Here is a 72,089-nt window from a genome sequence, read left to right as displayed (position 1 = left end):
GCATTTGAAGATCGGGAATTATGATTGAAGAGTTAGCTTTAAGATCTTTTCAAAGACATAAGGATTATTTTTTAGGATTTTTGAGAACTTAAAAATTATTATTCAAAGTTAGGATTTGTATTGGTGATTTGGATTTTATATAATATAACTAGCACTAGTAATTTTGGCTAGTTCGTGCAATAGGTGTAACATCTATGGTTCAAAATTTGGTACTATTTAGATTATTAGGTATGCTAAGTGTATAAAAAATTTTGTGATAATCTAATGGTGTGGTTTAGAGATATCTATTTTCTAGCTTAAGAGGGTTTTAGAAGTTGGTAGTTTGAGATTGTAGGGTTTCTATGATATTTAGAGATCTACTTGTCAAATCATGGTGAAATTTGGCATGGTGTTGAAGGACTTGAAGATCAAGTTGCACAAAAATTTTGAGTCAAAGTTAATAGTTGGAAAAGGAGATTACACTACTCGGATTTTTACTTCACTTTTCAAGTTGGCAGCTGAGTGACATTAGTGCAATTTTTGGAGGTTTTTTTACAATTTCTAAGTTGGATTAGGCTAAAAATTCTTGAGCATATAGAAGACTTATATTGACAATAGCACGCAAAATTTTACATCAAGTAGAAAGTCAGATTAGAAGTTACAGCTTGTTAAAATTCATTGATTATGATTGGGGCTTATAAGAAAAATTTTAATTGCTTAAATATGAAAATAACAAGGTAATTGAGGCTACTAAAAAAAGTGTTTTTTAGCACTTTTGAATTAGAATTTGGATTATATTCTTTTCATATGGATAAAACCTATTAGGATTTTTTTTGGATGTTTATGAAACTCAATTTCATCTTCTATAGCTAGGTGCCTAATGCATTTCCAAGCAAGACAATACATAATACGACAATGTATCATGCAAAGTTAATATATTTTTGGAGGACTTATAGAATATTTGTACATAGATCCTAAATAGATAGTGTATATAGAAGTAAAAGTGAAGCCTTCTTTACTCTTCTTAACTCCTTTCTTGTTTCTAGTCTACTTTCAAGAATCTTTAATTTCCTTGTCTTTTGATAATAGCCATTCTAGTTTTTTTGTAATATACATACATTTCTATTTCTATTTCTTTAAAAAAGTCTTATTTGTTTATTTGCTTTGATCAAGTTCTTATCCTTGACATTAGTACAAAAATAAATTTCTTTTTTAAAGTATCAAATGATGCTTTGACTTTTTTATTTCACTCAAGTTTATTTTTACAATTCAAATGTGTAAATAGAATTGTAACTTGAGAAAAATTCTTAATAAAGATTCAATAGTAACTAACAAAGTCTAAAAATCATTGTTCATCTCTTATTGTTCTTAAAATCTTCTAATCTATAATAGTTTGGACCTTCTTTAGATCCATCATTAGTCGTTTGTTGAAAATAATGTATCCTAAGAGGTTGACTTGAGGAGTGTGGAATACATATTTTTTTTAATTTGACATATAATCTTACATCTTTAAGTTTTTGTAATAAATAACACACATGAATTTCATGCTCTTCGATATTCTTAGAATAAATTAAGATGTTGTTTAAATAACAAACATCAAAATCATAAAAAAAACTCACAAAAGACATCATTCATTAGATGTTGAAAAGTAATTGGTGCATTTTTGAATCCAAAAGGTATGATATTCTATTCAAAATATCCATACCTAATTCAAAATATAGTTTTTCATTTATCTCTTTCTTTAATGCATATAAAATTATATGCTCTTTATAGATCTATTTTTATGTAGATCTTTGCTTGATTAAATTAATTAAAAAGTCTTAAAATCAAAAATAGAAGATATCTATTTTTGATGGTGATTTTATTGAATCTTTGATAATCCACATACATCTGTAGAGATCCATCTTTTTTCTTCACAAATAAGATAGGAGCCTTGGTTTGAGATTTAGAATGGCATATGAAATTCTTAACCAAGTTATCATCAATGTATTCTTTGAATGCAACCAACTCGTTTTGTAATATGCTATAGATTGGTCCAAATAATAGTTAAGCTCTTTCATAAAGATTAATGGAATAATCATAAAGATGATGCTTTTGAAGAATATATATATTTTTCTTTTCAAAAATAACTTTAAAATCTTGATATTGGCTAGGAATATTACTTGATGTCTTTTCACCATCAAAAATGGATGTGGCATATAAAGCAAAAGATAACCCTTTTTTGCGACATGCATGAAAGTTCTTGTACCTATCAGTAATGGTTTTGATGTATTAGACTTATATATTTTTATTTGACTAATGAGATTTTGGATTAAACTATTAAAAAAAATAAGGTTATAAGAAATCTAATCTATTTAAAGATTATATTTTTTTAATCAATATAATCTTAAAATAATCAATTTGGATAGAGATCTTATTACATTAAATATTATTAGGCTATTATAATCTTTAATTGCTATATCTAAAGAAACAATTTGATGTATAATATTTCTAAAAGATGAAAAATAATCATCTATAACTTTTATATGTATTCATTTAGTTTTCTTGATTAGCAATATCTCTTGTTTTTTGATAAAATCTTTATCTATAAAATAGGTTGAGGCTCTTGAATCTAACAAAGTTAAGACTTTTTGAATTTTGGTCCTAAATAAACTTCTATTGTAAAACAAGGTGAAGATTTTGAAGAGAGAATAAGATCTTTACTAGAAGTTATGTAAGATTTTAGCCGTACAATCTCAATTGTAATTGAAGAAATTTTTTTTTGACACATTGTCTTCTTTAGCAACTATGCTTCTCATTTTGTGATTGCATTGTTTCTTTGAATAATGTTGAGTAGTATATTTAGCTTCTCCACAATATAAGCATAATTCTTCTTGAAGTTATTGAATCTTTTTTTGTTCCATGAAGAATTTAAAACATATCGTATCAATTTACATTAGTTTTGGCTTTGATGAATACGTTTTTGAAAACTTGTTCATTAGCCGATATTATTTGATTTATTCTTCTCTAATTAAGTCTTTGTCTTTGACATCTTTCAAATAATCAATTTTTGTATGTAATGGCTTGAGCAATAAATTGTTCTAAAGATTTTGTCTTGAGTATTATCAATAAAAATCTTTGATATTATCCTTCAACCTATATTAAAATTAATTGATAAGGACTTTGTCATTCTGGTCCATATTGCAAGCAAGGTTTTGGAATTTAACAGCATATATAATAGTTGACTGTGATCCTTGTTGTAAAGATAAGAGCTAGGTCTTTGCTCTTCTTTCTTGATCACTTTTTCCAAATGTGGTAGTAAACACTTCTAAGAATGAATTCAAATCATAAAAGAATCACAAATCTTTTTCTATTAAGTTTGCTTTCTCTTGATTTGTATTTCTTGATAGAAGTGTATCTATGAATCCAACTTGAGTAAATCCATCAAGATATTGAAAAAGATGCAACCTTAGATAGAGCTTGACTTGTTGCAAAAATCATCAAAATTTTGATCTTGTTCCATTAAAATTCTTAGGCATACTAATCTATAATATATATATATATATATATATATATATATATATATATTTCCATGATAATATGTCATTGACATAAATAATTAGTATAATAATTAGTTCTATAATATATATCGTATTAAAATAAAGATCTAATTTTCAGCACTTTCAACTAAGATTCAATAAAGATTTATCCAAACTTTTGTTGCATCCTTGTTTAGATTGCTTCAAATCATATAAAGTCTTTAGCAACTACAACACCTTATCTTTATATTTCAATTAAACTTCCAAACTTTCTAGAATTTTTATATAAATATCTATTTTTTAAAGTTCACCATTTAAATAAGATGAAATAATATGAAGTTACAACATATTCCAATTAAAGGTATTGACCATTGCAACAAATATATAAATTATTATAAGGCAAGTAATTGATACAAAAGTTTTTTGGTAATTAAGTCCTTTTACTTGAATAAAATCTTTTACAACTAATTGTACTTTAAAATATTTAATGGAGCCATTACTAGCAAGATTTTTTAAAAAAAATCCATTTTGAATCCATAGCCTTCCTACCATTGGATAAAAATGAAAATTCCTATATACCATGATCTTTTAAAGAATTGAATTCTTCCTTCATGGCATGACTTCATTCTTTACAAAAAAAAAGAATTTATAGTTCTGCATATTCATTAATATGAATCATATCCATTGTTTCAATTGGCAAGTCATAATTTACTCAAATATTTTTTTTTTCTTTTTTTTAAGATGTACGTTGCATCCTACTACCACTTATAATATTTTTTGGATCAATACCACTTATATAACAATGTCTTAGCAGTAGAGCTTCAGTGGTTCCCTCCACTTCTGATTGATGGAATTCCACTACTTTTATTGGTATAGGATTTGCTTCTCCTTCAACCATTTCTCCATCCAATCCATTATGTCTAAATAATCTTGAGGCTTGAATTTGGAATATTTTTAATTCATTTGGATGTTAAAAATCTAATATATCAAGATTATTTCTATAATCCATATCTTTTCTAATTTTCTCTTAAAGAACTAATAGCTCACCAAATAATTCATTCTTGTTATTAAAAAAAATCACATCTCAACTAAAAATCACCTTCTTCTTTTTAGATAGAAAAATTTTATATTCTTTTGTTACTTTTGAATATCCAACAAAAATATCCTTTTTTTTTTTTGATATGTAATACTAAGCAAGAAAACCAAAGCAATGAATATTTTTAAGTGAAAAATTTTTATTGTAAAAAATCTCATCTAATGTCTTACCATCTAGATTTCTAAGTAGAAGGTGATTACCACTCCAAATTACAAATTTTGCTGCAAATACCTAATATTGACAATCTAACTTAGCATTATTTAGAAGTATTTGTACTCCTTCAAAAATAGTTTATATTATACACTCTACCATATTAAAAATTTCATGTATATATGCAAGAGAGATTATGTGCCAAATGCCTTCTACTTTGAATTGAGAACCAAGCTTATTATTTCAGAATTCATTGCTTTAATCAATGAAAAAAGTTTTTACATTTCTTCCAATTCTTCTTTGTGCCTCTACTTTTCGAGTCTTATAAAAAAATATTTATTTGGTCCTTAATTTAAAGAAATTCAAGGCTACAATAGCTAAAAAATTCATCAATCTACACAGCTAACCATTTGGTACCACCAAAGCTAGTCATATTAGAATAACTAAGGTCAAATACTATTACATCTAAAATATAATTGATATGCTTTTTCTTATGTGAGAATGGTTGTCTATGAGCCTTGCCAATAATACATAACTTATATAAAGTTATTTTATTCTTTTTTTCCTTGATCTTTAATCCTTCAACATAATTCATTTTCTCTGCCTCTCTTATTGTATTCATTGAAGTATGTGCTAATGCTTAATGCCATTCAATAAGTATATGACTTTAAATAGATGAGTTAGAAATTGTGAAAACTTCTTCAATTTTATAAGGCAAAAGATAAGATTTACTTACTCTAGTATTTATCATACCATTGTTCTTTGTTTTAGGACATTTTGCATCACCTTACTAATGTCCCTTCTATCTATAAGCCCTACAAATACTTTTATACTTATCAATCTTAGGCTTTTGTTTTTGTTGTGGATGGTGCTTCTTTAAGACTTACTTTCTTCTTACATGCATTACTAAAGGAAAAAATAGAAAGTTAATCTTTTCCCTCTTTCTCATCTTTTTTTCAAGGAGAATAGATAGCACGTCCTCCATGATTTCTTTTCTTTTCCTCAATACAATTGATTGAATAAGTAGATCCCAAGATTCTAATAATAAAAAATGGTGATTTTGATAATAAAATTTTGGTAATAAGTGGATCCCAAGATTTTGAGATAAATATAAGAAATGCCATACTTTGTTTATCCATTTCACCACCGGCTTCAATATATTGATCCCTAAGATCAAAAATCTCATCAAAAAAGATCTTGATAGATTTTTCATCTACATATTAAAGATTGTATAATTTCTTTATTAAAAATATCTCAATAATAATACTTAAAGGCTTGTGGATTATAGCCAATATGTTCTACATTTCTTTTACAATATTACATTTGCATATATGAGTTAATTCTGAAGGCTTAATATTAAGTGCAATCAATGCTTATGCTTGTGCTTTGCTTGATTCTCATTTTAATTTTTCATTAATATCCATAGGACATTTTAATGTCCCATCTACATGCGTATAGAGCTTACAAATGCATATCAAGTATTTTATAACAAATGCCCATGTATCATAGTTTTTTTCATGTAATTGATTAATGCAATGATTCATTGAAGATGCCATTGCTAAATACAAATAATGCAATAGCAACAAATAACTATAAGGGATCAATTAAAAAATGATCTACAAAATACAATATTTGGAGAGTAGTTGTAGTACCAAGCTATATTGGAGCAAAAAAAAACTTGTTTTCACCACCAGCAATAAATAGAATTTAATTAAATAAAAATCACCATTAATAGAATTAAATTCTAGCTCTAGTAGCTCCAACAGAGCTCCAACAGGGCCTCAACAGCTCCTCAACTTTGGCAATGTTCTAGCAGTAATGGAGCTTTGACAACAAATAGATTATCTAAGTTTTCATCCATAAAATATCTATTTTCATCCAAATCTTATTCAATGATATTCATCCTTGATATTTTTCATCCAAATTTGATACCATATTATGAAAACATGATGAAAACATGAAAGTAGGATGAACTCTTTTGTTGCTATCAAAAAGTGCATGAAACCAAAGAAAGGACACTTTTGATGTTTTAGTTAAATGCTAGATAAGTCATAGCTTTTGATACATATAGTATAGGACATTCAACATGCTTTCATTTTTAAACTTTAGACATTATAGTTCTGTGGTGCTATCAGGTTATTGGATTCACCCACCTCACAGTTCAAGGTCTTCTCCCTGGAGTCGGACATCATGAACTACAAATAAAAGTATGTCTAGACTCTTCCTCGTCCAGTATCCAGTTGTCTCACCTTCAAGGAAGCAGAGCTCACCTTCTCGATGCCTCTACCTACTTAAGAGTAACGCTACTCTCTGATACCATGTTGCATAATCTCGCTTGTTTATTGAAAATGAGATTATACAAGAAATATCTGTTCACACTAGGATTACTTTCTAGCTAGGGTTGACGTGGCAGGTTAACGAAGAGAAGGTGCTGGATTGTTTCACCAACAGGATTTAAGTTTTCAGCTGGTGCAATAACCTGCATAGCAATTTTATCCTTTTTGTCCAGTTGGTCGATGGGTGTATTCTAGCGTGGAAATCAAAACGATTCCTCAAACCACCACTGCCTGTTTTCTAAGACGACTCCAGCAGTGGGAATCCAATTCATTCAGACTTTGATTGCAATCGAATTACAGATGATTCATAGCTCTTGAAGGTGGTTAATGAAATGAAGCTCAATTTGAAAAATCGTCGCTCGTAGTTTGTGTCACTGCATGCCACTGCATCCACTGGCCGAGTTCACGTGAGCAGGTCGAGTGGGATGATGCCAATAGATGTGCAATGAGTGATGCGATGTTGGGTTCTCATGAGGAGCGTAGGGGAACCGTTAGGTTTTTCTGGGGTCCCGAACGAGTGGCGGTTTCTAATTCATTCTGCCTATCTCAATCTCAAACCCCTGCCTGTGCTGGCGATCGGCTGTTCTCAGTGATGGATTAATAACCCATCATCGTATTCCATTGTGCCACTGTTGAGTTGTATCTCGGTTGCAGGAACCAGGTTGGTAGTGCTAGTTCACGTTCTTTGCCATCGGTGGTTCAGGAACTTGAATGAGGGCTGCTGGTGTGTGTCGGCGATCAACTGCTGGTGTAATGCAGCGCCGACAGGCGAAGCGTTGAAGTGTAGAAATTGCATGAAACATACCTGCATTTATCCAAGGTTACGAGCTTCGTACGTGTCTTGCTGATTCGAATTTGCGTTGGGTTCATCTCTAGGTTTGTCAGAATTCGCGATTGACTTGGGACCTTGAATTTTTTTCGCAAATTCCGAAAGTTACTGATCCATGAATTGGAGGAGTTGATTCTTTAAACTCCGACTGAGCGAACGGAGGAAAATTAGCATGTACAATGTCGATCTCAAGGGCTGCGGAATGGGAGTGACACAGGAGGTTGTATTCGTTCAAGGCTTACGCATGCTTGGGTTGCTATCCGCGTCGACGGCTGCGTCAGATTTCGCTGAGGGTTTCAGCGAACACTTCAAAGGTATGCTGCAACTGGTACGCAATACAGAAACACCCCACTACCTTCTCCAGGTCAACATGCCATCCGGTCGTCATTTTCAAATTCCCTTATATGTGGATCGTTATTACCCGTCTCAGATTTCGGTATGAACTAGGGCGAGAAATCTAAACGAACTTGTGCTGTAATTGATGAGTGCCTATCAAGATTGTCGATCATAAGCTACAAACTTTTTAGTAAATCAGAGTAGGCCACCGGAATTCGGAACCCGAGTGCGACATTAAATTAGATGTTAGAAGTAAGTTTTCAATTGTAGCGTCACTATACTGGATCTAATCTTTGGAATACTTTTGACATCAAGAATGCCAGTCTTACTCATGGAATTGAATTACTGCTAGGTCTACAGAAGCAGATCATTCAACAAGAACAGTACTGTTAGAAATGATGTAAAACCTCCGATGCTACACAATTTGAATGACGGATGTCCAGAGCCTTATGACTTTTCTTTTTCTTTCACAACCAAGGGGCTGAATCATATGCTAACGGTGCTGCACAATTGAATTCTATGCTCAATAGGTTCCACATTTCTTTGATCGTGAAGACCAGTTTTCAGGAAGTTGGACTGGTGAAGGAATGGGGAACCCAAGACTCTCACTCAACGCAACGCCTAATTCTATGAATGTTTACATGGACACAGGGAATCCACAACTGAACTGCACCCTCGATAGCGTTCTCAAGATCAGTGGGGTACACACATACATTGATTTCTTCAGTGAACGTATGCTCAAAATGAAGAATAGACCATAGTGGGTACTCTGAAAAATGTCCTTCTCTTACAGTAACTTGAAGATCAAGGGTTGGAAGACTGAAACTAGTAGACATGGGTATCTGCGCATGCAGATTGGAGCTGCTCATGCCGCGACACAAGAAGCCTACAGTTTGTTGAAGAAAGGTACAGAGGCTTAACCTAAAACTGAGGTTTAAAAAGTTCAAAAGGTTATTACCCCAGCCCTTCGACTCATTGTCCTCGGATTAAAGTGCCGTATATATGCCACGGTGGTTTGATCTTCTTGCAGAACTTTGTCCCCACTCTTAAAACAATCACTATTTCTCTGGTTGTCCTTGCCAACTGATTCGAATATGACTCGATCCCCACGCCGACTTCTGAATTCAAAGACCAGGAAAATGGACTCTCACAGTAGCCAGCAAAATTTCCCAAGCCTTCTGATGTAAAATGCATGCTTGAGGTCACTGTATGTATCCACAGAAATGACATGTGGCTTGTTTGGACTTGGGGATGATGCAGAGGTGCCGACGACAAAATGCGACCTTGAAAGAATCGTATGATTATCCCATGCCCACTTTCGTGATGCATCTACAATTTGTGCATTAGTTCTGAGCGCAAAGACTGTAGGACATACTCATTTAAGAATGTTTCAGGGGGAAGCGCTGGTTGGGAATGCAAGGAACTCGAGGATACAAAGGTCATCTGTCTGCTGGAATTAGTGGAGCTTTGCATTCTCGTCTTTAAAGCTCCACGGAAAATGAGGAACTTCAATCTTTAAAATAAATTTAGAATTTGAGCGGCTCGTCAAATCTTCAACACCACAGACATGAGCTTCGACACTTATTATCTCGCCTTCAAGGGAAAAGTAGGCTAAGTTTACTTACATGAGTTCCTGAATTTTGTATCCATTGGCGCAGGTCAAAAAGGCCGGAAGAGAGGGTCTTCAATGGGGTAACACACCTGACCTCATACTGTTGACCAACAAGTAATTAAAAGAAAAAAAAAGAAAACTCCACTATGGCGTCGCTCATCTTAGCGTATAGATAACACAAACATGAAAAAGGTAGAATAGTGTCTTCCAATTTGTGAACCTTTCAAAAAATCTCTAAGTCCCAAGAAATAAAGTAACACCCTTGATGGATTGTGAGAGCTCTCCATCAAATAAGAACACGCACACTCTCCCTCTGTTTCCTATGATTTGCGAGCAGTAATCGGTTGTACAACAACAGATTGAAACCTTAAACTTCGGTTGTTTCTGGAGGAAAGAAGCACAAGACCAAATTTAACTTTCTCTATTCACTCACTAAGCAACCACAACAGCTGATTCCCAACATGTAGGCATGGTAGCAGGGATCTACGCCGGGATTGAGTACGGCATGGAGAGAGCCCGAGGCAAGCAAGATTGGGTAACAATCACTCTCCAAACACAAACAAGTATGTCAGCATCAATTATCGGTAAAGACTTTAATGGACTTTGTTATTGTTTCATGCGGCCACACTGAACTCCTTTGAGCTCCACAAACGTGAGAGTCGATCAAGAGGGCCCCCACATGGAGTGTTGAAGGCACCACATCCTGGGCTCTGATCTTTTTGTCTTTTCTGCTGAATCAACAAACATGGGTCACTATCAAGCTTTTGTATGAAATGGGTGCTGGAAAGGTCTATTCTGGGAGCTTGAAATGAGTGGTTGCATGTTATTTTGTATGGTTTATGCTACAGAAGAATGCAGCGGTTGGAGGTGTCGTGACAGGCGCGATGCTGTCTGTGTCGGATGGGATTATCAACCAAGACAAGATGGTCCGCACCGCCCTCACAGCAGGAGCTTTAGCCACTGCTGCTGATCTGCTCAAGTTCTTTTAATTATGGGTCAAGCTTTGTGTTGGTGCTCTGAAATTTGCTATTCATTGCGTGTATTGTGGTAGAGACATTCATGTGTATGCTGAAGGATTTGGGTGGTTAGATGCGTTCGGAGAATGAATCACAACACGTAGCCTATCCTACTTCAACAATGTATATTCCTCAAAGCACTATGTTAATAACAATTGGACATCAGTATTTTCCACTGTACAGAATAGCTATGTTTGTTTGTGCATTAGTTTAATGCATCCAACACAGAAATAAATGATTAGATAGATGGATGAGTAACCTATTATTTTATTTGAGTTTTGAAATTTTAATTGTTCACATAAATTTATTGTGGTGCAATGTTGTCAAATTTGGATACCTTCTTGCAGTTTTAAATTTAATAATTGTTTAAGGTAAAATTGATTAACACGTAAATGCTTTTGAATGGTTTTAGTACTACATTTTCCTCCTTAGTTGGTATTAATGTTTTTAATCGTGATCAGATTTATATTTAAATAAACTGTAGAATTTTACCTTCTATTAAGAACACAAATTAAAATTCAAAAATGTATGTTTTGTCAACAATTTTATAGCAAAAAAATTATATATTTATTTGAATATGGATTTAGCACTAAAAATAATTTCTATTCAAATATTTTTAAAGGACTAAAATATCAATGGGAACTGCTTATTTATTTTTAATAGAATATATATCAAAACATGTGTTAGATTCATTTAAACAATGCAATGATGAAAAAAGTTTATTTTATTTGATTTTTTGTATTTTTTCACATAATTTATTTTACACTAAATCCTCTTGTTCGATACTAAGTTCTAAATATTACACATGATAGAATAGATTAAATAAATACAATTTCGTAAACTTTGTGCAATAAAAATTACTCATATTTTATTTGTAATGTTGTGTTTTTTAAAAACTATAGGTTATAAAAATATTCATTATATTATATGAAAAAAATCAATTTCAAAATTACTTTGTATTTAATTATAATATGAACTTAAAATATTTGTAAATTTATTAAATGATACTTGTCTATCTACACATTTAAATTATATTATTTAACAAAATAATTTAACAAATCTATAATATTTTATTTTAGAGTAAATATTTATTTTACTATCTAAATCATATATATATATATATATATATATATATATATATATATAACTTACACAAAGCATTTTGTAATAAAATTTATCATAATTATTAATTTATCATATTGAGTATTTAACTAAAATTTTAAATTCATATTCTAAAATTTTAAACTTATATTAAATAAATTATTATTTATTAACCTAGAATAGAAATTATAACTTAAAATCTAAAGTTTTATATATATATATATATATATATATTGATTGCTAAATGATAATTTAAGTTTTATTTTTTATATGTAATATATAAAAACATTCATAATATATATATATATATATATATATATATATACTTACAGATGATAATGTTATTTACTAGAAAAAAAATTATATGATAAAACTACTATGATTAAATAATCATGTATAGATTTCAGATACTTTTTTTATTAATTTAATTATTAAATTTTTATTTTAATATAAAAACTGATTAAAAAATAATATTATTATTTACTACATATGATACTTATATAAATTAACCATGAATATTTACAAAAAATTTATTAAAAAATATTATTAAATATAAAAGATTTAGCAATAAAATAAATATCAATCCTACAATTGTTTTTCTGGCCATTAAAAAAAATTCAAACAAAAAAGCCAATGAAGATGAATTTTCAGCATAGAATTTCTATTAATTCAACACTTTGAATAGACCAAAATATTTTTAATTTTTTACTTTTATAACAAAAGGACATTAAGTTTAGTCCTCGTAAGAATGGAAGAAATAAAGTTAAATTAGATTTTTCGAAAAAAAAAAAAAAAAAAAGTTACAAAATTTACATAAGTGTGGTGTCCAAGTACTATTAAGATTTAAATCTAGGACTATAAAAATTGAAGAGATGGATTTAATTAATTCACTAAGCTTCCAATAAATTTTCCAACTAAAGCCATCACTATTTTATTATTTATGTAAATTTTTGCTGTCCTAAAGTAATAAGTGTGTAGTATGTGAGGGACAATGGATTATATAAATTGAATCAAGTAGATTACAATTCATTAAAATCAACACAACATATTAAAAGTGCTTCAACCTCTAATAAAAATTGTAATCCACTTCTAAAGAATTTAGAATGGTGACTACTAAGTAGTTTGTTTTTTACAAATAAACCTCCTAATTCAACCCATATATGAATACCATCCAATAAAATTTGATTTATTAGTTAAGATTCTAAACCAAACCATTTTTTCTTAAACAAATGGCATCAAACACGAATTCTTTGTAAAGTAGATACATACCCTCTACTACTCCAATGTTACTAGTTTGAAATTGGTGGCAAAAACATAGAAAGAAAGAAAGAAAGAAAGAAAGAAATATCCTTTTCTCAACACTGTTTTTGTACATGTTCCTCCCCCCTTCTTGGACTAAACTTCCATCCTTAGATCCATGGACTACTCTTCAATAACAGACAACTAAACAAATTGAAGTCTTCAATAATGCACAACTAAGCAAGTCTAAAATTTCAAGGCATTGAGTTTGAAAAATCATCTTAGCAATGCCTAGCCTTCTGGTGGTGGGTTCTATGAATGTATCGTGGAGTAGCAAAAACAGACTCTGCTTGCTACGAGTGCATCAAGAAATGCCTTGACTCGAAGTATGCTATCAGATTCACTGGTCATCAGATGCATCCTCAATATGTCTAGAGGCTTTTAGGCCTATTTTTCATTCACATCTTCCGATGGCACTTAGAACCCTTCCAGCCCTCAAATTTGTTTGATCAAGAAAAGACTAGAAAATATCAGAGTGTGCAACCATTGACAGTTATCTGCGGCTTTCAACACTGAGAGCATCCAAAACGTGCTCAAATCCCCTAATGGTTATTAACAGACCTTGCAATTATATATATGGACCGAAATGATTTTTAAAAAATTAAGATGAAAAATAAATAAATAAGAAAAGAGTAAAAGACTTTCAGCATGCACTAGCATAATCCTCAAAAATCAAGGACAGGTCCTGCTGATTCAAGCGTCTTGCCTTTCCTTCTTGCCAAGTCTACTAGATAATCGGTGATCAGCAACTCATATTCTGGCAATTTACCATAGCCTGAAGAAAAGCAAAGTTTGCTAGACATAGATTACAGAAATAAAACAAATAAGATTCAGACACCACAAAAGTCTCAATGAGGAAACTTCAGAACAGGATTTTATCTTTTATCGCATTAGATAAATGTATAGGTGCTCAAGAAAGTAGTGAGGCTGAATACTTTGAAAAGAAATTCAATAATACATGCCGGGAAAGTAATTTATGTCGATAATGTAATAACAATTTCCAGCACCCACTTCTCGGATCATTCCAAAATTGAACAGTGACAAATCCTGTTAAAATTCAAACAAAAAGAACTCAGAATTTGACTCATAAGAACTTTACACCCTCAATAAACATCACCCTAGTTAGAAGAATGAGCGATCATGGATCATTCTAAATATTCATGATTTCACCAAATAACAAAACTCTCTTCACGATTCTACTCCTAACCATATCCCTCAATGAAAAAGTTCTAGCACTGGAATATGACATGAAATTCATGAATGTTAAGGTAATGTGAGGGGTTTTCAGACACGGAAGGTCGTAAAGCAACTGAACCTGAAAGGAATTGTGAAGTCTACTCAAGTAATACAAATTTATAAGAAATGCAATCACTCCTACATGTCAAAACCTAGGCACGGGGTGTATTCTACAAATAAATAAAAATATGGTACCATCAGAATCAGTGAGCTTCAAGTCTGCTACATCTTGCAACATAGAATGTCGATTTCTGAGTTTCTGAATTGCAGCTGGTGGATCTAAACAGTGACATTTGGGAATTTTTGCACATAGTCCTGCAATACCAACAGTCTCACAAACTCGGTCATCCAGAAAGATAGACAATAAACCTCCTGATATTGGAAAAAGAACGAAGGGACTAGGGCTGGTGTTCGGTACAAGAATTATGACATATACTGGGTGAGATAGGCACCCCCACTTAATAAATCATTTCCCTAAGAGACAAGACTTTGAAATGACATAAAATTCTTATAATACAAGGCATGAAACAGAAGGGGCTCATTTTTGCCTATCTGTTCCTACGTTTGCCTCACCTCCAGCTCTTCCCGCCACTCTCTTTCGGCCAACTGTACTCGCACACCAAACCAACGCACAATGAACATTACACTACCAAAGTGATAGACTTGCAACTAAGAAGCAGAGTATAACCAGATGCGGCGATACATGAATCATGCCAAGAACCTTCACCAACATAGGACATTTATATATATGCATATAATTTTTTTTTAAATGATGTCCAAAACAAAGAAACAAAATAGAATAACCGAGCTGGAGTGGTATGCAAGAATGGGATTAGTATACAAGATATACTTTATGGAGAATGACGTCAAAAGGTCCCTGTTCTCTGAGAACTCTGTTACTACCTAGGGCTACATAGATAATTCTCCTTGATTTACACACAAATTAAAAAAAATAGCATTACGGAGCATTCAATGATCATTTCAAAAATTAAGAGTTAACAAAGATTAATGTTTGACATTCCTAAGAAAAATTATGCAAGTGGAAAAGGAATTTGAGATATAATTGATGATCCTCTCAATTGCCACGATTACCTACAAAAACAGAAAGATTCTTGAGAAATTCATTCAAATAAACAAGCTGGCCTTGCACTCTAGGCTTTGAACTTCTATATCAAAACTTTTCAATTCCTATGCCATGCATGCAAGAAAATATAGTTAAGTGGATTATGAGGATAAATTTCACATCCTCAATTCAAATTATAAGATGGCATTAATTCAAAGTTTCTTGTAATTGGTGGTGTGAAGTGAAAGAAGCAAATAGTAAGAACAAAAAAGATCAAATTCTATTTCTTCATAATGGCTCCTAAAGTAGAAAAACCTATTTTTACCAAAGTCTTGAAAATTGCTCTAAAAATTTCTAAAAATCATAAAAAAAAAAATTAAAATTTAAAATATTTTTATAATACTATTATTAATTAAATAATATATTTTTTATCGTTTTGATTTTTTATAATAATAAAATCAATTTAAATCAAATATAAATCTTATTTTTTATATTAATGATTAAAAAGATATGAGGTTCTTTTTCATGCTTCTTCTAACTACTAATTAACATTTATAATTTTTTATAAATAATATATATAGATAGAAAGCCAATATAGATATTAATCTTAATAACTAGCCTTTAATACTCAATAATGAGTAAAAATTTTAAATCAACTCAAATAATTGCCTCCAAGACTTATTAAGATTCCATTTTTATAACAAAAATTCTAATTTTCTATTTATAAGAAATTATTATAGTTTTTTACACTACTCACTATATTTTGTAATTTTAAGCATAATAATTATATTTTTTGTATTAAATATCCAAGTAAGTTATTTTGATGACTCACACATGGTAACCATCTGAGATGACTTCCAAAAAAGAAGAACCTAAAACTGATCTTTCAAAATGCTATGGATAAAATATATATATATATATATATATATATATATATATATTTAATAATTATTTAAATTAAGAAGGAATGAATTTTTACTAATTTGAAAGAATTAAAATACGTTTTATTCTATAGAACTAAACAAAGAAGATAGAATATATATATATATATATATATATATTTAAAACTAAAGTTTTTAGAAAGATAAAGATAAGTCTAAGAATTAAAATTATGATATCCTTAGACTCTTCCTCAGTATGAGAGGATTTTAGTATCAAGCCTTTAAGGCCTACATATCCATTGAGTATATAATATTAGTCTTCCTTGTACCAACACTAGCTCATTGGAATAGCCTATTGTCCTTATCAAATTTAAACTCAGATGGTCCACTTGACAACCTCTTACATGACCAATACTTTTATGCCCTTTGAATATTTACTAAAATAAATATTTATAGATTTTGGTATAATTTTTTTGGATATTCAAAAAATTTAAAAATCTATTTGAAAGATATCTTTCACACCTTTAGAATTCTTTAATTGCCTAATGTGGTCAACAAAAAATACTACTAGGTTCAAAAGGAGGTAGTATTAAACTTCTTAACAAAAAAAACCATGGCAAGTCACTTCTTTTTTGTGGTGATATAATTCTTTTCCATAGAATTTAGTTATCTACTATCAAATATTATAAGATATATATATATATATATATATATATATATATTTTCACTTACTTGATATAATGTGCTTCCAACTACCATGGACAAAGCATCACAAAGTACATAGAAGGACAATGACCAATTAGGTGGTCTTAAGATGGAAATAGAACTAAATTTTGCCTTAAGGATATCAAATGTTTTTTGGCATTTTTTACTCTATTCAAACTTCACCTCTTTTTGTCTAACTGAGATTGAATTTGAAAGTAGTGATATAAAATGTTGAGCTACTTCAAAAGATATTCCTTTAGATCTTTGTAAGATCAAGCAAACACATTCCAATATTCTATTATCAAAGATTTTTACTTCAATAATTCATCTTCCATTAATTAAACTCCTATCTAGATTAGTTTTGATTCTTCATTGTCAAGAGACACATCCATGAACTTATAATCTATATTATGAACATGATATTGTTATGTAGATCCTTTATATCAATCATTTGATATTTGTGGATAATTTACCACCTCACTTTTAATCTTACATCCATTAGAAGTTTGTTTGAAGTGTAAGATTGGATTAAGATTAATCTCATCTATTATATCTTCTATATTGTAAAATTGAATGCCATCAATATTCACCTCATAAATATCTTCATAGTTGATGTTGTCCACCAAAGTTAGTAGATTTACTTCCAATTTATCTTGTTACTAAATAGCAAAATTATCTATAAAATTAATATTCATGATTTTATTTGCATTTGAATTAGGGTGATTTTTTAACCATTTGATGAAATTTCCATCATCTTTTCAATCATATAATCTAAGACGGATACATCCTAATGAAATTTTTTGGATAATTCTTAAGTGAGTTACTATCTTAGTTCTCAAATCTACAAATCTAACTATCTTTTTTAACTCTTTATTAAGTTATGGACTTAGATTCTCATCTTTTGAAAAGTAGGACAAGATTTTATCCAATAATATTCCTTGAAATTAAATAAGTATTTTTATAAGGTTTTTCAATGGACCATAAATAATATGAGGCTTATTACTGCCTCAATTAATTTTTGCATTAGTTGCCCTCAACCAAGATCTATTAAAGAGCAAAGAATAGGAATTTTTTCTTCGATACATGTGAATAACATGGAATATAAGAAAATATTTTTCACCACCCATCATCATTATATAATCACTAATCTATGCCAAAAGAATATCTTATCTATGATTAGTTATGTTAATCACATAGAAAGAAGGTCAAGTGATATTAAGTCTTAGTTTTTTTAAAATTCTCATTAGTATAATATTTAATCCACTACCTCCATTCACAATAGTATAGGATATGATTTTATCTACTATAGATACTTCTAATTCAATTGCCTTCATCTCTTGTATTTCTTGAATAATTCTAACATTGGCTTGAATTTTGCTTTAAACCTTTGGCATCTCTTAATAAAAAATTTCATTTTAAAGCTATGTCTCATTATTAAAAAGAAACTCTAATAATTGAGTTATTATTATATTAGCCTTGATTTTTTTAAATCCTCCTATAAATCATATAGTTCAATTTAGTTTTTACTTTTAAATCATAGTGAATTGTTACATTTAAGGTCAAAAACTCTAGGTTCTTTCTACTCTCTTTTACAAAAAAACTCTCTTATTTGGATACTTTCTCTCAAGTTTTTTAATAGCCTAATTGACTTGGATTCTAAAACATAAAGTATTTCTTTACAAGCCCTATCATTAGCCATTGTATTCTTTTTGGCTTCATTTAAATCCAAAAAGTGGAGAGAGTCTTTCAAACTATTCTTACTATCAATTAAAGTATAAAGGAGAAGACTAGTATATCTAGACCTTATCATAACTACTAAGGCTAGCATATTAGAAAGTTCTTTTTTCTTGTGAGAATTTTTTTATGAGAGATATAATTAATTTAAGAAGGAGGCTGATCTCTCATAAATTGTGGATTTTTTTTCATTTGGTATTTTTAAATACCTCACATCTTATAAACTGTGGCCATTGTTTTGGTAGCCATATTAAATTTGATCCAAATTTAGAGAGATATATTCTCTTTTACTCTTTAAACTCAATGAGAGATGTTGATTTTGATGATTGTTATTATAATCATAGAAAAGGTTGGAAGGTTTTAATATATTGTTTGAAGTAGGTTCCATTGCCTCTTTTAGATTATCTTTGGCTTATTGTTGATAATTTTCTTATATAAAATTCAATGGAACTACCTTATTAAGTTGTCTATATACTTCCATAGAATGGTTACTTCTTTGATTTTCAAAAACAACTCTATTTTCTATCCATCAACTATCAAGTGGATGTTTTTTGCTACAAATGTAATGTACTTCCTACCTTTTTCTTGGTTGGTTTTTAAAACCTTGATTAGGAAATTTATGGCTTTGTGGATGAGAATTAGATCCTATATTGATTTGGCTTCTATAAAGAGTAACATAAGTTTATTGCTATCTGAGATTTTGTAGGTAACATTGTAGAATAGAACAAAATTGACTAATGTGCCTCAATTGGCTACATTGAGTGCACCACAATCTTAAAGTATGCCTACCTGATTCTATGGATGGTAGAACTTTTTTGAAACTTTGACTTTTAATTAATAAAATCATTTATTCTTGCATTGCTTACATATGTTATGCAAGTTCATTTTGAAATCTCCTTTGGCTTTAAAAGACTTTATTTTTGAGTTACTCTTTCCACCTATTTCAATCCTTTGGATATGTAAGTTCTTGAAGGCTAGATGGTGGCTAATCTTTAAAGATGAGGGATAATAATTCATTGATTAAAAATAATTTTTAATCAATCTATGAAGGTTTTTTTGGATGCTTCAAATATTTTAAGCATAGATGGAGATAAAATTAGAAATTTTATGGTTTTCTTTCCTTTACTTATATTTTTGTTGCTTATCAATATCTTCAATAAACTTTATAATTTCTTTATCATTATGTAGATATTTTGGTTGACTTTTTAATATTTTTCTAATTGAGATTTTACTATTAAATCCTTAAATAAAAAAATGAATAAAAGTATCATCTATGAGAAGGATTCCTACAAATCTACTAACTATCAATTGAAAGTGCTTAATATATGCAATGATTTCTTCTCCTTTTTCTTGTTTCAAAGAAGAAAGGATTATAAGGACATTACTTTGATTCACTTCTAGTCTAAATTATTCTAAGAATACTCCCATGAGCATGTTCCAATTTTTGAAGATTTAAAGGAGATGGTTTTTATATCACTCATAGGCTCCATCCTTTAATTTACTCAAAAATCATATTAGATAATATCCTTGGTTAGTAATTAAGTACGTCAAGAGAAGCTCCATGAATCTCTTTATACATGCAAATAGATCATTGTCTCTAGTTCTTTTACAAATTGAAAGATTGTGAGGCATAGCAACTGCTTGCAATGCCTATAGAATTAAAATAGATAAATTTCTTAATTAAACCATGGAATTTATGAGTACATAATTTGGAGAGGCTTTCTTTTCACAATCCATTGAAGAAAAATTAAGTCTTAATTCTTTTTCTTTTTGATTTATTTCTATAAAAGAATTAAAAAGATTTTAAGTATAATACTTCTTCTTCTACCACTTAATTAGGATTTAATTCCAATGGATTGATTACAACTATATCTTATGATATTATAGGTAGGTCTTATTTGTCCAATTGTTGAACCTCAATTCTTCTAAATTTTGGAGTAGATTTTTTAATGGCTTTCTTCAGATTTTCTATAGATGCAGCTAATTTAATTTATCTAGATCTAGTAAAACAATGCATTCAGCATGATTATAGATATAATATTCACTTCGATTCATAATTTTAACATATTATTTTTTAAAAAATCAAATTAAAATACTTTGGCTCCTCAACTTATAATCCATTTAAAATACCTTCTGACAAAGAAAGAAAATAAAATAAAAATAACTAAAAAAAAATATTTACTTGAATATCACTTCAAGCAAGGTTGTTCCTAATTTTAATTGATATACAAAACTACTATTATATAAGAGTGGCTCTAAATAATCTTAGTTGTAAAAAAGAATTTCATATCAAGATAGCAAGGAGTCCAAGCTTTCTTTTCTTGTCGTCTTTTCACAATAGTATTGTTAGGAAATTATCTACTATAATAGTTGACAGTACAATTTTATAATAAAAAATATTTTTTTTTACAAATATTCATGCCACATTAAAGATAAACTCATGTTATTGCATTTCTAATCAATCTCATATTTATTAATAAATTTTCAAAATAAATAACTTCTCTCCAACCAATCCCAAGCTAAACATCCAAGTGAAGTTTTAAAGGTTGAAGATAGAAGATTTTACAAGTTCTATCTATCTACATATATGAACATCTATCAAATAGCTTAAAAGCTTATCTCTTTTGCATCTTCTTCCTGGATTCTACAATCATGGACATATATTTATTGTAATTGTTACTTAGGTGATAAGAATAAATAGAAGTAGGTAAAAGTAGATTAATTTCATAATATCTTCTAGAAAAGCTTCCTAGAAGCTTCATAGACACTGCTTTGATTTTACATGTGTTTATACTTGATTGATAGGTTAGAAACTTAATCAACAAGTTAACCATGTGCCACACATGTTAGTAGCTTGTGGAACAAGCTAATTATGTGGCGCCCACATAGAAAACTTGCCTTACAAGTTAAGATACATATTGTGTAAAGTCAACACATTTTTGGAAGTCCTATAGAATGTTGCCAAATAGCTCTTAGGTAGATAATATATATAGAGGCAAGAGTGAAGCCTTCTCCACTCTTGTCAACTCCTTTCTTACTTCTAGTCTAGTTTCAAGGGTTTCTAGTTTTCTTGTCTTTTGGCAGTTGCCATTCTAGTTTCTTTCTTAATATACATATTAAGTTATTTCTATTTTATCATCTTACTTTGAGAAAAGTCTTATTTATTTATTTATTTTTATCAAGCTCTTATCCTTGACAAATTGACAAGAGTGAACTTACAATATTAGAGATTTGTCTAATCTTGATTAAGAGTCGACTACCCCTTTCTCTTGATAAGACATAAGCATATTAGAAGTTACGGATTACCTTCTTCTAAATTGATATTGTCATTAGTATTTTCTTTATTCTCAAGTCCTCTCTTCTACTTGTTTTGAGCAATATTAGACATTTTTTTTTCTAATTGTTATCATGATAGAACTTGTTGAAATGAAGAATGCAATGGCACAAATGCAAGAGCAATTGAGGGAGTTAATACTTACGATGCATCAACTCAATTTACCACCACAAGGAGCAACAAAATTGGTAAGAAGTGAAGATATAGAAATGATTGGAGCTGCTTCAACATCTGCATCAAATCATGTCCCTTCTCTTATAATGGAACATTGTCGTAATATGTGAAGTCTTGCTTGAGAATGCTCTAGGTACCTAGCTATGGAAGGAAGAATGTAATTTACAATAACAAAATCCTAATTCTAATAGAATACTAACAATGCTCTAATTAGACCATAATAATACTAAGTAAGCTTAATCAAATTCAAAAAAACCTCAAAAAAATTTCAAACAAACAATAAGAATTCTTAATGAAATATTAGAATGATCACAAATATCACTCAAATACATTTCAATTCAATCTTAATTTAATTCTAGTTAAAATCCTATTGAACTTCATTGAAACTTTAGGCCAAACCTAATTAAATCTTAAATCCTAATAAAATCCTAAATCCTAAATCAAATCCTAAACAAACCTTAAACCAAATCCCAACCAAATCCTAAACCAAACCCTAACCAAATCCTAACCAAATTCTAAACCATAAATCAAACCCTAACCAAATCCTAATCCAAACCCTAAATAAAACCCTAACCAAATTCTAATACAAATCCTAAATCCTAAATCAAATCCTAATCAAATCCTAAATCCTAAATTAAATCCTAAAAAAATCTTAAAACAAATCCCAACCAAATCCTAAACCAAATCCTAACCAAACCCTAAACCAAACCCTAATCCAAATCCTAAATAAAATCCTAACCAAATCCTAATACAAACTTTAAACCCTAAACCAAACCCTAATCAAATCTTAAATTCTAAATAAATCCTAAACCCTAAATAAATTCTAAATAAATCCTAAACCCTAAATCAAACCCTAATCCAAATCCTAAATCCTAAACCAAAATCTAACCAAATCCTAAACCAAATCCTAATAATTCCTACAATAGATTTAAACCTCAATAACTAATGAATAAACTGTTGATCTTAACTCAAATTTTGCACACTTCTTAAAAACTAAGTTCAAAACAAGTACAAAAAAATTGAAAAGGATCGGAGTTACCAAATTGACGATAACCTGAAAAATGTGCTCGGGTTTTGGCCGGCCTCCTTCTCGAATCTTGATGCCAACCTTCTAGAGCCAATATCTCTCTTTTGCACCGTTCGATTGATCTCAAAATTCTCATACACATAGAAAATCAAGTCTTGTATCTTTTCACATAAGTTTCACTCCAATCCAACTAATAAATTGCAAGAAATCTTAAAAACCCTCACTAGACCTAAAATTCTACTTTCTGAGACCTTGACCCACTTAAATCCCAATATCCTTCAATTCAATCGTTAGATCGAGCTCAAATTCACAAAAAATATTGAAAAAAACCATAACCATAAAACCACAAAATTTCACTCATAGATCTACCAAAAAACTCTCAAAATCACCCCAAAATATAAACCCTATTTTATTTCATAAAACCCAAGTCATCTGAAACAAACTTTGACTTTGCAAAGCTCTTACAAAGTCATAACAACTCCAAATCACCCAAAATCAACGCCCATAGAAACCCTATCCAATATTCTATCAAACTCCACTCTCCGATTTGCCAAAGAATCCTTGAATTGCCGTCAAAGCATGGTTTTGTGCCTTGGGGTCTGATTTCGCCCTAGGATCATAACTGGTCCTCTTCGGGTATCAACTTTCGTCTTCTTGAAGTAATTTTTACTAATTTGCACTCCTAACTCCTCCCTACATATGCCTATATCCTTTATTTTTCTAATCTCTCTTGTTTTGTCTTATTTATGGCCTTATAAAGTAAATAAAAGCATAATTTGTAAATAGGCAACATTAGCACCTTTAATTTTTCTACCCTTTGACTAATATCTATTTTTCCAAGATAATTTGCTACAATATTTTTGAAGTGAGATCCTCAAAACATGATATTTTCTTCACCCTTTCACTTATTATCTATGTTACATCATGACAACGCCCTTCCAATGTTCGAGAACCTAGAATTGTCCTACCCGAGAAGTTTGATGGCACCAGATCAAAGTTTAGAAGATTTATCAATCAAGTACAACTTGTAATTGAACTTCAATCCCAAAGCTATTCAACTTGAGGATCATAAGTTAGATTCATTGATACGCTTCTTTCAAGTTTAGCATTATCATAGTTTTCATCTTTTCTTGAATGACAAGATCCAATATTAGATAATTTAGAGGCCTTTTTGGCGGAGTTTCGATCCATGTATGGAGAATATGATGCAATTCGTGTTGCAACTAACAAGATCCATGTTTTGCGACAAAGCAATCAATTAGTAATGTTGTACACTTCATAGTTTTGACAACTTGCAACTGATATCAAGTAAAATGATACTGTACTTATTAGCCAAATTCTCTACGGATTACAATATGAGGTAAAAAAAACTTTAATGCTCAACTTATCTGATCCTCAAACATTGAATCAAGCAATTGACTTTGTCGTAAAGTGCGACAATTGTCTTTTTAAATTTTGATCTAAGAACCATACAAGTGGACCTCAACGTTATTATAATTCAATGGCAACACCAACATGTGTTTATCACATACATTTGGAAGTAAAGGATATATAAATTAATGCAGTACGTTTCAAACCTCTTACTAAGCAAGAAAAGACTCGTCATTGTTAGGAAGGATTGTGCTTATATTGTGGAGAACCTAAGTACACTGCTCAATATTACCTCAAGAAGTGATGCAACCATAAAATGAGGAATATGGCGATCAAAGAAGATAGCATGTTGGAAAAAAAAATTGTACAGCTACAATAGGGACCGTGTCACTGAAACCTTATACAGTACCTGATGAAGGTCCTATTCTTTCCTCAGAACCCTCTCCATATTTTACAATAAATTTTATTCTAGGACCTAAACATCACAAAGCCTCTGCCTTGCTAGATTCAGGAGCCTCCGTATGTTTCTCAAATGAAGAATTTGCTAAAAGATATAACATACTTTTAGTGAAGAAAACTAAACTTGTTCATGTCGAAGTCATAGATGGTCGTCTATTGTCTTCAGGAGATGTTACTCATGAAATTCTTCCTATAAAAGTAATAACTAATGGTCATAGTAGCTTTGTAATATTTAATATCATTAGATCTCTCTTTAATCTAATTATTTTAGGTTTATCATGGTTAAGAAAATATAATCTTAAAATATATTGGACTTCTTATAGTCTTAACTTTTTTAAAAGTATAACTAAGAGCGTAGTTAATCAAGTAAAAAGTCATAAATCTAGTAAAATTAAACCTATATTTGTAGGTGCAAGAGCTTTCTTGCATATTCCAAAAGAATGATCACCTTGTGTCATTTATGTCACACCTATTTCTATTGGTGGAAAGTCTTCAAGTAGCATTCCAAGCCAATATCAAGATTTTCAAGATGTATTTGAGAAAAAGAATGCAGATACTCTTTCGGAACATCGTTCCTGAGATTGCTCAATTGACCTTCAAAAAGGAGCACAACTGCCATTTGGACCAATCTACAATTTATCACAAAATGAATTGGCTGAACTCAAGGAGTATATTAAAGAGAATCTGGCCAAGAACTTCATATGCCATTCCAAATCTCCAACAAGAGCTCCAATTTTATTTGTGAAGAAAAAAGATAGATCATTGCAAATATGTGTCGATTATCAAGGATTCAACAAAATCACCATCAAGAACACATACTCACTACCTTTAATATGTCGACTCCTTGATCAATTGAATCAAGTTAAGATCTATACATAAATAGAGCTACGAAGAGCGTACAATCTGGTATGCATCAAAGAAGGAGATGAATGGAAGATTGCGTTTCAAATAAGGTATGGACATTTTGAATACAATGTCATGCCTTTTGGACTTACAAATGCACCAACAACATTCCAACATTTAATGAATAATGTTTTTTGGGAGTTTTTAGATGATTTTGTTATCTATTACTTAGACAACAACTTTATCTATTCTAAGAACACAAAAGAATATGAACTTCATGTTCGTCGTGTGTTACAAAAACTAAGAGATGCGAGATTCTATCCTAACATAGAAAAGTGTATTTTACATTATTCAAGTTGACTTCTTAGGATACATCATTTCAAATGATGGACTTATGATGGATCCTAAAAAAATTTAAGCTATTATAGATTGAAAGATCTCATAAACAGTAAAAGATGTCTAATACTTTTTGAGATTTGCCAACTACAATCGGATCTTCATCAAAGACTTCTCTCAAGTTGTAGCTCCACTTATATATTTGACTTACTAAGACAAATTTCAATGGAATCAAGAAGCAGAAGTAGCATTTGAAGCTTTGAAGACAACCTTTGTTTCTGTACCAATCTTGTATCATGTCGATTTTTCTAAGCCATTTTTTATGAAAACAGACACATCAAACTTTGTTTTGAGTGCCGTATTGTCACAAATGGAAACAGATGATAAACCTCACCTAATAGCTTTTCATTCCAAAAAAATTTTCAGCAACCAAGATCAACTACGAGATCAACAACAAAGAACTTCTTGCAATCATGGATTTATTTCAAGAATAGCGTCATTATCTAAAAGGTGCTCCTAATCCAATCACCGTATATACGGATCATAAGAACCTTGAATATTTTATGTGAGCATGTATTTTGAATCATCGCTAAGCCCGTTAGAATATGTCTTTATAAAGATTCCAATTCAAGATGACTTATCAATCGAGAAAATAATAAGATTTGTCAGATGCACTCTCTAGACAATCTTACCTTGCACCAAAAGAAAGAGATGCTGCTTTTGATCAGCAATGGACAATTCTCTTGAAGCTAAAGTATGTTCATCTTTGAACAATGAAATCAACACTAACTGTTGATTCAACTTTCATTAAACAAGTTTAGTCAAGTATGTCTTTTGATCCTGTAATTCATGATATTAAGAAAAATCCTTCAAAGTCTCATGTTACTTCTAATTTTGAATTCAAGAATAATCTACTATATTTCGAGAGATGCCTATATATTCCAGAAGGTGAAGCTCAATTACGTATTCTTCAAGTTGATCATAACTTTCTAATAATAGGATATTTTGGGTATAATAAAATTATAGAACTAATATCCATGGATTTTTGGTGGTGTCAAATGTGGAAGGCAATCAAAGATTTTGTACAATCTTGTGATGTTTGCTCAAGATCAAAAACTCCTCTTCATTGACCTTATAGACTTCTTCAGCCATTATCCATTCTAAAACAACTATGGTCTTTTATTTCTATGGATTTCATCACGAATCTTCCAATTTCAGGTTCTTATAATTTTATATTCATGATAGTAGATCGTTTTACCAAGATGGTACATTTTGTACCATGTACAAAATATATCAGAGGTGAAGAAACAGCTAAACTTTTTCTTCACAATATCTATTGCTATCATGGATTATCCAAGGTTATTATATCAGATATAGGAACTCAATTTGTATCAAGATTTTGGTAGATTCTTTTCAAGATTCTAAAAGTAAATATAAAACTATCTTCAGCATTCCATCTTCAAATTGATAGACAAATAAAGTGTATTAATCAGGTTTTGGAGCAGTATTTAAAATATACCAACAACTACCAAGAAGATGATTGGACAACTCTTTTGCCATTGGTAGAATTTGCTTATTATAATACGGTACATTCTTCTACAAAACAAACACCTTTCTTTGCCAATTATGGTTATCATCCACGACTTGATACTTTTGACTTTTCAAAAGCTAATAATCCTGTGGCAAAAGATTTAGTAAATTATTTCTCAGAGCTACATGCAATAATGAAGGCGTAGTTAAAAGAAGCTCAAGAACAATGAAAGATCAATGCAGATGTCTATCAAAAGGAACAACCACCATTTCACATGAATGACAAGGTATGGTTACTTTGTCGCAATATCAAGACCACTCGTCCTTGTGACAAGTTGGACTATCAAAGGCTTAGACCATTTTTTATTTCTGTACAAATCAATCTAGTTACATATCATTTACACTTATCGAAGTCAGTAAAAATCTATCTAGTATTCCATGTTTCTTTTCTTGAACCATACAAAATAATAGACATATCAAGAAGAAGACAAGCTCCACCTCCTCCTATAGAAGTGGACAATAATGAAGAGTTTGAAGTGGAAGAAGTCATAGATTCAAGGCGGCACCAAAATAAATTGGAATATCTTGTCCATTGGTATAGATATGATATTAGTGAACACACATGGGAGCTAGTAAAGAATCTTGCAAATGCAGAAAAGACGATGGAGGCTTTTTATCAACAACATTAATTAAAATGAAGATAAAAACCTTTCTTATAAAAGAAATAAGATCTAAGTAAGATAACATTCTACTTTCAATCCTTGTTTGTAGCTTCTTTGTAGTTGTGACGTTGAAGAGATGGAGAACCAACAACCAATGGATTCGACTCTAGAGCCTTTGTTTGTTGACCTGCTAGATGAAACATTACTATTGTCACAACTTTCAAGATGATGTAATCGAGATGAAGATCTTCAAGAACAAAATATTTTTCTTCGAATAGATGGCAAGATACAACGCATTTGGTATCACAGCCTTGGAAGGGACTTTCGATGTTGATTTTACTAGAGGTAAGAACAACTCCTGATGATGTTCCAAATATTTTATTTGAACAAAATTATAAAGGCTTGAACAATGATCAAATAACACGGTGATCTTCCTGCCTTAGTATGGGACACTATCGATGGTTGAAAGGCCCTATCAATCATCTTCAAAGAGAACAAATATCAGAGTATGTGGCAAATATAATTTTTCAAATCTTAGACTTTCTTAATATATGATCACCGCTCCTCATGGAACTCGTTCCTAGAAGAGGGGGTAATGTCAAGGACATATATTTATTGTAATTTTTATCTAGATAATATGAATAGATAGAAGTAGGTAAAAGTAGATTAATTTCATAATATCTTCTAGAATAGCTTCCTAGAAGCTTCATAGACATTGCTTTGACTTTACATAGGTTTATATTTGATTGATAGGTTAGAAACTTGGTCAAAAAATTAACCACATGCCACACATGTTGGTAGCTTGCGGAACAAGCTAATTATGTGGCGTTCACATAGAAAACTTGCCTTGCAAGTTAAGATATGTATTGTGCAAAGTCAACACGTTTTTGGAGGTCCTATAGAATGCCACTACGTAGCTCTTAAGTAGATAGTATATATAGAGGCAAGAATGAAGCCTTCTTCACTTTTGTCAACTCCTTTCTTTCTTTTAGTCTAGTTTCAAGGGTCTCTAGTTTTCTTGTCTTTTGGCAATAGCCATTCTAATTTCTTTCTTAATATATATATTTAGTTATTTCTATTTTTTCATCTTTCTTTGAGAAAGGTCTCAAAGGTTTATTTGTTTTTATCAAGTTCTTGTCTTTAACATCTACTTTTCAATTCCTATCTCCAATTCTTTGCTTTAATTTCATATCGAATAAAATTTAAAGGAATTGAATTGAATTGACAAGAACTAAGGAACTTTCTTGAATCTTAATTTTTTAGTACTACTTCTTTTTTTTGTGCTCATTACTCTTCAACCTATAATTTTTATTAGTTTTACAAAATTAAAACTAAACAAATTACTTAAATGAAGACTTTCCTTGAAAGTATGATATCTTAAATAATTATTTTTTTTCTTTTTCTTCTTTGATTTTTTTGGTACAATGATTTTCTAATCTATTATTAGAAAATCCTTTTTAACTTATATGGCAAGTAGAAAAAGTGATTAAATTTCTTTACTACTAAAAAATAAATGCCTACAAGAAAATTTATAAGAATAAAATAAAAGATTACTTATTTAATTAAACAATTTCTTATCTTATATAAAAAGGTAGAATATAAAAAGTAAAAAGGTGATAAATTTTTTCAACTAATAGAAAAGGCTCTTAATTAAAAAATGACAAAGAGGGAGTGATGAAACCTTTAAAACAATCTCTACTCTTGATAATGAATCCTTAAATACTTCTACACTCCATCTTCAATTCCAAAAATTTCCAAAAATTAAATATTGATGCAATTCTGATGAAAATTTTACCACTCTAAGCTTATTCTTTAGATCCTTCTATTCCAAATTAATTCAATTGAAAACATTCAACAAACACTAAGATATACCTTTTTAAACTTGAAGTATACAAAACTACCTAGATAGTGAATCTTTTTTTAATAAAAATCTCACTAAAAATTTAATTTTAATCCAATTTAATCGTGTGATAGCATTTTAAAAAACTAATACAAAAATACATAACCTCACGAGGTTTCAAAGTAAAATAACAAATATATAAAAATAAATTGAAAAAAATCCAAAAATAAATCACTTTTTATTTAAGTATAGATTTATTTTTTATTTTTTTTAATGAAAAGAATTAGAAGACTTATCAATGATGGATAATAGATTTGAAATGCTCATTCAAAAAGTCCATATGAAAGAACAATCATAATTACCTAATTCCACATTCATATACACACAATTAGAAGCACCATCTCTTAGCAAACATATAAAAATATGAAGGTAAATTTTACTTTTTTAACCCAAATTATAAAATAGCTTCAATTAAAATTTTCTTATAATTGGTGGTGTGAAGTAAAAGAAGCAAGTAGTAAGAACAGAAAAGATCAAACACAAAATAAGTAAAATAAATAAAATCAAGCAATTACACAATCTAATACTTGGTTACAATTTGTTCACTATGTTGTCATGGTGTAATACGACTAATAGGTGAAAGAGTGTGGAAATTATTATAATATAAGAGATCTTAGTTCAAAGTATTAGAGAAAATTATCTTAAAAATATAGTTAATAGTCAAAAGGGTAGTAAAACTAAAAAGTATCAATGCTGCCTTTTCAAAAAGGTGACTTCTACTTACTTTGTAGGACCATAAATAAGGCAAAACAAAGTAGATTGGAAAAATAAATAATATAGACATCTTTAGAAGAAAGTTAAGAATAAATTCTAGCAAAATTTACTTAGAAAAACTAGATATTGATACCTAGAGAAGGCCGGTTATGAACCAGGGTTGAAATCAGACCTTGAGGCAAAAAACTGAGTCTTGACGATGACTCTAAGGTTCTTTTGTAGATCAAAGAGTGATATTTGATAGAAAACTAGATAAGGTTTCTATAAGCATTAGTTTTGGATGATTTGGAGTTGTTATGACTTTGTAAGAGCTTTACAAAATCAAGTTTGTTTTCAGATGATTTGGATTTTGTGAAATAAAATAGGATTAACGTTTCTAGTGATTTCAAGAGTTTTGTAATAGATCTACAAGTGAAATTTTGTGGATTAATGGTCGTAGTTGTGTTTAATATGTATTGTGAATCTTAGCTTGATCTAATGGTTGAATTGAGGATTATTGAGGTTTAAGTACGTCAAGATCTCAGAAAGTAGAATTTTAAGTTCAGTGAAAATTTTTAAGATTTCTTGGAATGTACTAATTGGATTGGAGTGAAATTTATGGGTGAAGATAGTAGACTTATTTTTCTATGTATTTAAAAATTTTGAGATCAATCAAAGAGTAAAAAAGAGAGATATTGGCTCTGGAAGATTGGCATCAAGATTAGAGAAAGAGGCCAGCCAATACTTGAGCACATTTTTGAGGTTATCGTCTGTTTGGTAATTTCGATTCTTTTCAAATTATTTGTGCTTGTTTTTAACTTAATTTTTCAAAAGTATGAAAATTTTGAGTTAAGATCGACAATTCATTCATTAATTATTGAGGTTTAAATCTATTATAGAAATTACTAGGATTTGGTTAAGATTTGGTTAGGATTTGATTTAGAGTTTAGGATTTGGTTAAGATTTGATTTAAGGTTAGGATTTGGTTAGGATTTGGTTAGGATTTGATTTAGGATTAGGATTTGATTTAGGATTTGATTAGGATTTGATTTAGGATTAGGATTTGGTAAAGATTTGGTTTAGGATTTAAGATTGGAGTTTGGTTAGGGTTTGATTTAGAATTAAGGTTTGGTTAGGGTTTGAGTTAGGGTTAGGATTTGGTTAGGATTTGATTTAGGTTTTAGGATTTGGTTAGTGTTTGATTTAGGATTAAGATTTAGTTAAGATTTGATTTAAGGTATAGGATTTGGTTTAGAGTTTAGGATTTGGTTTAGGGTTTAGGATTTGGTTTAGGATTGGTTAGGATTTGATTTAAGGTTTAGAATTTAGTTTAGGGTTTAGGATTTGGTTTAGAGTTTAAGATTTAGTTAGAGTTTGGTCAGGATTTGATTTAGGATTTAAGTATTTTATTTGAGTTTGTTTAGGATTTAAGATTTAGTTAGTTTTTGGCCTAAAGTTGGAATGAAGTCTAATAGGATTTCAACTGGGATTAAATTAAGATTGAATTGAGATGTATTTGACATATGTTTGTAATCATTCTAATATTTCTTTAAGATTTCTTATTATTTCTTTGTAATTCCTTTGAGGTTTCTCTGAATTTGATTAAAGCTTATTTAGCATTGTTAGCGTTCTATTAGAATTAGGATTTTGTTGTAGCAATTTCCATTCTACCTTCTACAACTAGGTGCCCAGAGCATTCTTAAGCAAGACTTCACATATTACGACAATGTTTTCATCTAATAAAAAATAAAAACTAAAAAATTAAAAATATATTTTTAAAAAGATATTTTTTTATTTTTTTAATAATATAAAATATATATAAATCTGAATTATTATAACTTCTAAGGTTAATTAAGTCATGAAGGTTTAAAAATAATAAATAATTAAATAAAAAATTAAATAGAAATATTTTAGATCAAGGGTTTGTACATCACCAAGGCTCACATGTAGTATATATCGGTCTCTTAGAAAGGCTACAAGGCCTTAGTCTTATCTTCCTACCTATATTTAAGGTGCTACAATCTATATGAAATTTGTACACCTCCTTTCTTACAAAGACTATAGTAGCTACCAATCCTCCTATTTTCTATTAGTAGAACCAATATTTTTATATTTTTGACTTCACCATGGTGTCAAAAAAATATTAAATTAACCTAAGAACCTTGTGTTGCTTTTAAATCTAATTCCATTTTTTCATAATGGTCCTAAAATGATTAAACTCAATTTTATCAAAATCTTGAAAATTATTCTAAAAATTCTTTAAAATATTTTTAAAATTTTTTAAAAATTAATAATATTTTTATAATTTTAATATTGATTTAATGCTATATTTTTTTATCTTGGTGATTTTTATAATAATAAAATTAATATAAATCTACTATAAATCTTATTTTTAATATTAATAATTAAAAAGATATAAGGTTCTTTTTTATGCTTCTTTTAATTATTAATTAATATTTATATTTTTTATAAATAATATATATAAATTGAAAGCCAATATAGATATTAATCTTAATAACTAATTCTTAATATTCAATAATGAGTAAAAATATTAAATCAATTTAGATAATTGCTTTCAAGACTTACTAAGATTCCATTTCTACACCAAACATTCTAATTTTCTATTTGTTTAAAGTTTTCTACACTCCTCACCATATATTGTGATTTTAAGCATAATAATTACATGTTTTGTACTAAATATCTCATTTTAAGTCATTTTAATGATTCATATGGATACAAAAATGACTCTAAATTGTGATGCTCTTTATAAGATTATTGACAGACAAATAAGCATGTAAGACAAACCTCAACAATACTAATTCAAAATCCTACAAGAAAATAATAGAAATGTTGGCCATAATAGTTCATATATTTCTCCTCATTGTTGCAAGTTATAAATCTTAAAATCTATTCCAATGCAAATCTAATCAGAACATAGAGGTACTAAAAGGACCTGGCATGGGCCTCCAATTTCGGTTGTATGAAACTTAGGATCTTCTTTGCAGTCAATGCACAAGCTACTGTAAACCGTGGCCTAAGCATCTTCCTGTCTCTTCACACATCACCGCTAGGAACATCCCTTCTATGCGGTTTATATCTGGAACCACCTTTTGTCTTGGCTTTTTCACTCGAACTCCCCTTCGATGCGGTTTATGTTGGGAACCACCCTTTGTCATGGCTTTTTCACTAGTTTGTTTTAGTTCGGACTCCTCTTACCAATAATCCATTAAGCAGACCTGTACGCATGAACTCACAACAGAGGCAGAACGTTGTAAAACCTTTCAAAGAGAAGACGCTAACTTAAAACATACTATCTCCTGCGCGATTCAAACACACAATTCCGATGAATTTTTCACAATGATCCCGACAAGGACCTTTCTATGTGGACTTATTGAGATCGCACAGTGAATTTTCTGCAGAAACTAGTTACCATCCCATTCACAACCAGCCAGTGCATATGATCTCCACTACAAAAACGCTTACGATTCAAAGATTTGAACAGTAGCGCTCACAGTCCTGCTCTCCCCGTTGTCCTCTCCGAAGTATGTGGTAGCTTTGCTAAGTACCCAGAAGCTCCTTCCAAAGTCATACTGTAACTCTACGGAATATTCTGCACGCCAAAGAAAAATGATTTCACCGCATCGGCACCGCATTAAGAATCTAACAATTGTTCGACAGACGACCAAACAGTATGGAGAATTCGAGGCATGGATTTCACTGGATGATACGAGCAACTCCAATGCATGCGCATGACTGTTCCGCTGAAAAGAACTTCCGAATGTAAGGGCATCAACATTTGCGTAACATGTCACTGATAAACCTTGATGGCTTCTACCTCCCAGGTTAAGGTAGTCAATAGGTAGTCTGCAGAATTATTCCAACAGGAGGATCGATTCCACCACGATATAACGCTAACCAAATTCCCACATGCACAAGCAATGTCCCAGAACGCTTCTTCAACTTGCAGCGGCGGATATCCTTTGCCTCTCGAGAATTCCCACCGATCCACACAAGATGACTCCCACGCACTCCAGATGCAAGAAAATGCTCACAACAACCACCTCGCTATCCAGTGTCTACGCAATTGTACACAAACCACGTGAAACTTTCTACAAGTCGATTTGCGGCACGAACCCTTGGGCACACCCTACCATCGCCACAAGAATAGAGTTCATCCCACCTCCAACCCAATATACACAACCCGTCAAGTCCTCAAACTTACCAAAAGCGGACATTCAGCGCATCAATGCGCCTTATACAATCTCGAAATCCCGACTCTGGACCCTCCGGACTTCCAAACTCAGCGATGACGTAGGACTCAGACCCAAAGATTCGCAGGCACGACAGCCCAACAGAGACCCAAATCTCAAGATCCGGCGTTAAAACGCAGCTACCCAGTCTCACGAAGGCAAGGTTGAACCCAAGGAATGCATGGCATTGCGCAATTCCCAATTGGTGTTGAACTCACCTGTCCCTTATCCGCGCCAACGTTGTTCGGTTACCGCTTTCCATCGCGGGCACTCACTCACTCACACAAGTACGCACACACGCACGCACAGACAGGGAGGCAGGCAGGCAAAGTCCAAGGGGTGGGGGTGGGAGTGGGGGGTCCTCCTCCTCGCTCACTCAGGTTGGGTGCATTGTCGGCCACCAAAAGCAGGAACCACCACCACCACCCTGAGCTTAGCTTAGCTTTAGCTGAGCCTCCTCCGATGCCACGTCGCCGCGCGGGGCCAACAGAGTTGTTCTGCTTCTGCTGCTTCTTCGCGGATGGATGCCCCTTCCCTTCCCTTCCCAGTCCCAGCCTGTGCTGCTTGGCTTTTTGGGTTGCGTCGAGTTGCATTGCGTTGTGTTGCGTTGCGTTTCGGTGCAATGGTGCAGCTAGTTAGTAAGTAGCAGTGGGGGTGGTGATGGTGAAACATACATGAGCCCATCCCCCCCTTCCGTCCCCGTCCCCCCTCAGTCTCTCTCTCTATCTCTTAGTGTGTGTGCATGTGTGCGTGTGTGTGTATGGGGTGCGGCGAGGATCCGCCTCGAACTGTGCGGCGTGTGTGTAGGTGGGGTGAGTGTTAGTGTGTATGTGTGAGTGCGTGGATTCCAAGGCCCGCGTTCCAGGAGAAACTCCTCCTCCTCCTCCCTCCACCCCACCCCACCACGACAGGTGCACAACAGCACCTCCTCATTCATTCATCTATCCTCTCTCTTCATCACATCGTTCCTCATTCATTCATCTATCCTCTCTCTTCATCACATCGTTCCTCATTCATCCATCTCTCCCTCCTTCCCTTCCCTTTCCAAAGCTGGGGGGGGGGAGTTTGTGGAGAGGAAGAGAGGTATCGCTACTTTACTTTACTTAATTAATTCATTACTTGGTTGAGGGTCAGTCAGTCAGTCAGTCGGAGAGTCAGTCCCCTTTCCTTTGCCTTTTCCTTGTCCTTCAGTCTCCTTCCTTGCTTGCTTGCTTCCTCCTGGGCTCCCCTGGCTGCTCTTCTTCTTCCCCTTCGTTTGTTGGAGTTGGGTCACACCCTGCCACTGCTGCAGAAGCAGAAGCAGGGTAGCGGTGCTCCTTTCATTCATGGAGCTGGCTGTGTGTGTGTAGGTGGGTGTGTGTTCGTGTTTGTCGCCGTGTCTTTATTTTGCACAACTTGGGATATTATTATACTATTATTGTCTGCCTGTCTGTCTGTCTGTGCTGGATCAGTGCGGTGATGGTGCTGCTGATGATTCATTGATTGATTGATTAGAATTCAATGCATGTATGGAATTCCGAGTTTGGAATATTCAACTTCCTATTATATAATGGTGTTTTGCCATTAATTCATAAGATGATGATAAATATATATATATATATATATATATTTATATATAAAATAGGTTCAGTTTCGCATGTCAAATTCTCATCTCTTTGCAGCCATCCTTGGTGTGTGTCCTCAATAAAAAAAACTTAAATTAAAAGCTGTAAAAATGAACATAATTTGAAAATTAAAATTACTTATTCTTCCATTTTTGTAGTCATTTGCTATAAGAAATGTGTGCATGCATATATATATATATATACAAACGGCTTTAACATGTACCTTTTTATAAACCACTTATATATATATATATATATATATATATAAATATATATGTATATCATGTAAAAATAACTTACAGTTTAAATGCAAGTAATTTTAAACTTTAAAATACTCTTCAGATGCATATGTTTAAAAACATACATTTAAAATTAGTTTAATTTTACTCTACTCTAGTTAGATAAGAAAATACAAATGAAAAGCTTTCAGAAAAACCTAAACTAAAACTTTGCAGAACAGTTGTCAATATTTTAAAAAACCAAAAGACTTGACAACTAATCCATTACAATGTATTTTACAGAAATATAATTAGATTTTAAATTGTAACTTCAATTTACACGTGAAATGTTTGAAATATAAATAATTTGATTCTTAAATTTAAACTTCCTGAAATAGATACACTAGAAATAAAAATTGAAAATTTTAATAATGGTAGAAATATTTATTTCATTCAATTGTAGAAATATCAATATAACATAATAAATATTAAACATGCTATATTTATATAAATTACACATATATTAATTTGACCTTTAATTTGTAAAAACATTATTATCTATTTGACATTTAATTCAATGCCTCGTAAAATTTTAGCTTATCACAATAATTACTATATATTGGGTGTTTCTAATGCAACTATAATTTTTGCTATTGCTACCACAACTTATTCTTATTGCATTTCTAATTATTTTTATTAAATTTAAATCTATTTTATTTATAATCTTTTAAAAAAAATGTTAAAAATATTCACAAAAAAATTATTGGAAATTTAAAAAATATTAAATATTAAAAATATATATTAAAAAGATGACATGTCATAAAGATAATAGTAAAAGTTGTGGTGGAATAGCATTATCCTATAAATAAATTTATATTTAAAAAATAGAAAAAATTATAATATTATAAAATATAACAATCTATTTTTATGTAATTATATAATGTTTTATATATTAACTATGAAGTATGGTCTTTTTACTATTTACCATTTATAATACTTTGTAGATATATATATTTTTAAGATTAATTGAAGTTTAAAAATAAAAAAGTAAAAAAATATATATTTATTATTATTATATCTTAACAAATTGACTATAAAATATTATTATATAACTAGAATCACTCCAACAACTTATAACTTTGGATAAATTAAATAAATTAATATAGTAATAATGATTATATATTATTAATTTTACTACCAATATTTTTAAATTAATATTTTTAAATTAATTAAATATTTTATAATCATTTTTAAACTTTAGAATATATTAAAAGTTCATTAATAGAATTAGTTATTAAAGCCACATCCCAATGTTGTTAAAGCCACATCCATCCTTGCTATCTCATGATTGATTCCATCTCTATTTCTTTTTCTTATTCTTATTCCCATTCTTGTCCGCCATTTTCAATACATCCTTCTTCTCCCCCTCTTCTATTTTTCACTCATTCTCATTTCATGTTCATGACTTTCATTCCCAAACTAAGACAAGTTTTATTGGAGAATGTGAGAGAGAGAAAAAGAAAAAAAAAAGAAAAAAGAAAATATATATCTATATATATATATATATATATATATATATATATATGAGTTTATCATAGCCATTTTTCAACGTTAGTACTTGCATCTATTTGTCACACTTCTCTTAGGATGTAACCAAATCCTCCAATTGATTAGCATCTCTTCTCTTTCTCTTTAAGATTATCCTAGTGGATAATTCAAGATATGTGTTTCTATTGTGTCTTGGAAATATATGTTTTTTTTAAGCTCAATCAGCCATTGAATTTTCTCATGTCTTGTACCAATAATTCTTTTTAACTATTAAACATGTTCCATTTGAAATACTAAGAGAACAAATTTTCATACATGAGGAAAGAGTCTTTTTGTTGGAATCAAATTTATCTCTCTAGTCCCAATAGCCAACCATCTACTAAGAACTGAGATGACATCTAATCTGTACAATTCACTAGTGTACATGATAGGGGTGGTGCTTCTTCCAATATTGTATTTTGCAAATAGAAGAGGAATAAGGAGAGAAGAAGTGTGAGGTAAGGCTTGTCTTAGGCTAAAAACATGAATGAAGGGAGAGGAGGGAGGGAGGCTAGGAATGAAGGTCAAAAACAAGAGATAGAGACAAAATCAATTATAAGATGACAAAGAGGGGTGTAAATTTAACAACTTCCTTAACAAGTTATTTTGCAAATCTTAGAATTAAAAGATAAAAAAATATGTGTATATATATATATATATATATATATATATTTAAAATTTATATTTTATATAAAAATTAAATATCTTTGTATTATTGAGTATTACCAAATTATATAAAAAGTGATTTTTACTTATAATATAGAGTATTTAAGATCACATTATTTTTTTATTTTTTTTAAATATTAATACCTTGATTGGTTCATAAGACTTTATTATTAGATTTTTTATTTTAAAATATATATTTTCTTATTATGGCTTATTAATTTTTAATTTTTTTACTATTTAATCAAATATATAAAAATCATAATATATGTAACATTTATTGATGGTTTTCAGATGCACCAAATACTAATAGAAATAAAATACATACAATTGTAAGTTTTATAATTATATATATATATATATATATATATATGTGTGTGTGTATGTATGTATGTAATTTAATTTCCATACACAAAAAATGATTATGCTTACTGAATTTGCAAAAAAATATGTAACTTTAATTTTATTTTTATTCTTGTATACACATGTGCATGTATATGTTCTTTATGATGAGAGCTTTGAATATACTTTAAAGCATTTATTAATAATTTACCCTCGCTGATTTTTAAACAGATTTGAGTCTTCCTACTCTTAAACTTTGAAAAACAATGACACTTTAAAATAAAATATTTTAGCTTTTTCTTAATCTTTTGTTCTAATTAGAATTATTTATAAATAGTGGCATAAAAATTGTTAAATTCTTTATACTAATTTTAGTAATCCTTACATAAATTATATTTTTGGGCATTTTCAAAATAAAACATTTTAAACTATATGCCACTAAACATTTTAAACTAAAATAAAGTTGGAATTTATAATAAAATACATATACATCATAAAATAGATTACATCATATTATAGATTTTTTATTTCTAATTAAAAACTACATTCATGTAAAGATTTATTTTATGTGTATTAGAGAATAGTTTAATTTTATTTAAATAATAGATGTTAAAAAGTATTGAATAATAATTGGATTTGCATAAAAAGCCCTACTTGTATATATACTATTGTTTAGAAAATAAAAAATATTACCTTATTTTGTATGGAAAATTGTACTTTTATTTAAAGAATCTCTAAATTAATATTAATGAATCTTTAATTTACTTCCACTCTAATTTTACACCTCATTTCCCAAACCTTACCAACATAATTATTTACCATCTTTATCTCAACCTTTGTCTCCAATCCTGAAACATCCCACTTACAAAGTCATTAATAGTACCACTCTACTTGACAATTCCCTCTTAACATCATATTCATAAAATGACATTTTCTATTCTACTCAGGTACTGAACCCATAACTGCGTTCTAGAATCAATATCATATACGTTTTGTTTAGTTTCGTATTGAAAAGATTGAAATGCAAAATAAATAAATAAACAAATAAACACACACGCACACCTATGCACACACATCTTCGGGTGAGAACAAACCTGGGTCAGATCCTTCAATTGAGGAACCAATCCATCCATCAATCTCCCACAATATAATGCATAAATTCATTCCAACATGAGCCGAAGGACGTGTCTATGTCGGTGTCTGTGTCGATGTCGGCAGCGTTTTGCTTCGGAAAGCTGAGCGGTTCACGAGCTGCACATTAACATACACCCACATGAGTCGGTGAATATCAGGTTTCCAGATGGAGTTGTCACATGCTCCGGCATATAGATCCTTACCATTTCAAATGAGTAAGAATGGTGTGATTCGACTAAGAAAGAAGCTTCTCACTCACTGTCTCATCATGTTGTCTTCTTTGAAGCAGTCGATGGTTCAATATCAGCTTCCGCGTTTTCCTGATCGGAGAAGTTGGTACCACTGTGATAATGAGATGTACATTTCCAGGCTGGTAACTGCAGCTTCTTGCATGATGGTGGATTCCTAGGAGACGCCGATCAGTATTCGGATAGGGCTTCAGGGAGCTGCAACTGTGGACTAACATAACAAAACTTGTTATCATATGGTAATACCTCTAGGAGAAGTGCCTTAGCAAGACGTACCCGGTGAATGAGAAGTGCTCGGGAGAAAGAAAACATCCAGTGTACCATTGTTCAGTTAGGTCCGATCATGCTAGATTGTGAAGGCCTGATACATGCTTATTAAGCTCCATTTTGCGAGAGGAACGAACGTCTTGGCAATCCAGAGGGATACAACTGAATCACCTTCACAGAGAGAAGAGTGAAACCCAGATCAGTGTGGTGGCAATGACACCCACAAAATACAATATACAAAGCTTACTGAAAACGTGAAGCACAAATCTGGTCTGTGTGAGATTTTTTAATCTTGTACTGCAGCAACATCTACACCCTAAGTCTCATAGGATTGTCTGACTGTGTCAAAAGTTAGCATTGCAGTTCTCACTGGTCTGCGACAATTGAGATCCTCTGTTGGAGCTCAACATCGAGTTACAGGTTTCAGAACTTGTCTTGCAGTTCAAGTTATCCCTTCATCCTGCAGTGATTAAAGATGATTCATCATGCAGTGATCGAAGTTACAGACCAGCAAGTTGATTGTAATAATATGAATCAATTAATCCCGACACGAGAAGTATAGGGTTTAGAGATCGAAGAAGAGAATCAACCAGTTTGGTACAAGTGACGAAACTTACTCAACACTGATAGACCATTCGTGACTGGAGCCTGCTTCTGCCCTCGGAGGAAGAGAGTTATCCTTCTTGCAGAGTGCAGCCTTGGCTTGATGTTCGTGTCTGAGGCACTGTTAAAATCATCCTGATGCTTCTCACGCGGTTGTTCATTGAATGCGATGCGCTGCACGTACCTTCCAGAGTTGCAACCCTACTCGTGGAGGCGAACCTGAACGCCGAATGACTCGACTGCCAGTTGCAAATGGTCACGCAGTAATGACAATGGCATCCCTGCGAGGTCTGCAAGGTAGCTGGATTGGACGCATGTACAGCTCTTAAATGCCACCCCGAGATAAAGCCCTCCACAATCATGATCGATTGGCATTCCCAACGTGGTTTCAAACCCTACCGTCGTGCGCATGAAACCCCAAGCATTGAATGGGATGAATCGACTGCCACAGAGACGAGCACAATTCTCGGTTGGAGCTCTGGATATTCAAGATCACGTTCATGCAATTACCCACTGCCCAATGCGAGTGCCCACTACCACCAAAGGGAAAAGAACAGCGGTATCCTCCATAGCATTCCTAAGGACCCAATGTCAACGTATGCTACGGAAATGTCAGGTCTCTATGCCAGAAACCTGCACTCCTACGAAAAGAAAAGAAAAGAAAAGTTTTTAATAAAAAAAACGACGGTACTCTTTCAAAATCTTACACACGCAAGCGACGATCTGGCCACCGTACTTTGGGCGGTTATGATGTTGGGTACCTGGACGCTCCGAGAGTGCGCTTCGAGTTGAGAATCCTTTTCGGTGGGAGTGTCAACACCCTCAGAAGAGACAATAAAAATCCATCCCGTGCCTCATGCCGTGATTGTAGATTGCAGATGATTGAATGGCTTTTCAATCAGCGCCTTTACCTTTCGCTGCCGCTGTCATTCCATTTCCTCTCACACAAAAGCATAACTAAACTCTTGATGTTATTTCTATGCTGGCGGCTTGAAATCTAGAAACCAACATGGATCTTATACTGGAGATATGCAAGACAGATTATGCCTGTGAGCTGGACGTATAACGTCGCAAGCTGTCACTTAGTTTCAGCAATATACTGGCCCGGTACTTTTACCAGCGTCAGGTATATGAATTGATGGATTAGGGGGAGTAATGGAGATGGAGATGGAGATCTTCGCAGTCACCGAGGCAATTCTCGTAGCATTACCGACATAACTGCATTGAGAAAGTGCCACTTTCAGTATTGAACGAAATGACAAAGATTAATTATTGTCTGTTAGACAGCACGCATGCTCCGATACCTCAAACCTGAGATGAGAGCTTTCACTAGAATGACCAGCAGTCTCAGTTTTATCATTGGGCTGATTGTTGGTGGTGAATGTAAACGGAAAAAAGGACAGATGAATGGAGAAAATCGTATATGGTTTGTAGGCCTACAAACCATGACTTCGCAATATGAATCATTAGCTCCTGGTCTGCACTGAAAAGATGTTAAAATACAGACTGTTTTGTTGTGGTTTATACACCATTATATTAGTGTCAAAACAAATACACCTCGATAACGATTACCAAGTGATTGAAATCATGGTTTAAAAGAATTAAATATAACTACATTTCTGAGTTACAAGTATATATATGTATATATAATTTCATTCAGACATGTGATGCTGACAATCTTGGAAACATCGAAGAGTTCACGAGCCTACACATAGACTTCACCAACGGAGTGATCTCATCCGATGATGCGGGACAAACAGCACCGATCTTCTGCATCCAGATCCGGAATTGCAAGTAGCTTATATGGAATTTGCGCTTCCCTTTGGAATGTAGATGGTGCTGCCTCGGGTGTGACGAGAACCTTTGCGGTCAGAACTGGACAAAATCCAGGCTCATGTCAGTCGAAGTCTAACACCGCAGAGGCTCTGATCCTATGGCTCCCTCTCCCCACACCTCTCAAGTTCTCAACTACGCTGGTCTATCTGCACGGGTCTCTGACGCTGTCAGTCCACTGCTGCTGGAATACGAAGTAGCTGTAAGCTCACATCCTACGACGATCGTTACCTGCCGCCACCTGCACCAAAAGCTGAGTATGTGTCTGCATGAAATCGACATGATTCACATATCAAAGATGAGATTAGTTGGCTTTTTCAATGCAACTCTCTCCTCAACTCTGGAAATGGTTCCACTAATTGCAGCTCACTTGCCCCGGCGCTTACCAGTACCGCAGACCAGTCACCTACCTAGTATTTGTGTTAAATGCAGCCTGACGTTTCACCCAGGGCCCCTCCCTGACTCACCTCGCCTTAGGCCTGGGATCTCTGTGATTATCAACGCTGCGTGGTGTGCAATCACTGTTTGTTTTCTGTTTTTGTTTGTTTTTTTAAAATAAAATAAAATAAAATAAACAAATAGAGTTTATTTCTCTATTGCAGAAAGGTTAGAGTACAAGGTCCCAACCCTGTCCGGTCAGGGTAGTAAATTACGGCTAGCTATTTACACTAAAGATACTTCTGGGCCAACTGGGTTTCCACATTAGTTTGGACTGTTGCCACGTCCCTTGGACCTGGCTTGTGCACCATTGCTGTCTAAACCTTTGTAAATGCGCTGTCACTTGTAGGGGTCTGTGCTTGATGAGAAGTGTTTTGAGCCACGCATTCCAACCATAGTTGCAGAGTTGCAACCAAAATTTCTAAAACAATTGTTATTCTCTCTAGTAGACATCATTGAACATTGTCATGTGATAAGACAACTATATAATGAAAAATAAAAATATGGATGTTATTATAGAAGAGCCTAGTAAAAAGATGTAGTAGAAAAATAAGGATAAATGATAGAAAGGTAGTAAAAAATTGTCTTAATGTTGCCTTTTATAGAAGGGACTTTTATTTACTTTGTTGAGGCATAAATGAGCCAAATCAAAGTAAATGAGATAAAATATTGATATAGGTATGTTTAGAAGAGAATTAGCAATAGATTAAAGCAAAAATTACCTCAAATTATCAAAACTTTATACTTAAAGAGAACCACTTGTCAACTTGGATTGAAATCAAATCTTGAGGCATAAAACTATATACTTACAATAACTCCATGATTCTTTTGTAAATCAAAGAGTAGAATTTTAGAAAAGACTTAACAAGGTTTCTTTAAGCATTGATTTTGAGTAATTTGAGTTTGTAATGATTTTGTAATGATTTTGTAAGAGCTTTGCAAAGTCATAAGTGTTTTCAGTGAATCTAATTTAATAAAGTAAAAAAATAGTTTACATTTAAGAAAATTTTATGAGATTAATAGTAGATCTATAGGTGATAATTTGTAGATTTGTGTTTATAATTGTTCTTATTATATGCTATAAATTTGAGCATGATCAAATAGTTAGATTGAAAGTTATTGAAGTTTAAGTGGATTGGTATTTCAAAAATAGAATTTTGAAGGTTAACAAGGGTTTCTAAAATCTTTAGCAATCTGCTAATTTGATTGAGGTGAAATGTATGTAGATAATAAACCTCATTTTTAATATTTAGGTAAATTTTGACAGATATTTAATAATGGAATAAAGAGATTTTGGCTTGAGAAGATTGGCATCAAGATTAGCAAAGAAGGCATACCAACATCCAAGCAGGTTTTAGAATTTATCTTCTATTTAGTAAGTTTGATCTCTTTAAAAATATTTGTGATTGTTGCTAGCTTAGTTGTTGAAGCGCGTGCAAAATTCAAGTTGAAATCAATGATTTTATTATTAATTATAGAAGTTTTAATTTGCAACAAAGTTTATTAAAAATTTATTTAAAATTTAGGATATGTTTAGGATTTAGAATTTTATTAGGATTTGCCTAAGATTTTATTAGGATTTGTCTAAAATTGAATAAAATTTGCTTAAGATTTGATTAAAGTTTATCTAGGATTTGATTAGGATTTGATTAGGATTTGTATAGGATTTTTTAAAAATTTGATTAAGATTTTTTTAGGTTTTGACTAAGATTTGTCAATGATTTTTTAAAGATTTTTCTAAGATTTGATGAGATTTTATCTAGAATTGATTAGGATTCAATTAAAATTTATTTAAGTTTTTTATATTTTTTTATAATTTAATTAGAAATTTTAATTAGACTTGATTAATATTTGATTATATTTGTTAAGCTTTAGTTTTAATTTATATATGATTTTATTAGAGCTATTAGGACTTGTAGTTGAAATTTTCTTTTACCTTCTACAACCATATGCACAGCGCATTTTTAAGCAAGACTTCACATAATATGACAACACAGTATTATTTTGCTCTACTTATAAAGCCTACATTTTGATCCTTCAAATCAACAACCAAATGCAACTAATCTTTTTAAATCTCCTAAAAACTATATAGACAATGATACAATATAACCATAATAATAAGAATTAGATGAATTGTTGGTCTCAACCATGATCATTCTTGAGATCAATTGATTGACTAAAGTGCCTATGGCACTAGTTGTTCTCTTATCTTTTGTCATTAATAATCCTTCTTTGTTATTCTTTAGTTACTACAAAGGAGGTGAGTAGTTTGATAATGTGGAACATCCTTTGCAATGCTTTAATTGTAAAATTATACTCCAAAAAATTGTAAAGTATCATCTTTTTAATTTCTAATAAATAAACTAAAAAATATTGATCAATATTATTTTTTGACTTGCCGTTTCATGTATTTACAACTCATATGTAATGCCAAATCAACCACATGAGGTCTGCTTCTTTTTTAGCCTATTCTACATATTAGTCCTTTTCAACTTAAAACAAGATGATAGAAATCCTTCTCACCTATGGATTATTACTTTAAAGATAGTGTATTTTTTTTGGAAGAGAGATTAGTCCATTTTGGCCATATATTATATGAAAAATATTTAATTCAACCAATGAAATAGCTTGAGATCTTACATTAGATGATTAATTCTTTTATAATATAATTATAGTATTTTTTCTATTATTTCTTTGTGACCATAATTATGCACATGTGTTTTGGTAGGCTAGTAACATACATTGTTCTTAGACTTCATTCTTTCGCCATCCTATACTTTGTTTATTGTTGATCTAATATAGTTTCTAAAATATTGTTGTTATTTCTAGGAATCTTATACGTAGAAACTTATAGAGATACCTAGAACTTGCTCTGTCATAAGTCAGCACAAAATTCTACTACAGACTATCACACCACTATGGATGTTACTGAGGCTTCTTTTGTATATGAATTCATCCACTCTCCTACTTAGAATTCATCATTAGGAATATATAGATATTGTTGCCAATGATTTTTAATTGTAGATCTTAAGGCTATTCATGCCCTTTTTTATGATTTAGGAAGGTGTATCTTCTTTTATTCATTATAAATTCTATAAAGTTATTATTATCTATAAGTCTATATATTTCTTTACACCTTTTTGTATAGTTCTACAACTTATGATTTGAAAAAACCTAGACCAAAGTTATTAACATTAGGTTGATATCAAATGCTACAATTTATCTATTCTTTATGGCAAGATAAAAGAAGGTAAGTTACTTCAAGGAGTTCTTTCCATGCTAATCCTATCCTATTCTACACTTTTAAATCTTTCTTATTTTGATGGTTTAAATTGATGAAGAACTCAAGGCTAGGTTGTCATTTACATCTTGTATCCAGTTGAATCTGAATAAGGTGATGTCATAGTAATAAATGTAAGTTGGAATTATAAGATTCCAATACTTTGATTATCCATTTGACAAACAAGACCACAACCACATCTAAATGATTGATGAAGCTAATTCTTCAATTGTTTAATGGTTGATACCATTATAGACATGTCACCTTAGCACATACTCTATACATACATCTTCTTGTTAGGTAGTCATTTAAAGATGCCTTGATGTTTGTAATATCCTATTTTTTTATTTTTTTATAGTGAAATTTTTTAAAAGAATCTATTCACTATTATTTCTTTTTTAGTAGAATTGATCTTTGTTGAATCTTACTTGACAAATGTATATTGGACTATTATTTGCTATCAATGGATTATGAGAAATTGATTCATTTTATTAGTTTCAACTTTTCTTTCATTTTAACTATAAAATTGAGTACTCCTGCTACTATGAGAAATAGATAGGATGCCAACAAACATGCTTATTTTATTCTTCTTTTTATTTTAAATAAATTAGATAGTGATTTATTAATCTTCATATTAGTCTTTTCATCCTTCAATAATAACCCCACCATGTTATTGAATTTCCTAGGTAGATCCATTATTTCTATAGAGAGATATAAGAAGTCTCATTCTAGCTCAATTGTTTAAGAGCTATAAAATCTCTGTAAACAATTGATAATGCTTTTACAGAGATTTTATAGCTCATATTAAGGATGGTGATTAATTTCTAATTTTATAAGTCATATTTCATTCCTCTCTTATGAATCAATGCAATTAAGTCTTATAGGAGATAGCCTTTTACTCTACTTCTTTCCAACATAGTTAAAAATTCTCAACCAATTAAATTTCAAAAATCATCATAAAAATCCAAAATTATTCCATTAAATCCAAAAGATTTTTCATTATTCATTTCTTGTTATATCTTTGATAATTTTAAAAGAATTAAGGATCTCCTAAAAAGCTCAATTTTTCTTCAGGAAATTTTAATTAATATGCTACTATTGCTTAATACTTTAGTGCCTTCATGGTAGGGATATTAATTTAAGCCTTATATAACATACTATAAAATGAATGATAAATATGTGCCATAACTTTTGAAAAAGAATAGGACTAATTTTATTCATCCATGAATTTTTTTAATGTGTATTATAGCCATCTGCTTTTTGTGAGCATAACAAAGATCATAGATATATTGATTCATAGTTATTTGCTACTTCGATTGGGTGCAAATCCATTGGCTTTTCATTTTCTTTGTTTCAATATGTTGCACTCAATCCATATATTCAATAAGCTGGTCCTACCGGAGTTGGTTCCTTAGATCCTTTTAGAGATCCACAACCACCACAATAAGGAAGCAGTTTAGGGAATCCTCCTCTCTGTGTCATTTGACTACTTTCTAAATACAAAATTTTAGTAATATTTTATAAAACACATGAGCTTGTCAAAGAATAATAATAAAGAATGAACCTACCATATTGACTTAAATTGTGATTGTACTTTTGCTTCAAATAAGTACTATGCACTCATAACATAAATTAACTTCTATCGCATCTTAAATAGTAGTTTGACTCAATAAAATATAACAAGATATGTGCAATCTTTCAAAATAATATAATTCATTGATGTAAAGAGAATGCCATAGAATGCAAATGCGTAGGTACCATCAAAATACACCATGGATCACAAATTGTTCCTACATTTGCTATTCGAGTTAAATTGCACTCACTATGACTTTGAATAGTTGTCATCTACTTACAAGGATATCATACATAAGTTAAACATTCTTCTTTCAACTTTAGAGATAATTTTGCCATATACATTGGATTTGTCCCATATTCTTTCTATAAATTCTAATCATTCGATAATATCAATTCACACTCCAAATCAACAGTAGTTGATAATTTGTTCTACAAATAACATTATTCTCACAGTATGTACGAAGCATAGATATTGAGTACACAAATGTAATATGTTGAGATTTTTTGAAGACAAATATACTATGTTGTTGTATAATATAAAGTCTACCTTGAAAATATGTTGGATACTTGGCTCATGAAGATAAAAGAAAATTGCAACAATAAGTTGTAATAATTCTAATAGAATTATATATTAATTACAATTTTAAGCTTAAAAAACATAATCAAATATTGATAAAGTCTAATTAAATTTTTTAATAAATTATAAAAGAAATACAAAAAAACTTAAGTAAATTCTAATTAAATCTTAATCAAATTTTATACAAATCTTAGACAAATCCTAATCAAATCTTAAACAAATCCTAATCAAATCCTAAACAAATTTTAATCAAATCTTAATCAAATTATAGACAAATTCTAGATAAATTCTAAATAAATACTAATCAAATCCTAAACAAATCCTAATCAAAGTCTAGACAAATCTTAATCAATTCCTAAACAAATAATAATAAAAATCTAAATTTTAAATTTTGCACATACTTCAATAAGTAAGCTAACAATAATCACAAATATTTTTAAAAATATCAAACTTACCAAATAGAAGATAAATCCTAAAATCCACTCAGGTATTAGCTAGCCTCTTATTCCAATCTTAATATTGATGTTTTCAACCAAAATCTCTTAATTCTACCATTAAATACCTCTTAAAATTCTCACACATGTTGAAAAATCAAGTCTACTACTTATATACATAAATTTCATCCCAATACAATTAGCAAATTGCTAAAGATTTTAGAGACCCTCATTGATCTTCAAAATTCTATTTTTGAAACTTCAATCTACTTGAACTTCAATAATCTTCAATCTAATCATTTGATCATACTCAAATTTATAACATATAATAAAAAAAACCATAATCATAAATCTAAAAAATTTTATTTTTTGATCTATTACCAAACTCACAAAATTCTTCCAAATATAAATCCTTTATTGATTTTATAAAATCAAATTCATTGAAAACAACCTTGACTTTGAAAAGTTCTTATAAAGTCATTATAAACTGAAATTGTTTAGAATCAATGCTCTTTCCAAGCATAAGTAGCCTATGGATTCTACAAAATGTGTAATACAAAGAAAGTTCTATATTCTAATTCTTCCACTATTTATTCATTCTTTGTCCTTAGAGTGGGTATATGCCACATCCGCTTCTTCGCCAAAGAACAAGGCTCTTAGCCATATTTGATCTTTTATTGTTTCAAACTTAAGTCCCTGAATTTATATTCTTGAATACAAAATATTTCTAATTTTGATATGTAGTGTCAATAGTAATTGCATGCTATAACTATCTTACCAAGGTCATTGAAGCCTTAGATATTATGAGTTAATACCAAAATCTTCATATTTTGAGTTGAAAGATAAGTAAATATTGATCTCAAAGATCACCTATATTCCTTGTCAAAGAGCACTTCGCTACCTTCTTTGATGCATTAGGTAGAGCAAATGGTGATGATGCAATTGATTTAGTTTTTTATTATATTTCTTCATCATTTTGCTAGACAATCAATTTTGAAATGATAGATTCATCGTTTCTATATATAGTCCTTATCTCTATAACCACTTCTTGAAGAAAGAGGTTAAATAAGCAGTGATCTTGTATTTAATTCTTTGTGGGACTCAAGTAGAAATGCCAAAAGATTGGATCATTCCTTCTAATTAAATCTCATTAGTTTCTTAGTAGATCAATTGAAAGTTCTCAAACATCCCCTTGTAAGCTTCTTCAATGGAATCCTTTAGAAACCAAGCACAAGACGAGGCCTTTGTTGAATTCAATCTTGACTCAAATAGCTTTAAATCAAAGGTCAAAGTCAAGGTTTATATTGGCTCTCCTAGTCTTTTATCTCTCTATTGACTTCTTCTTACATCTTCTTATTAGGAAGCATTTGAGTTCCATTCTATTTGAGATGATTCAATATGATTGATTTTTTTTAGTAATTAAGTTATCTTGGAATGAATTAGAATATACTTACTTTATTTATTTGTATATTTTACTATTGCTTAGAGAGTGAAGAGATTGACCTCATGCCTTCTCTTTTTAGATCATATTGCTAATCAATCCAAGACTTCTAATACTTGATTCTCTAAGATTGCATATCTTGTGATGAATGATTGACATTCTTTTTTGGAATTTTGTCAGTATTTTGTCTTCTTTCAACCATTCATTGTGACCTTCATTGAGTTCATTAACATCTAAAAGCTCACTTGTATTAGAAGAAGACTCCCACCCTCAACTCTCTATACTCTATCATGTAGCCCACTTCAAACTTTGTTGATGGGGATTACTCACCCACATTCTATCTCCCCTTTTGTTTTGTTTCCTAATTTATTCTACTCTACCTTCTTTCATTGGGCTTCTTAGGCTAGCCATTGACCTCAAAATGGGGGTTTCAATTGGAGGCGCCTCCACATCTAATAAAAGGGAAGGATGGCAAATGGTCTCTTCATATATTGTTGGATTGTTTTCTTTGGGTTGTGGAGACATTCCTTTTGATTGGATTGGGTGGTTTGTGAATAGATTTCTCTTCTTTTAAGCCACCGATATCTCATGGCATCAAGTGTACTAGCTTGTGTTACATTTATTTACGAAGTGCGAGATGGAAAGACAATGTCTGCACTAAATTGGTAAATTATCTTAATCAACCTGAATGTATGTGGTGCTCTTTGTCATTGGATTGAAAGCACCAATTGACAAAGTGTACAAACTGTCATTCATAAGGGCTATGCAGGATTTTTGATTCTCTCCTTCACAAATACCTTTGTCTCTCTCCAAAACAGTTCCCAGATTATGTGCTAGGTCCCTCACATTGCTAACCAGTTCATCTGGGTCAGCCTTTAGAGTTATCCATGTAGGCATTTTCATGCCTATGGGTCATCTTGGGTTGAACCCTGCCATCCAAGGCTGAAAAATACAAGGTCCTCACTGTGCAATGTGTGGGGTCATCACAAGGACTTTTGCAAGGATATCTTGTCTTTGCTCACCACTTGAAAGAAACCAAACCCTAAATCACGGCCCAGTTTCACTTCTTCTTTGACCTCATTTTGTAGCTGGTTAATCCACGCTTGCATGACCTTAGTGCCCTTTTTTCTTTTTGGACTGTTTTCCAGTCACTGTTTTCTCCACACAGACATTGCCACAATTCAGGTTTTCTTTCGTCCTCGGTTCTGCAATGCTCAACACCGTGCACTGCCGAGATTCATCGATGCACGGATTCTAGTAGAAGAAGTGAAGGCGCTGAGTGGCAGTGAATATGGTGACCACCCGATGAGAGACTGTGAGCGTTGTTGTGTTGAGGAATCATGATGCTGCATCCAGCTGAGCTTAAGCTACTAGTGGGTCGTGTCATGATCCCTCTGGAGATATCCACAACGATCCTGGCAGCGTCAAGTGAGAGGTCCAGGCGACACAGATTCAGGGCTAATGATTACATACGGTCCCTGCACAATACAGCCTGCGACTGCACTGCCCATGTTTATGCTCCTACCTGTCAAGCCCCACTATGATTCTACAGTACCAAACGACGATAGTGGGGTTTATGAATCATACACGCTTCACAATGAAAGCCTTGCAAACCTCGCATACACAGAAATAGAAATAAGTTGAAAAATATTATATATATATATATATATATAGTATTTCTTGTTATTAGTAAAACCTAAACAAACAAATGTTGCATTGCTGACATAGTTCAAACCAATAGCAGCTATCTTCTGGGGTCTAGTTTCAGCTAGCTTTGTCAGGATGAAGAGCTGAGGGGTAGATTCTACGAGAAGTCCAGGGGTTGTCTATCATCCCAGTCCTTCGGCGCTAGAAATTAAATAACGTTTCTAATTGACTTTCAACGTGGTTGTTTCCAACTAGAATTTGGTTGTAAGGGAAAGAAAAAACATTCTCGAAAAACGTCGGCGCGGAATACAGGCTACCATTACGACCAAGCTAGATGCCGCAGAGATCATTCCATGATCTGGCCTAAGATTAGTTATGACCTGAACCACATCTCATTAGGACCACGTTTCGCACTACTTAATGGCCCCCTGAGCGCATTAACTCCCGATGCTTTACGTGTTTTAAGTAACTGATTCAGCCTCCAGGCGCAGTGAGGGTCGTTATTACTGTTGCCATAGGATATACTACTGCAGCGACGGAAGGTTTGAATCAATGCTCAGTGGTTTCCATTGCCATGACTCGCCACTCCCGGAAGCAGCATAACTCCCTCTTCTGTCTTATGGCTTTTATGTGTCACTATTGATTCCGAGGCATCCTGGATCTGATGCTTGACGCTTCACCGTCTACATTCTCAAAGACCAGGGAGAAGAAGTAGAAGAAGAATTCGACGACTACGACGAGTCGCTCGAGTTTCAGCAAAGCCCTAGTTAGGGTTACAGCCACGCCTCATCCAGAAAGGTCTTGGGGGCTCCGTTCACACTACGTCAAACTTGTATAATTTCTTTCGTGATTTGAGTTTCAACTTCCTTGCATTGAAGAAGTGAGCCACTGGTGATATAAAGTCCTTATATTGAGGCCCCAAAGATATCAGTGCGGTTGATAACATTCGTTTGTGGGATTTTATCCCGTTAATCTTATCAGTATTGTTGGAACTTAGTTATATAGTTTTGTTACTAAATTTAGGGAAAAGTTCTAGTTCGCTTTTGTAATTTTTTTTATGAGTATTTTTTTGTTGCAATGAATGGATGTGATTTTTAAAAGACAGTCTTAGTAACTATTTAAAGTAGATCTTGGTTTATTGATTTAAAAGTTCAATACCAGGAATATTAGTTTTGTTCAATAAATCATCCTTATATATATATATATATATATATATAAACTACAGTGAAAGCATGTGGGTTTTTAACATTAGATTTGTCCTTCATTGAGTTTTTGATGAAATATATATATATATATATATATATATATATATTATAATTTATATTCTAATTTATGAAATCCTAAAAAAAGAGTCTCTTTACACATGATTCAATTTTTTAAAAAAAAAAAAACATTTTTTCAATAGAAAGAATGCTGAATCAAATAAAAATTCCGCCCTATAACCTACTCAACAAAACATCATGTGGTGTAAAAAGCTAAGTTAGTACTTTTCAAATAATTCATCACTCTTTTCTTTTTAATGTCCACTTTTATGATTTTCTCTTCACCACTAAAACATCTTTCAATTTTCTTTTTTCCAAAAAATTATATCAATAAATCAAACAATACACATAGGGAAATTTTCATACATTGTAACAGTTCTACCAACTTTTGTACACAAACATGATGTAATTGATCAATACCAAAGTATTAACACAAATCAGAAGACAAAATTATGTATGTACATTCATAAGAATGTATATATATATATATATATATATTTATCTCTGTAATCACCAATGATTCACATTCCATATGAACAGAATCAAAATGGAAATAATTGTACCATCTTTTGTTTTCTTTTAAACAGAGAAAAAGAAGAAAAAAGTATTAAAAGGAAGCTAAAAAACCAATCTCATGTACCAGAGTTTAATGAAGTGGAGAGTAGGTATCAAACTCAAAGCCATTCTTATTCCATTGTTTCCTTTGTTTTTTCTTTGTGCACGTTTCTCATCGTTGTTTTTGTGAGTGGGGGGGGGGGGGGGCATCCATATTCCCAACAAGGTATATGATTCATCTATGGTCAAAGTTCCCAACACATGCTCATGGGATGGGAACAAGGCAAATTGACCCCGACTCCCTCTCCTGTATCTACTACTACATCTAGTAGTGAGGGGGCTCTTTCTTTGTTGTGTTCTGGTGGCTCTCTCTTGTAATGTAGTGGAAGTGTGGTTCTTGCAAGGGGTGGCCCAGTGCATAGCTAACTCCAAGTTAGGGTGCAGGCCATGACATTCCTTGGGTTTAGGGATCTTCCAAAGTCCATCATCCTGAGGGTGGGCTGAGGGCCCCCTCCCACTCCCCCCTAACTCCTTTTTTGCAAGCTTTGTTTTTGTGGGTTTTTTATTTTATTTTTTGTTTGTGAGCTGAGTACTTGTGTGTGCGTGTGTTTCTCAAGCCTTGGCATGAGCCCTTCTTTTTTGGAGGATCCTTCAACTTCTTCCTTTCACCACACCATGTGGCTGCCTCTCTCTTCAAAATCCCTCTCTGCCTGGCTGGACTGCACTGCAGCTGGCCGTGATCAGTACCAAAAGGCCTCCAAAAAGGGAACAGAGAAGCTTTGAGAGGAGTTTAAAAACTAATAAAAGAATCAAAAAATTGCGTGGCCTTTACTCTTGGAAGTGTTAGCAACATCAACCTTTGTTCCATATAGATATATATATATATATATATATATATGTTCAATTTGTGTGTGTGTGTGCTGATGATTTCAACAACAAACTGAGACAAGATGTTCAAAGGCTTACAAGAGTGGGGGCAACAAGGGACCCATCTCTCCACCTCAGCACCAGTGTCTGCATGCCCCCATTTACTCTTCTGCTTCATCTCCTTCTTACAAGTGTCTTCATCATGCCAGATGTACACCCACACTCCTCACATTCTATTAATGATATTAATAATATTATTATTATCTAAAAGAATACGTAATGATGAATATATGAGCACTTCAAACGTCAACTTCGGAGTAGGGCTGTGTCACCGCATAGTGAGTGACAGCAGCAGCAGCTTCCACCTCCTCTTCTCTCTCTCTCTCTCTCTCTCTCACGAAGTAACAAATACTAGCATCCAAAACCCTAAATTCAGAAGATAGGGTTTGGGGTTTTAAGCTAGTCGATGATGGGACAGAGAGAGAGCGAAAGACGGTACTCGAAAGAAGCCACCCCCACCCCACCCCCACCCCGGGTCCCATTGATTGAGGGTGGGGGGGGGGAGTCACCCACGTACAAACAATGACAAACCTAATGATGGGCCCTCTTCAACCCCACTACACACAAAATAACGGGCCCCGCCCTGCCCATTGACCGACCCCCCTGCCCTTCCCCTTTTTCTCCTCCACGCCAGGACAAGGTCAATGCGCGTCCCCGCTGGGGGTCAAACCCAGCCCGAAATTAGTCAAAACTCGGATGAATGGATTAAAGGATGAATAATTGTATTAATGAATGAATGGTATATATATATATATATATATATATACAGATATCTACTACGTTTTTTTCTGTTGTGCCTCTGGTCGTCGCGGTGGGGGGGGGATGAATTGCGTGGACCTTGTGAAGGCAGCTAGGCAGATGCGGATGAATAAGTGGATGGATGTGGGCAGTGTTCGTTCGTTACCCCGACATCCATCCATGCAGAGGTTAGGGGTCAACCCCGAAGGGCGGGAGTCAAAGGGGCGTAGTGGTGGATGGAAACATCATTATCCTTCCTAGAAGTAGACTGGCGGAGTTTCTTACTTTTATTTATAAAGGAAAAGGCAAAAAGGAAAAGGTACCATGGAATAATGTTCGTGTGCTCAAAGTGGGAGCCTACCGGAAGATGCTCCCCCCCCCATCCCAGTTTTAAAGGAAAAAAAGGAAGTTTTGAGGTGTGGGGGAATAAGAAAAAGAAAAAGAGAATATGATCTCCATTTGGGGCTCTATAATCATAACCAACATCAATCACAACCATGGTTAGTTATTTACCCATATGCTTTGATTTTACTATAAGTATTTTCAAAACACACACACATGTCCATTCATTTACGCAAGTATTATTTATTTAGTGATTAAATCATTGGAATGATTATATTTACATAAAATGTAACATAACATCATTACTACAACCAAACCAACTTTTCACTCCAAATTATGTTATTCTACTCTATTTTTGTATTTGTATTGTAATTTTCTTTAAATTATTATTATTTTTTTAATCTAAATTTACATAGAGTTATGAGTGTGTGTATTTCTTATGTAAAACAACTCAAGAGGGATAAACCAAAGGAGATAAAAAAAAATCATCTCTAATTGGTTGTATATTTCATTGTTTTCAACAAAAGTGAAGTAACAACTCAACTTTTGTTCAATTAGAGATCAAAATTTGCATGTGTGTTACAACAAATTGTCAAGAGTAGCACTACAAGATCACTAAGCGTGGAGCTTGAAAGCTCCCAATCATAATTTTTGATAAATATTTTTTGTGGCCAAAGGCAAAAGTTTCCACTAGTCTATAATAAAACTTATTACATGTTTTTGTTTACATCAGATGTTTACAACTTATTGCATTTATAAATATAGAAAATACACAAAATATATCAATTTTATATTTAGAAATCATTCAAAAAATATTTAAAAGTAATCATTTTGAGAGATAGAGTCATATCCATTTAAAATTTACTTGAATTAAATGAAAATAAATTTTATTTTGTTTATAAAAATAAATAAAATAAAATTGAGGCCTTGCTTTTTCAATGAATGTTATAGTGATAAATATCAATTTTTGAAATGTTTGAATACATTTCTCTTGTATATTGTGTCAAAAAAATGTTCAAATAAGGATTATATTTGATTTGGATATAAAATAAAATGCAACATCTGATTGGAATATTTATTTAAAACATTTGTACATTGGTTAAAATTCTTGTAAAAATGAAGGAGATGAACTATGATGTCAATGAAAATAGATTTGGCTGGGTCAAATTCGAACGAAAGATGAGTTTACATAAAAGCTTTTGATTGTGATGAAATCAAGAAACATAGCTAAAAGTTGATAGAAGGAGGAAAAAAATAAAACGAAATAAAATGAAAATAAAAAGAAGAAGAAAAAATGTATCCAAAGTTTTATTTTTTAGGACCACAAAAAATATTTTTATTTGAATTATGTCTTAAAAAATTCCTGAATATAAATACAAGTTGTTTAATTGAAAGTTTGGCCTGATTGCAAAAGTCCTTATCAATTGATACATCTCATTGTAACTATCACATTGTTCTTACAAGGATGACTATGACTACAACAATCATTTTTCACAAACTCAAAGCATTTATTTCCTTACTTTACAATTCTAAAATGCCCAATTATTTTTTCATATTTAGAAAGCAATAAATTAAAAAAAAAATTAAAAAAAAAAAAATCAAGAACTTGAGTCGAAGTCTGCCAAACACCACATCACAATGATACCACAACAACAATAGACTTGATTCTAATAGAGATTAAGCAGGTTGAATGTAAAGGTTGGAAATAGAAATTGGTTTTTTTTTTTTTTTTTTTTTTTTTTTTTCACTTTATTTACTTTTTTCTTTACTGCGTGAATTATAATGAAATTATAAGAACCTTTCTGTACTGCATTGAAGCAGTTGCTGTACAATATTTGAACTATAAGTCTTTTTTTTTTTTTTTTTTTTTTTTTTTTTGTTTCATTTTAAAACGTCATTACTAATAAATTCACATTATAATGGATTTTAAACGATTCTGTAATTTTATATGCCCGTTTCAAACTTGCAGCAAAAAACTTGTTTTTGTATATTTTCAAATAGGAAATAATAATAGTAATAATAACAGTGATAAGAAACTTAATTGTTTGAACTATTTTGTGAATATAAAACCACATTTATAGTTTTGTGTATTGCAACTTTTTCTTGAATAAGGTTTTTTGACACATTAATTAACTAAAAAAGAAAAAAGAAAAAAGAAAGAGGAAACACTCAAAAGAAATCTGCATGCATTCTTCATTTGTATGCTTTTGTAAAAGAACTCATGGGATTTAAAGGCTCAATAATAGAACGTACAATGATGTGAAATATGGCTTCCAAATTTTTTTTACAGAAAGTTGACTTTTCTTTTTATCTCTGTTTCATTCACATAACATTTTTGTTGCCATTTTTCACAGATACACACCATCCATGGACTTTAGCAGAATTGAACATTCCTATTCAAACTCTTCTTTGGATGAATGAAAATTCATTCATTTTCTTCATATAGTTGTTTAGTTGTTTATTTTATATGGTTATTGATGCCATATTTTGTGTGGTCTTTATTAAAGATAGTTATGTGTTATTTTCATTGCATATAGTATGATTTAATTTAGTCTTAAGTTTTAATTTAATTATATAATATATGAATATAAAAAGAAAAAAATATCATATATATACCCCTCAAATATATTAAAATATTAAGAATATCCATATATTCTTGATAATAGCAAATATATCCTTCTTGGTGATAAGTTATCAAGATTGATCAATAAAATTTAGTTTAAGAGAAGATAGAGTGTATTGCCACCAATTCTTTGTAAAGTATTTCAAAGCTATTGTAGAGTGCCAAGATTGAAGTAATACTTTAGAATGAAAGCATAGGGGTCCATGAACACTTACCACAAGGGTCAAGCACCCATTTGACACTATTGGTCAAAGTTGAAACATCAAGACTTGCAAACAACAGCAATACAATTTCTTTACCAAAATTGAGTGCCCTATTTTAAAGTGATCCCTTTTAAAAGCCTTATTGTTGCTCACATCAATTGTAATTGCAAATGGCTTCCTTGTTAAGGCTAATAAGCAATTATTATCATTGCAATGGAGAGCTACAAATGATACCTAAGATCTAAGGACTAGGCTCCTAACTATGGTCTATCCCACAACCATTGAAAATATACTTCTCATCTTTGCATCCAAAAAGTCTTCCAATTGAGCCACAACAACTATGATAAACCATCTTCTCCAAACCACTACATGTACTACAAGTCATATTATTATTAGACCACTTTGTCTATATGTACAACACTCTATAAGATATATTACATATTAGACACTTCTTTCTACCAATCATTGATTTTTGATCTTTAGATTCCAAGATGGACTTCACCAACTACATGCTACCAACAAGCAAAGTGCTTTATACCATTTAGATCATTACTCCTATCTTGCAACTTGTGATTCCAATTAGAAATTCAAAAAAAAAAATTGGTCTTCTCACTTCCTTGGGATGGTTGTTCCTATTAATTTCACCTCAAATCAAATACTTTATAGTATTTGTGAATTACAGTAAGTACTCTAAGCTTTTGTCACAAATTCTTTCTACCTCAAGTTTCTTCAAAAAATGTAAGTGTTTTCCTAAAAATTACTACCAGCTTGCATCCTCAAAATTTATGATGCAAGATGTGGTCTGCAAATTGTCAAAAGCAAATGTAGCAATTTTTTTGTAATTCTTAAAAAAACTAAAAAGAAGCATGGCAATATCTATACAACTTGCAATCTTAGCTCAAATGACAACTAAACAAAGAATGTTGGTTATAACTTATCACCAATAATAGTACATTTGCTATTATGACAAATTTAATAAATATATTTGCTATTATCAAGAATTGAGAGATATTCTTGATATTTGATAATATTTGAGGGATATAAATGATATTATATATATAAATATATATATATGATTATTTTATTTATTTTTTGGTGTCTCCATATAATTTCTTTGACACTCTTTCTATATATATATATATATATATATAATTGTATACACACTATTTTTTATAATGCAAAGAATAAAATGTACATGCACTCAAACATATTTCAAGCTTCATTTTTTGGATGGAAATAAAACCCTTTATCTCTTCATGTGGTAATTGGACAATTGTAATATGATCCCATAAGAGTCCAAGTATAAAAGAAATACTCAAAAATATTTATTGTAACATTGATGGTATTACTGTTTACTAAAACTTTTGATACTGCATGCCTACATACAAATATTATTCAATGATATAAAACATTAATTAGCATGAAATATTTTTTGAAATTATTTAATCAAAAATTCTATTGGAATAAAAATTTATGTTCACATGATACAAATGAAAGTTGGTGTGCTCACATTGCACCTTTGATATTGTCCATAACTTGTCCTTCTAAGTAGCAATTTCCTTGTCTACAGACTCCAATTGCCTTATTTGTAGTACCTACAATTGGTTAGCAGAGTGTATGTGTGTATATATATAAATAGGATCTAAATCTTATTAGATTCTTAGTTACATAGCTTTTTATTTTTCATTTTTAATCTACTACAATTTTATTTTTATTTATTTTTAAAATTCTTCTAAACCCAATTTCTTTTTTAAAAACAAAAAGTAAATGCCATTGTATGTTTAATTGAAATAGTCATCATGTTTGTGTGTCCAAACAATCTTTACATGATTATCTCTACTTCCAGAGTGGATTAGTCAATAACTTCACCCACACCACATCATATTTTCACTCTCCACAACATTTTGTTCCAAAGAAGCCTCCCATGAGTGTATTACTCAGCAAATCACAAGCATGAATTCAAAACTAAAAGTCACTTTTAACAACATCTAAACAATGGAACTTTAAACTAATATACTCATCACAGTTTCTTTTACAAATGAAGCTTTTCGACATCTAGATGCACTTGCTCACACCATACAAAACTTTTTGTATAAGCTCAATGGGGGTTTGTGAGCATATTTAACACTATTTAAAACTCAATAGAAAGAGGAAGTTCTTCACAAGTTGAAGCTCAAATTGAAACAACTACACAACAAAGAGCAAAGCTTCAAAATTGTGGTGTGAGAGGGGACCACCACACAACCCCTGTAACCCTGCATCTTTGAAAACTATGTCACAATTCTAACAAGCAACAAAGCAACAACACCACACATACATAGAAACACACATTAATTAACAAACTGAGCATGGAATAGGGCTTGCTGGGTGGCATCACCCACAGAGCACAGAAGTAAACAAGGAAGTGGGGCCTAGGATGGGCAGAGCCAAGGCCACTCCACTCCACACAAGGACTGATCTCATGGATGCAAAGAGGTGCAGTAAAGGCAGAAGAAGAAGAAGCAGAAGAAGACGCAGAAAGGAAGAAAGACCATGATGCACAGCATCTGGAAGTGAATCGAAACATGAGGGGAATATATGAGGGGAATTAACGCGGATGGATAAATGACGTCATATCTGAGGGAAAAGGTACAAATATTGAATATAGTATTTTTTTATTGTTGTTATTATTATTTTTATGTAAATAGGATTGGGGGCGAGCCGAGGCGTGTCTCGAAATGCGGGGCTCCTAGTCTAGATCAAGAACTGCAATAACTGAGCGTCCGGACAGAATTTGAGCGACGGGGCGAGGATTCATCAAGAGCTCTTGCAGGCTGCAAGTCAAACAGATCCAGATTTGGATTCAGAAAGAGCGAGAGAGAGAGAGGGAGAGAGTGAGAAAGAGAGGTGGTGCAGTGGGCAGTGTCCAGCGCAGGCGGTGGTTTCATTCGCCTATATAGTGCTGTCGGATCAAACCGGGTTACTATTTTCTTCACCGAGACTTAGATGATATCGTTCTGATCGGGTCCGAGAACGAGGTGAATTCTGAGTCGAGACGTTACCTGTAGTTGTTATTGCAGAGGAGACTGCCTCGGAGTCGGATGCTGTAGGTGTACAGGAAGCTGGCTAGGTGGGTGATAGTGGCCTTAGAGGGGTCGATTCGGCAAGGAGGTTGAAAATTCTCCGTTGGGGTTCGGCCGTGGTGTCAATCCGCGTTGTGGATGCCTAGTAGATAGCTACAGTTGAGTGTCTCAAGCTATTCTAGCATCTTGTTCATAGTGTCTTGGTCTTCTCTGGAGACCAGAGAGTGGTGGAGACTTATTCAGCTAGGTTTTGGTTTCACGCCGGCTGTGCTCCGCGACAGCTTGTAGTCTTTCCGTTCGTTGACGAAGGACTTTGATTCACCGAAAGGTAAACTTAGATAGTTGAGTGCTTCGATATCGGCTTGTGGTCACTGGATCATCTCTAGTGGTAGCTCACTGTAGGCAGTCAGGGAAAGGACTTCAGAGTGCAGTAACCGTCGTCGCAACTTGTCATCACTTTGCTGTGTCTGCTATCGCCTCTTCTTCTTCTTCTTCTTCTTCTGCTTCTTTCTTTTCCTCGGTGTTGCTAAGATGACGAGACTTTCTAAGGCGAGTGAAGACGTTCGGAAAGGAGCATGGGCTGCGGAGGAGGATGAGAAACTCCGCAAGTATGTAGAAACCTACGGGACTGGTCACTGGCGCAGCGTTGGAAAGAAAGCAGGTCTTAGGAGATGTGGGAAGAGCTGTCGTTTGCGTTGGACGAATTATTTGCGGCCTGATATTCGGCATGGGAGTTTCACTCCACAGGAAGAGGATCTCATTGTCAAGCTGCATGCAGCTCATGGAAGCAGGTATCAATTTAGCTGTAGTTTAGAGTTAGGCCGCGAGATATTAGGGCAAGCAGTGGGAGTTCAGCATCCAAACCGTCTGGAGTGCAAGTTTGCTTTTTTTTCTGTTTTTTTGTTCTTTGTTTTATTTTCTTTTAAAAGATCGCTTCAGTTACGAACAAGAGTCTTATGAAGGTGTAATTCTGCTTTGCTGCAGATGGTCTCTCATTGCTGCACAGATGCCAGGTAGAACCGATAATGACATCAAGAATCACTGGAATACTCGGCTGAAGAAAAAGCTGTGTGACATGGGCATAGACCCCGTCACCCACAAGCCCATAGCTGACTTGCTCAGAGACCTTGCTGGAACTATGGGTCAGTCATCTGGAGGAATCAATCAGGTGCGTCTCATCGCACTCTAGCGTGTTTGGGGTATCTATTGGCCTGCAGCACAGTTCAAATTTCCCTTGTTCACTTTTGTTTCTTTTCTGTCGGTGGGGCTAAGGCTTGATCGATCACTTGATTGTGTCAGCAGATAGCTGAAGAAGCCGCACGAAGGTGCTTTCGAGATAACCTTGTGAGCAAAGCAGTGCGAGAGTGCGGGAAGAACGTCAACTCTGCCCCCACGGTGTCCCAGTTCATGAATCAGGCTTTGAATGTTCAGCACACTGAGGAAGTCATGTCCATTCATCTAGAGCTTCATGGCGGCGGCGATCACATGGGCCAGAAAAGCTCCAACAATTCTGGTAACTCTCACAGCATGGACGAGAGCAGTAGCACTGACGAGGCTCCCTCAAGGCGCTCTCTTAGCCCCCCCATTTCCACCAATTTCGATCAGCGAAGAGGCGCAACAGGCACGGTGGTGGAAAGCTCCTGCGGCCAGATTGCGTACCTTTCTTCAACTCAAATGCAGAACGAAGCCAACTTGCAGGCTAGATTCACGGAAGGTGGTGCCACTCCCACAGGTTCTTTCCATGACCCCACCCCAGGATGCACCTCTGTGACCACCACCTCCCTCCAAAGTGCAGGCGCGGACGTTTTTTACCAACGAAAACGTGACCCGACTCTTGTGGGGTCTGGAAAACCCTTCCAGACGAGGACTGAATACAACCGCTGGTTGTCATCCCGAAGCGCTCCTCCACAAGAAGACTTTCTCAATTCCGTGGTACAGTTACCCCTCAGTCGGTTCGGCTCAGAGGTCCAGAACCAGATGGCGGTTCCAAACCACGCCGAGGTTTCCTACATGCAGGGATCCGACGTAACTAGGTCGCAGTCGACCTCCGCAGCTAGTAAATTGGACATCAGGATCAACCTCGGGTTTAACCAGCAGCCGGCATCGTTGCAAGAGAGTTTGAATTTTGGCTACAGAAACTTCAGTAGTCCTTTAATGTCGTCGAACTCAACGGGAAATTCCTTGCTGGACACCAACACGCAGCATGCTTTGTCTGGATACGCTGGACAATTCTCTAGCTCCATTATCACCCCAAGCAACGTGAATATGGCGAGTTTCAACAGCCCCTTAGCTGGGGCGACTGCAGGCTTGCGGCTCCATGAATATGAAGTGCCGAGTCCGAGGATGGTGTTGTGGGACTTTCAGGAGTAGACATTAATTCGCAGCAAATTGGTTAGGTTTCTTGTCGGATAATTTTGGTGAGATGCTTCCCTCAGCAATTGATATGCACATTCTCATGATCTGCTAGGCAGGCTTCGAAAGCTCACTTTGTTAGTTAGGGTAGGAGGAAGCGTCCATGAACACAGGCTGCTAAAATTATCCTGAAACACCATATTTGTTAAATTGGCAGATTCCAAACTGCCAAAATTTGTCACTCACAGGCCTCACACTTCTGAGAAACTTCTCCAAATTTAGACTGATCTAGTTGCGTGGTTCCGCCACAGCTACTAAAATTGGTCAATGCAGTGCATAAAAAGAAAAATAAACACAAAAATTTGATCTCAGCAGTCATTTCTGTTCATGCATGTTCACCCCTATTCTCGGAGTTATGAATGCACTCGGATCCTTCTCCAAATTCATGGAAGTCTTTGTCTGGATTCTTCGCTGGTTCATTTCCTCTTCAAATTGAAGTAAAAGAGAGAAATGATCTCTCATCTTCATCATCTGGGTAGATATCCTCTTTCTTCTCAGAGGGCTTTGTTCTTCTCCACCTAAACCAGCTTGCAGAGTGAAGGAATATGATGATGTCTCACATAAATACAGATTAGATCGATTGATAATCAAACAATCTAGCAAGGAATTTTCAATCCGGGCCTCGGCTCTGCGCTGCTGCTACAGTTGCAGATCATTCCACTTTGTTCACGTCTGCTTGACATGTTCTAAGTTCTAGCTGCATCCACAACCGCACTGGTGGATCGTGGGTGACTCGGGTACCGAAACCCGGGACCTGACACGAGTCTGCCAGCTCCAAACCGAATTATGGTCGTTTCATGAAAATGCTCTCTACTTCGCCACTAATAAAACCACCAATCTGAGAATCCGTTAGTCTCTGATCCAGTCAGACGAAAAGCTTCCCCGTAACTCAACCACTCGTCGCGACTCCCGAGGCCTTGCAACCTATCTCCATAATTGCTACCACATTAAATGTGGCTCTTGGCTACCACCCTCTAGTGATCCTCCTCCTCTCGGAATTCATGCTGGTGGGATACCCAATCAACCGCACATAAATGACGCTAATAAGCAAGCCTATGATTTGCGACATAATTTGAGCTTCCATTATGAGGATTTGGGCTTTGAAAGCCCCTCCAGGATGTCGTGGTACAGCTCTTCCTCCTCTTCCTCCCCCTTCTGAACTCTCTCAGAATCAGTAGGTCTTTCTCTCTCTCTCTCTCTATATATATATATGTCTATACATCGCCCTTCTTCGCCGTGGGAGGATCATCCATCACCTCGTGTTTACCGATCCTATGGGGAAAACCCTAACTCAGCAAGCTGGATTTAGATACCTCAACCAACCTAGTTAGTTAGTTAATTATATATATATATATATATATATATTGAAACCAAACTATAGAGTAGATTTTTTTGTATTAGATATATAAAATGAGAAAACATGAGCCAATGTTGTGACATTGTATGCAAATAGATGTTGGTATAGTTAATATACAAAAAATCTTGGTGTAATGCAATTATGGATTTGGGAATGCATAAATTGTGATTTTCCAACTATTATTATATTGCTCTACTTAATTGTGATATTATCTCTAATTTTTTATTTTTTATTTTTTTGAATTTGTAGCGTTAATTTCATATTAAAAAAATTGTTTTAAGTTTCAGTAGTTTTTTTTAATATTTAATTTTCTTACTTTGCAAGTTCTATCATACTTGTGGATATTATTTGTGTCATTTACATGTCATTCTGGATGTCTTCTTTCTAAACTTATGCATTACATTAATTTCAAATATTTTAAATATAAATGCTTTATAATAAAGACCATATTATGTCAAAACATTTGAATTGAGGAGTTAATTGAGTTGCAAAATTTGCTTTAATTTTAGAAATTTCTCTCTATGCTACCCAACTATGATAGATTGTAATTATTATTTTTAGATAAGTCACATTGACCAATTCCATACTCTGTAGGTGTAACTGCATTTCCAAAATCTATTTAAAAAAAAACATGTATGGAACATGTTATTACCGTAATGGTTTGCAGTAAAAACTTGTCCAAGTTACTTGCAGCAGCTCGTAGAAATTCACCGAGGTTAAGAAGTGTTCCGTTTTAAGGAATTCGATCACTCACTCACTCATTCATTCATTCCAGTCTGTTGATTTCCTTGGCTTCTTCTGGTGTGTTGTTGTTCTTCCATAGGCTAGAGATAATAGAGGTTTTGGGGAAAAGAAAAGAGGCGCTATGATATGATTTGTTAGAAGAAGAATTCTAAGAGGGGGAGGAGGCAGAAGAAGTAACCACCCACATAACAGCAAAAGCAGAAGTAGTAGTAGCAGCAGTATGGGGGGGAGGGGGAGATAATTTGGCCCTGCCTTATTTATTCCAGAGCGGCAATAATCCCTCAGGGTCCACTGGTGCAGTCTGAGCACCATCCTCTGTGGTCCTTCTTCCCGCACTTAAAAGGGGAGGCGGTAAGTTCCTGCAGCTGCGTCAGAGAAAATTGGGATTTAGACCTCTGAATTGCAGAGAGTAGTGGGATCTGACCGACGCTGCAGGGGGGGCAGGCCAAAGTCAATCTATGGTGTAAGAGATGGCTGTGCTGTGAGGGGAAAGTGGGTGTAGAAGGGGGAGTGGGAGAGTGGGGGTTGGCGCAGGGTGGCGATGAGGAGGAGGAGGAAGTTGAGGGTGCTGCGATGTCGTCTAGTGTGCGGACACCGCCATCTCAAACTCACCCGTTACCGGTCAACTGCATGCTCGTGCCAGGCCAAGCGGGAGTTGGGCAAGTTGCCAGTACTTACGGTCGACCAGCGTGGCAGACGGATAGTGATTAAGTGTCACGCTGTCGTGTAGGATGCTAAGATTTTCGCAGGATTTGATGCAGCGAGTGTCAGTCTCGTCAGCAGCGTAAACTGCATGGCCAGACTGAAGGTGGCACGTCGAGGAGATTGAGTTAGTCGAGTGAGATTAGTTGGAGCGGAGACGAAAGACTATCTCCCCCCCTCCACCCACCCACAATTGTCTCGTTTGATATTTCCTGTGCCTCAAGTAATGTGTCACTAGTACCCAATTTCATTGACGGGGAACTCAGGCCAACTTTGCAATCGTGAGTGTTGCCACTTGAATGAGTCAATCAACTGTGTGCGCGCTGTTAAGAAGCCTTTCAAAGTAATCAGACACAAAAGAAGCCTTGACATGCGTACCTGCAACACACTTATGAGATTCGAAACTGGGGTCAATTGATTCGATGTAAGGCATCCTGCTAGGCGCTGCTACCATTCCAAGAGTCAACAGGTATTTCGTCGTCAAAGATCTTCGGAAAACTGCTATTCTTGAGAATCTGATTATAATCATCGCAGATGCAGATCCAGGTGCCTCGCCCTGCTCCACGAGTACGTGATCGTCATCCAAAGGGTCCTTGATCAGGAGCCCAGTCTGTTTCTACACATCATGAACCGTAGAGTCCTGGACGGTAAACGTGAGACTCAAGGGGTGAAATCGGAACGTGATTGAGCCATCACTCGTTGTGTCTGAATATTCACGTACTGTCCCCCTAGGAAGACTGCAGCTCGGACCCATTGATAGCAATCAAATATTTCACGAGGTTAGATGAACAAGCATGAATGAATCCGCTTACATATTAATGATACTTGAGAGTCTTGGTGCAAATATCTGTAACTGCCCCCGTCTAGCACGTACTTAACTTTCTGCCATGAATCTAATCATTTCTTACAAGTCAAATCAGTGTGCCACTCGTTCATTTCAGAATAAACTCATTCGCTACTTCGGAATTTTATGTCTCCATTCACAGTGCAGTGAACATCCCTCTGAAACTTTGCCCGGTCCTTCAAAACCTTACTCGGAGGATCCTCTGAAATCCTAGTTTCTGCAACTAATATTGTATCAATCACCAACCATCAACATTGAGTTTTTACGTTGAATTATACTAGCTAGTAACTGATGAGCCCGGTCTTGATAAATGCAGCAGAGAGTTCATTGCTCAAGTCGTCTGTTACAGCCACTAAAGCCTGACTCAAACCCCTCCAAGAGATTATTCCTCATGCCCAAAAGGCACTCGACGATTGATGGTCTCCATTTCAGCAACCCGATCAGGCCTGATTTTATCAGCCGATTTACAAATCTGAGAGCTGATTAAGCATATGACATATGTGTGTATTGATCTAGCGTTCCTCATTGCAGATGATCGGGTTCCAGATTATACTTCCAAACACATGAACTGTAATTCATGACACCTTTTCATGTCAAAGAGTACCTGGTGAGGCAGCGATTCTAGTCATGTGAGCCAAAATCAGGCTTCAGGTTTCTTAGTTCCAGAGTTCGTATGGAAGTCTACAGACGCCCTTTGGTTTGTAGTAGTAGTAGTAGTAGTAGTAGTGTGTGTGAATGTTGCCATATTCTACCAATTTACTATCATCCTCTTTCCTATTTTGTGATTTTGTCTGGGGTTCACAGAAGTTGAATTCTTAGGGCTTGCATACCCCTCAACTAACCATTTATGGTTACTGTTGACAAAGGCAACATGCAGTGTTGTAAATGCCACCATAAACACAAAAGTCTGAATTGGGTCTTATGGTGGTTCACTTCCTCCACATTCATATACTAGAGAGCACCTGAGAGACTAGTAGTACATTTGTTTGTACATTTCCACAAGTTTTAAATGGCTGTAGTTATGGTTTTTCTTCTTTTGAGAAACTGTGCCCTGGTCTTATGGGGTGTATGGTTACTTGGGAATCTCACCATGTTGTCAAGCTATGGACAGATTATTACAAAGTGGTTGAAAAAACAATCAAGGGTTCTTAGTTGTATGTACTTTCCTTTGTGGTTTTTATGTAGTATGAATAGATGGTATCTTTGACCTCTATGTTGTTTTTGAAATAGTGGTCAAGAGCCATTCATTAGTGCTTTTATACAAACTCAGTTTGGTTTTGGTAAGTTCTTGACTTTTGTACAAATATTTATTAAATGATTTTTTAATTTTTTTTCAACTCAGATACAGCAAACAGACAAGAAAATCAATATTCTTCCATTCATGGTTTTCCAATAATTTTTTTGGATAAACACAAGTACATTCCATCAATTTTATACAGCTAAAGAAATGGATATAAGTGTAAATGTTGAAAATTACATCAAATCACATGTTATATTTTGAAAATTATAGTATACAGTGTAAGAAATTGTTACTTTTCAGAAGAAATTCTAGTTTGAATTTATGCTTTGAATACCAATAATTATTAAATGTTTATGCGACTGATCAAATCATGTGTGTATATATATATATATATATATATAACATATATTTTTTCAATAATTTTAAATTTAATTCTTATGCACAAGTCTTTAGTTACAGTAAACAAACTTTTATAGTGAGTACTAAGACTACATATGGCTTTGATGTTTAAAAATGTGTACTCAAATTTTATTCACAAAGCAAATGTATCAATTCATTACACCATCAAATTTAATTTAATTTTTTTGAATGTTGCATTTAATATACATTATTTTACATATGGTTGATACAGATCATCATAATTGGTTTGTAGCTTATGTTACTTTAAATATCAAAACCAACCATGTTTGAATTTCTAAAGTTAATAATAGATATGCATATTTTTTTGAATGAGTATTATAAATCATTATAATAATATCATTAATATTACAATATAAGTGATAGATTCAAATTTAAATTTAGTTTTATTTTAATTTTATTATGAAAAACTAATCTATGATGAATACAATACCAACATATAAATTTTAATTTATATTTTTTTAAATCGAAAATTAGATTTTTTTTAGAATTTTTTAAATTTATTTTTAATTTATATTTAAAAATTTTATTGATATTTCTACTAAAAATCAACAAAATTACTATTATAAATCTATCTTAAAAAGTCTTAGATTGCTATTATATTTAAGTGTTATTCCATATAAGTTTTAATTATATTATTTTTTTAGAATGTTTTGATAAAATAAATTTTACAAATAAGAATAAAAATTTAAATATTTAAAAATATTTGAGATATTTTATAGAAATGTTATCTATTTAACTTTGTGAATGAAACCAAAGAAATTTACCTTTATTTTTTATGTTATATATTAATTTAAAAAATAGAATTCTTAGGAATATTAAACTAATATTTGAATTCTTATATAATCCTATTATATTCTATTATCTTATTATAATTATTAAATTTTAATCACCTTTTTATTAAAATAAAGTCATCACATTACATTGCATGTTTTTTTTAATGTCCTACAGACATTGTTGTCTTCTTTTTATTTATTTTAAAATCATATTTATTTTATACTAAGTAATTTAACCATGTAGTTTAATTTGATTGTAAAACTATATATTTTAATTTATGTAAAAAATTATATTTTGTATCACTCTTTTTTGTCATTATTCTGGTGTTGTTTTTGGAACTCCGTAGTTTAGTGCAGAAGCTGGGTGCATCTGGTGGTTAGTCTAGGCTGTAGAAGGAATTAAGATTGTTGTGTGAATCTTGTGTTGATCATTCCTCTAAGGTATAAAAATCAGGTTGATAAGGCATGAAATTAGACCTTGGTATTGTTGTTGGGATGGTTCCTTTAAACAATATTTTGTTTCC

The 72,089-nt window shown here is 32.7% G+C and overlaps 3 protein-coding genes and 2 long non-coding RNA genes across 17 annotated transcripts; 2 read left to right on the top strand and 3 right to left on the bottom strand.

The window, feature by feature from the left end:
• The first annotated feature begins 7,475 nt into the window (after positions 1-7,475).
• Positions 7,476-11,057, top strand: LOC112280951 (outer envelope pore protein 16, chloroplastic). 8 transcript variants are annotated; one of them, XM_024516932.3, is made up of 8 exons: positions 7,476-7,911; positions 8,126-8,236; positions 8,775-8,945; positions 9,099-9,150; positions 9,505-9,539; positions 9,903-9,936; positions 10,324-10,419; positions 10,705-11,057. In XM_024516932.3, exons 2-8 carry the CDS (start codon positions 8,153-8,155, stop codon positions 10,824-10,826), a joined length of 594 nt encoding a protein of 197 aa, XP_024372700.1. In that variant the 5' UTR covers positions 7,476-7,911; positions 8,126-8,152; the 3' UTR covers positions 10,827-11,057. The 8 variants fall into 8 exon arrangements, with proteins under 8 accessions (XP_024372700.1, XP_024372699.1, XP_090105793.1 ...); XM_024516931.3 differs by having other exon boundaries at positions 7,497-7,899; XM_090249667.1 differs by having other exon boundaries at positions 7,588-7,899; positions 8,126-8,222.
• A 2,638-nt stretch (positions 11,058-13,695) lies between these two features.
• Positions 13,696-15,891, bottom strand: LOC149989381 (uncharacterized). Its single transcript, XR_016502777.1, has 2 exons — positions 14,704-15,891; positions 13,696-14,319 (listed from the first exon to the last, which is right to left on the bottom strand). It is a non-coding gene; the product is annotated as an uncharacterized LOC149989381 (long non-coding RNA).
• An 18,179-nt stretch (positions 15,892-34,070) lies between these two features.
• Positions 34,071-36,298, bottom strand: LOC112280960 (uncharacterized). Of its 4 annotated transcripts, XM_073533238.2 has the most exons (4): positions 35,689-36,201; positions 35,056-35,296; positions 34,704-34,830; positions 34,071-34,456 (listed from the first exon to the last, which is right to left on the bottom strand). In XM_073533238.2, exon 1 carries the CDS (start codon positions 36,061-36,063, stop codon positions 35,746-35,748), a length of 318 nt encoding a protein of 105 aa, XP_073389339.1. In that variant the 5' UTR covers positions 36,064-36,201; the 3' UTR covers positions 34,071-34,456; positions 34,704-34,830; positions 35,056-35,296; positions 35,689-35,745. The 4 variants fall into 4 exon arrangements, with proteins under 4 accessions (XP_073389339.1, XP_073389338.1, XP_073389343.1 ...); XM_073533237.2 differs by lacking the exon at positions 35,056-35,296 and having other exon boundaries at positions 35,689-36,298; XM_073533242.2 differs by lacking the exon at positions 35,056-35,296 and having other exon boundaries at positions 34,733-34,830.
• A 4,031-nt stretch (positions 36,299-40,329) lies between these two features.
• LOC149989380 (uncharacterized) lies at positions 40,330-43,441 on the bottom strand. 3 transcript variants are annotated; one of them, XR_016502589.1, is made up of 6 exons: positions 42,898-43,441; positions 42,151-42,578; positions 41,904-41,993; positions 41,278-41,704; positions 40,979-41,135; positions 40,330-40,732 (listed from the first exon to the last, which is right to left on the bottom strand). It is a non-coding gene; the product is annotated as an uncharacterized LOC149989380 (long non-coding RNA). The 3 variants fall into 3 exon arrangements; XR_016502590.1 differs by lacking the exon at positions 42,898-43,441 and having other exon boundaries at positions 41,278-41,695; positions 42,151-42,723; XR_016502588.1 differs by lacking the exon at positions 42,898-43,441 and having other exon boundaries at positions 42,151-42,703.
• A 19,353-nt stretch (positions 43,442-62,794) lies between these two features.
• Positions 62,795-65,796, top strand: LOC112280911 (uncharacterized). The gene is made up of 3 exons (XM_024516853.3): positions 62,795-63,864; positions 64,058-64,241; positions 64,376-65,796. Exons 1-3 carry the CDS (start codon positions 63,605-63,607, stop codon positions 65,441-65,443), a joined length of 1,512 nt encoding a protein of 503 aa, XP_024372621.1. The 5' UTR covers positions 62,795-63,604; the 3' UTR covers positions 65,444-65,796.
• The last annotated feature ends 6,293 nt before the right edge of the window (positions 65,797-72,089 follow it).

Source organism: Physcomitrium patens, chromosome 4 (assembly GCF_059467195.1).
Source record: "Physcomitrium patens ecotype Gransden chromosome 4, ASM5946719v1, whole genome shotgun sequence".
Taxonomy (NCBI): Eukaryota; Viridiplantae; Streptophyta; class Bryopsida; order Funariales; family Funariaceae; genus Physcomitrium; species Physcomitrium patens.
The sequence above is the reverse complement of the archived record's forward strand: the minus strand, read 5'-3'. Positions and strand labels throughout refer to the sequence as shown.

Coding starts and splice junctions, on each gene's coding strand:
- LOC112280951 (XM_024516922.3), top strand. CDS start 8,081: ATGTACAATGTCGATCTCAAGGGCTGCGGAATGGGAGTGACACAGGAG. Junction 8,237..8,774: donor TCAAAGGTATGCTGCAACTG/GTACGCAATACA, acceptor TATGCTCAATAG/GTTCCACATTTCTTTGATCG. Junction 8,946..9,098: donor GCGTTCTCAAGATCAGTGGG/GTACACACATAC, acceptor CTGCGCATGCAG/ATTGGAGCTGCTCATGCCGC.
- LOC112280960 (XM_073533237.2), bottom strand. CDS start 36,063: ATGCAACTCGACGCAACCCAAAAAGCCAAGCAGCACAGGCTGGGACTG.
- LOC112280911 (XM_024516853.3), top strand. CDS start 63,605: ATGACGAGACTTTCTAAGGCGAGTGAAGACGTTCGGAAAGGAGCATGG. Junction 63,865..64,057: donor CATGCAGCTCATGGAAGCAG/GTATCAATTTAG, acceptor GCTTTGCTGCAG/ATGGTCTCTCATTGCTGCAC. Junction 64,242..64,375: donor CATCTGGAGGAATCAATCAG/GTGCGTCTCATC, acceptor TTGTGTCAGCAG/ATAGCTGAAGAAGCCGCACG.